Source organism: Solenopsis invicta, chromosome 10, assembly GCF_016802725.1.
Source record: "Solenopsis invicta isolate M01_SB chromosome 10, UNIL_Sinv_3.0, whole genome shotgun sequence".
Lineage (NCBI taxonomy): Eukaryota > Metazoa > Arthropoda > Insecta > Hymenoptera > Formicidae > Solenopsis > Solenopsis invicta.
Genome location: NC_052673.1, coordinates 2593257 through 2665345, shown reverse-complemented (window position 1 = coordinate 2665345; position 72089 = coordinate 2593257). Strand labels below are relative to the sequence as shown.

The window sequence follows — 72089 nt, the reverse complement described above, 5'->3', positions numbered from 1 at the left end:
ATCAAATGCGCGAAATTAGACGATACGATTGGGCGCCAGGTACGAGCGAGCGTGCTACTCTTAGATCAAAACGTTATCGATCTCCCAATTCATGCCGGAAAAAGGAACGCGAAAATACTCTACTTCGTCACGGGCAATAACGGGCTCTCTTAACCGGTAGCTCGGCCACGAAATTGGCAGAGGGGGTGGTTCACTGCGGGCGAGATGGTGGAGGAGAGCGAGGGAGCTTAAAGAGAACACATCAATTTAATACAGAAAGTAACAATTTGGCCGCGATCTAACACTACTCACAAGGCTCTGCGACGAGGTCTCGCGACCCGGGCGCGGTCGGAAAATACCACGCGGTCGTCGGTACGAGCTCACCGAACGGAGAGAGTCAAAATTCTATTCGTATTAGCGGCGGACAACACGCCGTGCACACACTCACTCTCAGTTTACGCAAAATTAGGTGGCGATTCGGTGCGAAATATGCGGTCGAAAATATTCGACCGCCAAGCACGAACACATACAAACGCTACTACAGACGACACACAAAAATATTACACAATTAGCGCGATTTAGCTGTGGTGTCGGCGACGCTCTCAATAAACGGAACCAAAGGAATCAAGACGCGACTTGGTCGGATGAGGCGTACGACGGCGGAGTACGCGGACAGCACGCAATCACAGGTGTGTTCTACTTCCGGCGAAAGATCTTACAGCGAACGTGAACTCTAATTGCAATGACCACGCGCGCGACTCATCCGATCGGCGAAATCGGCGGCTTTACAACAGTTTTGTTCGTCTGACCACGACGCTGGCTTGGCTCGAACGAGAGAGGCCGTCCTGGAATCGTAGCGGCTCCAGTCGTCCCAGCTCATGATGATCCGGCTGACGATCCACAGCGAAGTGATCGATAGCGCGAGGAAATTCGGCAGGCGGCACGCAGGTTCTCTCGTCCCACGCACGGGGGTTCGTCGCGCCGCGCGATTGGTTCCGCCTTATTACGCGGTCCTCGCGACCTTCTAATCAGGCTGTCGCGGCGCGGCGCGCAATTCGAGGTAGGTGTCTTCGGGCAGCTCGCCATTCTTCCCGTTGTTTTCCCGAGGCCGGACGGCCATCCCTACGGACTCTTCGGTCTCCAGTGCCTCTGCGCTCGGGACTAAGTCAGGAACATTCTCTCGCATCTCTTCGTTCGGGGTCTGTCCTACGCGATGATCTGTGTGAGTTGTCGACGTCCCCTACGTCGGACCTTCTCTTTTTGCGTCCTGCAATTTCAGCGGCCTTACTGTTGCGTACAGGCGCGACGGTAAGAAATAACGTAATTAAATGAAGAGAGATCACCTGTTGTTCGCGCTACTGCGATCCCGCGCACGGTCCGGGCGATTTCACATGGCGGTAAGTCCTCCTTCTTGCAGTCTTCTTGCCGGGTGAGACTCCGTCAATACAAAAAAATGAGTATCCGCTAGCCGCCGATCCGCAAAACGTCGCTAAAGTTAACGGACGAACACACGCACACAAAACAAAGATGCGAAATTATAAGCGCACGCGTTGACACGTCCGTCTCCGAGCCGAGAGGACGTAGCGTGCGCTCTTCGTTTGGATCTTACGATCCCTGTGACGGACAGCCAAACGGGATGTCACATCACAACTCCCCCTTCCCCGGGGAGGACCGCGGAGGTCTTGGCTATTGATGAACGTCGATAGCCACCAATTTCGCCAAATGGTGTTGAGATAGCTTCGAGGGAGATGGGCGGAGCGGGTTGCAGTCGTCGGGAATACAATAACTGCTTCAGCCGCGTCCGGCTGCTTACCCTAAGAATCGCCCAACGAAGTGGAGCCTCCGAGTTGTCCAGCTCGAGAGAGAGGTGTCCTCCTCTCCTGGTTCTCAACCCTTGCCGATCAACGATCAAGTTCGACGGTCTCCGGGCTCTCCAAACGCCAAAAAGGGTGGCCCTCCGCTGGGCTCGGTCGGGAGGAACATCTGGCGCCCTCACGGCGTGCCCACATCCCGGTCCGTGGCATCCAGTTTGGTAGCCCGAAACGCAGAAAACGCTTAACACTCTTCCAATGCCTACTCTAAAGTTTCGCCAAAAATTCCCGACGACTTCCAACTCCGCTCGCCCGCTCGACTCGCAGCCCAGCACTAAAACACAGAACTCATCATTAGCTCGCCGAGCTCTCAAACGCCTCGTTACAGGGCGGCAACAGATCCAAAAAAAAAGAGGCACGGAAACAAGACGCCGTACTCACCAGAAGAGGCTTTATTACCTTTTTCTGACCGACACTACTCCACAGCTCAGTGCGCCGTTCTTAGTGAGGGACGGTACCTTCCAGACGATCACACCCAGACGTTCACACTGGACATTCACAACGATGATCCCTAGTCCTAGCTTAACTTAATAGGGAGAAAAGAAAAACCAGGGTGGAGAGAAGGATAGTTACCCGAGCGAGACGTCTACCCGGTAATGTGAGAAAAAAAAAACGTTTTATTTGTAAGACATTACACAGGGGAAGGCCTCAAAAAAACATTGGAGCAGTGTGGTAGACACAAAACAAACAAACAAACAAATCGAACGGACTCGACGGGGAATCTCAAACACAAAAAAAAATAGACTTTTCTAAACCGGAGGCCACGATTCTTGTCCCTCCCCCCTCCTTTTACTCCGACGTCTGCCTCGTCTTCTCGGGATGCGGGGGGCTCCAGCGACTCGAGTCCTCTTCTCTCTTTCCCCCAGGTTGGCTCCTCCCCTCAGTGTCGCTGGCTCCTGCCCTGTTGAGCGGCGGCCCGGGCCCATTGGGGTCCGCATAGCGGGCATTCCGAGATTGAGACGCTTACCCACCCGCACCCATAGCAAAAGATGCGCTCTTTGGGCTTTGGTCAGCATGAGTAGCGGTGTACCAAGGACTCGCAGTTCCAACATTCCGGGGGTGCCGCGCGGATGACGTCGGGGTTGTCTCGGTTAACTCTCCGCTTTGACGCGGTGGGTTCTTCCAGTTTGGGGAGGGGCGGTCCTAGGTCGACTCCGTCTGGGTCGCTCGGTCCCGATGTCGGCACCCCTCCCCCCTGGGGGCATCTGGACTCCGATGTCGCATGTCACCGGTCGCTGGCTTTCCAACATCCCGCGCCCCGCGAAGCCATCGCGTGGGCGCAAGGCCTTGAGGTCTCGGAACTTGCGCCAAAAGTCCGGGTACTCCCAGTTTATGGTACTGTATAGTACCCGGTACTCTAAGTGATGCTCCCGGCGTCTTCGCAAATATCTCTCAATGGCGCACCCGTCAGACCCACGATACTTCCGCTATTTGGCCAAGGGGGGAGGATAGATACGAGAAAAGAGGGATGAAATATGTCTCACCCTAGATACCATTATACGCTTTTAGGTCCTTCACGTGGAGCTTTCCTACCGCGGTTCCGTCTAATTCGGTGAGCTCGTATACGACAGGTGAAAGGGCTTTTGAAACTCGGAATGGAATTTCGGTGACAATTTCGCCGCGATGTTTTGAGCCGCGGACGATAGGACGTGTTGTATCTTCAAAACGAGCTTTCCCACCCCAAAAACTTTATCACGCCGGTGCTGGTTGTAATACTTAGCTTGTTTTTGGTATGCTCGCTCAAGATTTTCCGATACCCATGCATGCAACGCTTGTAAGTCTTGCATACGCTGCGACCAGTCCCCCGCATCGCCCGACGCTACCTCGCTAGCGTTGCGGCAACGACGACGCAAAGAGTTAGTTGGCTCTAATTCACGACCGAGATTTAAAAATGCAGGCGAGGTTCCGATGGACGAGTGGTGGGCGGTGTTATACGCGAAACGGAAGTCGTGGATATGGAGATCCCAGTCGCGATGATCGCGATCGAGAAACGCAACAATCATCGTTTTCAATACTCGGTTTACCCTCTCCACGGGGTTGGCTTGTGGGTGGTATGGCGGGACGGTTGTGTGCGTTATCCCGAAATTTTGCGCAAAAGCTCTCAACGTCTGGTTCATGAACTCTGTGCCGTTGTCCGTCAATAGGAATTCTGGCGTACCCCACTACGACAAAACGAGGTCCTCGAGAGCCTCCCGTATCTTTTTACCGTTTGCGGTTCGCAGCGCTTGACATTCGACCCATTTAGTGAATAAGTCTTGTATCACGAGGAGGTACGAGTAGCCGTTTCTACTTCGTGGTAATGGACATATGATGTTCGCCGCAATGATCGTCTACGGTGCTTCTATAATGCGACGACCCATCAATCCCACGGAACTGGCTTGTTCGACCTTTGTCCGCTGGCAGATCTCGCACCTCTTCACGTATCCTGCCACATCGCGAAACGCATTCAGCCAATAGTACGCGATACTCAAGCGGTAGTGCGTTTTATCGACTTCCAGTGACCGAACTGCGGATCGTCGTGAGATTCGCGCAGAGCCTTTTCCTGCAATTTCCGTGGCAATACTAATTTTTATTGGTCTAGATCGGGGACGATCGCCGAAGTCGCCGGGCGCATTTCAGAAAATAGAGTTGCCCGGACACGATTTTCCAGTCAGTACAGTTTTCTTTGCCTTTCCCACCTCGGGCAATTTCCTAAGATACCATTGGTCCTGTGTATTCGGCATGTCGATTGCGTCGGCGACCGCGACTAAGGTGGGCTTGGTCCCCCCTCGAACATTCGCGATAAGGCGTCAGGAACATGGTATTGCGCATCCTTACGATGTACAACTTCATAGTCGTACTCAAGCAATTCCAGTACCCACCGCGCTAGTCGACCCGTCGGGTTCTTGAGATGGTGAAGCCAGCGCAAACTACTATGATCGATTACCACTGTAAATTTGTAACCTTCAAGGTATGGCCTAAATTTTTGTATGGACCACACGACTGCCAGACACTCTTGTTCTGTCACGGAATACTTTTTCTCCGGGTGTGACAAGACTTGACTCGCGAACGCGATAACGTGTTCAACTTCGTCTATTGTCTGTGTCAGAACAGCCACCAACCCGACGGAGCTCACGTCCGTTTGTAATACAAACGGAATCGAAAAATCAGGACATGCCAGCGTCGGAGCGGACGTTAAGCGCGCGCGAATTTGTTCAAAGGCCGCTTTCTGCTCGCCCCCCCACTTCCACCTCTGGTTTTTTCTAAGTAATAGGGTGAACGGTTCGCTGAGCGTCGCAAATTGGGATAAAGCGACGGTACCCGGACGACATCCCGAGAAAACGGCGTAATTGCTTTAGATTGCGCGGAGCCGGATACTCCAAGATCGGTTGCACTTTATCGGGGTCGATTGTTAGCCCCTCTCTCTGCACGATGAACCCGAGATAACGAACGTGTGAGCGACAAAATTCACATTTCTCCGGATTGATAGTGAGACCGGCTGCGGCGATTTTATCCAAGACACGTCAACCCGCGCAGCGTAAATATAGCGCGTGCGATCACGAGCTTACAGCGATTCACGAAGCTACTAAGTATTATCGACACTTCTTGGAACGCCGCGACTTTAAAATAATTACTGATCACAAACCGCTTATCCATGAATTTCTGCAACGTTCCGATAAAGCCTCACCGAAGCAACAAAGACAGCTTTCATTCATCTCGCAATTCACCACGTGCATCGAACATGTTTCTAGCAACGACAACGTTGTCGCGGATTTTCTCTCTCGCGTGGAAACCATACGTTTGCCCGCCAAAATCGAACTTAACAAACTCGCCGAGTAACAGGAACGCGACGAGAAACTGAAAAACATTTGTGAAACTCCCGATTTTCCGCTTTCCATGAAGCGAATTTAATGGGGTCCGACTTATACTACGTTGTACTGCGAGATGACCAGAGAGTCTATTTGTCTGTACATACCCGAATCCTTGCGCCAACGCGTATTTCACTTATTTCACAATGCGGCACATCCGGGTGCCAAGTTCACGGACCGCATGATTCGCCAACGCTATGTGTGGCCCAACATGCACCGCGACATCGCGAAATGATGCAAAAATTGCATAGACTGCCAATAGGCAAAAATTTTGCGATACGTCCAATCGATCCCCGAGAAATTCGTCGCGCCTGATGGCCGATTCGAACACGTACACATGGATATCATAAGCCCACTGTACGAATCAAACGGGTTCAAATACTGTTTAACGCTTATCGATCGATTCTCTTGTCGGCCCGTAGCAGTCTCTCTAAGGAATGTCGAGGCTATCACTGTCGCGCGAGCATTTTATGACAATTGGATTGCGAATTTTGGAGCACCTAAAACACTGACCACCGATCAGGACAGTCAATTCGAGTCACAATTGTTTACAGCGCTCTTACAATTGATCGACTGTCAGCGAATCCGTACGACCGCTTATCACCCAGCCTCGAATGGCTTGATAGAGCGATGGCACAGAAGTCTAAAAGTGGCAATCATGTGTGACGCAAATGAAAGCTGGACGCGAGCGCTTTCAACCGTCTTATTGGGCTTACGCAATCATGTCCGTCTCGACACCGGCGCATCGCCCGCCGAGTTCGTTTACGGCACTACTGTGCGCATTTTAGGCGAATTCGTACTGCCCAACGACTTTACGCCTAACCCGTATTCGTTCATTGAAGAATTTCGTGAACACATGCGTAATGAGAAACCAGTACCGGTAGATCACAAACACAAAAAGCGCACGTTCTATTTCAAGGATTTACAATCTTGCACTCACGTTTTTCTCCGTGTAGGAGGCACAAAAAAGGCTCTCGAGCGCCCATATACAGGGCCTCATCGCATTGTAAAGCGAGTCTCTGATCGCGTGTTCGATATTAATGTCAACGGCACCGAACGTAGTGTTTCCGTAGATAATCTAAAACCGAGTATTTCATACTTGATGATCCGACGATACCGAATAACCAAGCGCCCAACTCATCCAGTAGCGGACAGTCAGCATTAAAGACTTACGCACGTCCTAAAAAAGTAACCTTTGCATCACAAATAAGCACTTGTAAAGTATATTGTCCGCACGAAGCAATCTCAATGTTAACCTAACTTTAAGTAAGCGCAACATTTAGTATTATAAGTAAATTGTAAAAACTAGCATTTTATTCGTTGTGGGTGTTTACGATAACTAATCGGATCTCGGATTGGATTGAACAATGGTACTCAACGTAGGTATAGAAAATTTCCCTAGGCTAATCGGATTGACGATTGCTGTCTCAAATGTATTCCGATTGATGACGAAAGCGTGAAGACCGAGAAGCATGATTGAAAAGTAAGTCTCTTTATTTTTTTAAATAATAACACAAAAAATCAAAGATAAAGTTAAAAAGAATGATTTGAATTTAGATTTATTGTAATTTTTTTGTCTAAACACTAGATTTCGTTTAAATTTCTGTTTGTAAAAATTAATTAATCTATTCTAAAGTTTGTGGTTATATCGGAAACAAATCAAAGTTAATAAAACAATTATTAATTATTAGGTACATATTGAAGCATATAATATTTCAAACATATCATATAGAATTCCTGTTTATTATAAACTCAGTAAAAATAACTTTGAAATTATTCAACTACATTATACATTAATCAATATTAATTTATATGTTAAAAATCAATAATGTCGCTGAAAATGTTTTTTTTATTCTTTTCCAGATCGTAAATAAACTTCAACTCCAAGAATAAATAAAAATTACTGGAAAATGGATTGACATGAAAAGGGCATTATTAAACATTATCAATTTGTGCTAACTTAAAATTTGTAAAATCTGTTATTCTTTGTTAGTTGTTCATTAGAGAGTAATAATATAAGAACGGAATATACATAAATAAAATTAAAATAATTGTATGCATATATAATGCGTATATTACATTTTTATATTATTACTCTCTAATAAACAACTAATAAAGAAAAGTAGATTTTACAAATTTTAAGTTAGCACAAATTGATATTGTTCAATAATGCCCTCTTCATATAAATCCATTTTCCAGTAATTTTTATTTATTCATGGAATTGAAGTTTATTTACGATCTGGAAAAGAATAAAAAGAACATTTTTAGAAACATTATTGATTTTTAACATATAAATTAATATTGATTAATGTATAATGTAGTTGAATAATTTCAAAGTTATGTTTACTAAGTTTATAATAAACAGGAATTCTATATGATATGCTTGAAATATTATATGCTTTAATATGTACCTAATAATTAATAATTGTTTTATTAATTTTGATTTGTTTCCGATATAACCACAAACTTTAGAATAGATTAATTAATTTTTACAAACAGAAATTTAAACGAAATCCAGTGTTTAGACAAAACAAATTACAATAAATCTAAATTCAAATCATTCTTTTTAACTTAATCTTTGATTTTTTGTGTTATTATTTAAAAAAATAAAGAGACTTACTTTTCAAGCATGCTTCTCGGTCTCCACGCTTTCGTCATCAATCGGATTACATTTGAGACAGCAATCGTCAATTCGATTAGCCTAGGGAAATTTTCTATACTTACGTTGAGTACCATTGTTCAATCCAATCCGAGATCCGATTAGTTATCGTAAACACCCAGTAACTTAAAGTTACTTTTCAGTTACTTTTCTGTTTATTTTTGGTAATATTATAAAACATTAATAATTTAAATACGAGACTTTTACTGAAGAGCATCCACGTAAAGTCTTTTCTATCTTTAATTGTGTAAAGCGTTATCTACAATAGAGACTTAAGCCTTTAACCTTAAGAAATTAACCAATAATAATTGATTTATAGAAGAATAATCGATTGTGCTTGGCCAATTTCTTAAGGCTAAAGGCTTAAGTCTTTATTATAGTCTTTATTGACGACGCATAATTTGCATGTGACATGTTTACATATATTAAATATTAATTACCTATATGTACAGATGAAAACTATGTGAATTATGTTCTAAATTTTTTGAGGATAAAGGTTGGTTTATAATAGCCGTAATCGTAAGAAATTGGTCAATCATAGTTGATTTATAAAAGAATAATTGACTATGATTGATCAATTTCTTATGGTAACGGCTATTATAAACTAACTTTAAGACTAAGTATAGAATTTAGACTCAAAGGGATTCTTAGTAACCAATTCTCTGCTGGCTGATTATCACACGTATGTACACGATAGACCAGCCAGACGATCACACAACACGCAGTGATTCTTCGCGAGCATCCCGGAATTGTACTTGAATATCCGGGCCCTACAAGTACAGTCGTGAGCTAAAAGGTTGCAACACGTTTTCTTGGATGGTTTTTAGAATGTAGACTTGCTCCTCGATCGGCGAACATAATTGGTTGAATCCACAAGTAAGAACATGTAAATAACTTGTAACCTATGACTACTGGTACGGGGCTGCCAAATGTATAACATATAACCGTTCATTGTCACGTGTATCTTTCTGGACAGAACTTTTTCTCGGATCACATCATCTCTCATCATATCATCTCTCTCGGATCACATAAGAAGCATAGAACATAGAATTGTCACTGCATCGAGCAACAGTGGCTGCGTTTAGCAAACTCAGTGGTTGAGTGAGCGCTTACTGCTATTAGTGTAATCTTTTAGGTCTAACCAATCACCAATTACATTAAAGCTGCGTTTGAAAACATCAGTTGAGTACCCTCATATATATCATTTTATCCTTGTTGTTTACCGATTGTTAAATAAAGATAAAATGATACACGACGCCACTCGGGTGATGTTTGCAAATGCTATCTAAATTGGCAAATGAGTTTGAAATATATAAAGTAACTATAAAAATAACTATTAATTTAGTTACTAGTTACACAAATAATGTAACTAAGTTAAGTTTATAGTTACAGTTGAAAAAAAGTAACGAAGTTAAGTTACAGTTACCAAAAACAGGTAACTCTAACTATAACTTCGTTACAAGTAACGAGTTACTTCCCATCCATGTATATATATATATATATATAAAAGATATTGACCTAGTTTACACCGAACACTTGACACGCATACTAACAAGTAACTTTCTATTAAATTGTTTTAATTTCGGCAATACGTGTAAATGTATACGTAATATCTATATTTAATTAATTATCTTGATTTATATTGAACCAGCTTAATATACTATTCATTAAATTTAATACCAAAATTAAGATAATTGAATAGAAAGTTACTAAATATTACGCGTATCAAGTATTCGGTGTAAACAAAGTCATTATATCGTTGAATGTATTATAAACATTTACTAAAATTGGAACTGATTCCATTATTAATTTTGGATAAACCACGGCTAGTTGATTCAAGTGCTACAACTGCTACAAATTGGTCCACTTGTGTAGTGATTGTAATATTGGTAATTCTAGTGGACCGATCATAGTGTAGCGTTTAGAGCGTAGCATTCAGAGCGTTCAGAAGTACTAAATGGACCGCAACCTATGTCTTGTGTGTGGTTATGTCTTGTGACTTGTGTATTGTCTTGTGTGTGGTTAGGTTATAGGTTTTGGAGCTAAGACATTTTTTTTTGTAGTTATTGTATTTTTCCCAGTAGACCTTTAGGGGAGTAGAAAAGTCCTGTTGCTCTTTGTTAGCAAACGCTTAGTTTAAGCTGTGCAACTCAAAATATATATTTTTTTTTTTTGTTTTTTTTTTATTTTCATTATGTATTCTTATATAATTTGACGAGCCCTGCAAGAAAGGTCATATAATTTTTTGTCGTATCTTTTGCCGTTTGGCCGGTAGAATTTTTTTTTAGTTTTTTTATTTTTTTAAAGTTTTGTATTTTTTCCTTGTAGTACTCGACGAGATCTACAAAAAAGGTCTCTTGTGATTTTTCGATATCTCGCACCGTTTGGTCTGCCGTATTCAAAATATATTTTTGAATTCAAATTTTTTTTATCTGTTTTTGTTTTGATTGTGGATTCTTATATAATTTGATAAGCTCTGCAAAAAGAATCATATAACTTTTTGTCGTATCTCTCACCGTTTGGTAAAAATTATTTTTTTTTGTTTTTTATTTTCTCAATGTTTTGTATTTTTTTTTATAGTACTCGACAAGATGCGCAAAAAAATGTACTTTTTTGAAGGCGTCGAAAAAATGTGAACTATCTTAAAAGCACACTGACGTCCTGAGGACATCCTGAGGCTCTCGCAAAAGTACAATTGAGATAATCTCAGAACATTTTCAAACGTACTGCGATAGACGTAGTATGTTCTGCGAATGATCAAATGTCCGAGATGACTCGTCCCATAGACATTCGCCGCAAATGTCTATGGTTTCAGGACAGTCTCCGAAAAGGATAAAAACAAGATAACTACAGTCGAACCCATATACACGCACACATAGACAGCTAGATGCACGCGCGCGCGTGCTCGTGTAGGATGTACAATGTACAATAATACATATAGTATCAAGCAGTGTTTCCATTTTGAGGGAAAATTTCCCATTTCGGGAATTTTTGAACTTTTGTGGGAAGAAAAGGGAAAAATGAAGGAAAATTCAACAAATCGCGAAAATAAGACCATATAGTTATCCTCATTAATAAATCCCTTTTTATAACTAGTGCAGAAACTAGAAACGTTGTTAAAATACTTTTATGTTTTAAATTAAAATAAACATTAAGTTTTATCTTGTATTCGAACATTAAAAAATTAACAAAATTTATTTTTAAAAGATGTTTATTTTCCTCATTTATTCACCTTATTAAAAATACAGTTTTAATCAATTTGATTGAAAGTGAACATAACTTATTTTCTTTTTCTAGATTAAAAGCATTAACTTAAGTTTAACCTGAGGTCTGGTAACATTAAAAAATATAGAAATTTATAAATAATTATAAAGAAACAAAATAAATGATTTAAATGTAATTTCAAAAATATTTCATTAAAATAAAGAATTCAGAAGTAAGCTAGTCTTAAATAATAAAATCTGAGATAACTTTTTTTATATAAGGAAAAATACGGGGAAAATTCAAAGTAGAATGTAAGAGAAAAGGGTAATTTAAGAAGAGAAGAAGGGAAATTTCAGACCACTGTAGTGAAAACACTGGTATCAAGTAAATAGAATTTTATTTAAATGTACATAAACTTGGTATTTGTTGCATATGTACATCATTGCAAAATGCAATAGAGGTAACATACATATTAGAAATGCACATAAAGTCTTATAAATTTAATATTGTAACATTCAACATTTTTAAGAACAATATATATATATATATATATATATATATAACGCACGCACACACGCACGTATATATATATATAAAGAAAGTGTGTGTGTAGGTGTGTGTGTGTGTGTGTGTGTGAGAGAGAGAGAGAGTGTGAGTGTGTGTGTGTGTGTGTGTGCGTAATATTATGTAAATTATATAATATAATTATGATATAAGATTGCAATTTGATGGGTATTTTGCAAGAGAAAATACAGCGTGTACGTAGAAAAACTTTTTACTACGCGAGAGATCCTTTACACACGACTGCTTGAGACAAGCGTCCGAGACAGAGAGAGGTACAGAGAAGCGATTCTCACTCGCGACATCCGCCTACATGTGCGCCATCAGAACACCGATTTATAACTAGACGCGCTTGGCAGTTTAGCCAACATTATGGGTTGATCTCCCAACACATTTCTCAAAAAAAAATCCAAAACGTATAAATTAATGTTTTTCAATGTTCTTCATTGTTCATCAGGTTGTTCGCGTGCTCGTGTTCCTCGTTATTTCGATTCTTTTGATTTCGTCCGTTTCTCTCTCTCTCTCTCTCTCTTTCTCTCTGTAAACATACGCTCACTAACGTGAGCTAAGTTTTAATGGATGTTATTATCTCCTCACCTTTAACCATGCATTATGTGTGTTTCTTACAGTAGCTGAAACATATTTTAATATTACTTTATTATTTTAACATAAATAAATACATTTTATCACAAGTTTTAACATAAATTTTACATAAAAAATAAAAACATAATATAAATTTTTTCAGCAAATCTTTAAATTTTGGAATTACTTTCAGCATTTAGTATAATATAAAAAAATTGCATATATCTAGAGGCGCGGTCGCGACTCGCGCCTATGTAGGAAAAGCGAGTCGCAGACCGACCCTCTTTTACGCGAGTCAGCGAATTCCAAGCATGCGAGATTATCAGATCTCAGTAACGGCTGAACCGATCAAGTTCTGAGTAATCTCAAACGATAGCTTGGCCTCGACTTGTATAATAAAAGTGTTTTTATTTTTTCTCTCCATGCCCTACGAACGGAGATATCGCGACGCAAAGTCCAAATCTCAATTTTTACATTTAAGAAACGTCATCGTCGCTAAGATTTTCTTGTCCAGTACATATTTTCGTCACAGAAAGGCGTTTGCTATTATATTATATTAGCTATATTCAATCAATCATGTTATGCACCTTCATCTGACCTGAATAGTAGTTGTCACCTAACGCAACTGACCATTCCGTCACGGCGATTTCGGTGGAGCGAACAATCCTTTAATCCGTTTTCCGCCCGGTTAAGAATAATCAGTACAAAATTACCGTTCCAAAAAAAAGGTAAGAAAAGGCACCAAGTGTATGTGCGCGCACCTAAAAACTTTTATTTTTTTCTGCAAAACTCAAGTGGTACTATCTCTGTGTTAATTGAAAAACTTACTATGCCAGCCCATGTCGTAATATCTTGAACTTTAATATATCTTTGTGAATTACAATATTACATTTTATTCTATTTTTTTTCTTACAATTTTGCCAAGTTGAAATCATGTCTTTTATTACGAAAAAATACAAATTGCTTGACACTGCAAAACGCATGATATCAGTATAAAATTACCTTTTCAAAAAAAGGTAAAGAAAGGCACCAAGTATGCGTGTGCGTGCACTTTATCTTTATTTTTCTTCTAAACCCAAGTGATATTATTTTTGTATTTTACAGAAAAAATTTTTTATGCTAATTTAATTCTACAAAATCCAAGTAGTACTACTTTGTACTTTATATTTTCATTGAAAAATTTTCCTGTTCTAACCCAATTGGTATGTATTTGATTCCATAAAACCTAAGTAATAGTGTAAATCATGTCTTATTACAGAAAAAAAAATTACATAATGCTTAACACTACAAAACGCGTGATATCAGTACAAAATTACCTTTTCAAAAAAAAGGTAAAAAAAAGCGCCTATGTGTGTTGCGCGCAACTTATTTTGAAATTGTGTAATCTAATAAAAATGATATATGTTTATTAAAAAAAAAAATGTGTGAAATCTTTTAAAGTGCGCCTATTATAAAAAGAATATACTTTTTTTACAAAATTAAAGTAGTCGTATTTGTATTTTCTTTGAAAAACATTCCTATTCTAACCCAACTGGTAGTATCTTCAATTTTTATACAAAACCCACGTGGTACTATCTCTGTATTGAAAAATCTTCGTATTTTTAAAATTCAAGTGATAGCACACGCAGAAAATTTTTCTCGAAAATACAAGCATACACGAAGAAAGTAAATACCATACTAATCTTGCACGGCTAGGATATAGTCATAATATGCAAAAGATTTCAAGAAAGTATAGGAAATTTAGAGAGCAAAGAATAAAACTATACGCAGAAATATATATTTCTATCAAGTATGGGACTTTTTCGAGAGCGCGTTTTACCATACGTAGAATGCACGTAAAAGAAAAATTACCATACTAAATATGTCTTCTCTCCATACTATGTTGCAATATGTATAATTGCCTTAATGGCAATAAAAATACTGAGGATAATTAAATTATATATATATATATAAATACTTATATATATATATAAATATAAATACACACTTTTCAATGATAATTTCATTTATTTGGTATTTCTTTAAAACCATTTTTTAACCATATAAATTTCGCTTTCACTAAGCCTAACGCAATGTGTTACAACAGAATTAAATAAATTCTTCTTAGTTAAATAAACCCACTCAAAACAAGTATTATCATAAATTTTGTAGGATTGTACATGTTCATCTAGATAGCACTGTAACATTCTTTTAGTTAAAATAACAAAGTCATTTTGTTCTTTATTAATAATAATAGTGTGCACAAAATAAAAATCTACTCCTTCTTCGTTGAATGTAACGATAATGGCTCTTTTGTTAATAATATTATTGTTGTAACATATCCACTTAGCAATTAATATGTTAAATTCTACTTGAAAAGGTGTAATACAATTATTAACAAAAGGTATTTCGCGTACATTCTTTTGGGCAACTGGTCCAAGAGTTAACAAATGGCAGGATGAAATATTATATTGCAACCTGTAGTTTAAAAGCAGTTGGTGTTTTATAGCTATTGTTCTTGAAATATTTGCTCGACTATTTGTAGCTTGGGATGTTTTTTTTTCTTCTTTATGTTTACCTTCGTATCGCATACAATTAGTTTTCCATAATACACCGACAAGCTTCATTATTCGAGCATAATGAATTAAAAAGTGATGTTTCGGTTTTATCTTGCCTGGGAATTGGTTATTTAATAAAGTTAAATATTCATTAATAATAGTGTCTAATAAATGATACGTTTCACAATGAACTCTTGAACTAGTTGTAATGTCGATTATTTGCTTTAAAAGAATAACAAGCTGCCAACATTCGTCTTCCTGTGGAATAAAAGAGCCGATAATTAAACAAAAATGCCTTACTAATAACAACATTTCGGCAGAACTCATTATGATTGCTTTATTTTTTAAGTTTTGTTCTGTGATTTCCACAGGTTTATTAATATTATGTTTGTGACTGTATCGAAATGATCTTATTCTAGTATTAACATCTATTAAAGTTAAGTATTTCTTAGCAATAAAATAATTTAGAAATAACGCCAAATCGTATCTGCATACACCTTCTAAAATGTCATGCATAACATCTACACCTAAATTTTTTGTAACGTGAAAATAATCTAAATCATTGAACACACACTGACTAACTATACCAGATTTACTCACATCCTTTAATGCCAAAAGTGAAGTATAATTATCTACATTACGGAGAATGCACATACGTTCATCTAAGAAATCACAAATACATTTTCTATTAATTAGACAGAATCGACAAAAAAATGTAGCATTGAAACTTTCCACGAAACCAAAAATAGAATGAACACTCAAATTGTCTCCCACGACTAAAGACAAAACAAAATATACTTGCTTGTTTCCATCTTTATGTTTAATTGTTATACCTTCTGTTTGTAGGTAATGCAACTCGTCAATTGCTTTTTGAAAAACACTTCTATTGCCAAACATTTGTCGATCAAGTGAGTTAAATAAAAAGAACAGAAAGATATTCTCTAACTTTGATTGCATGTAAGGAGGTAAACATGGTATAGTTACATAAACTGCGCCACACTTAGATAAGCCTTTATGAGAGCCTAACACATTATTATTCTCATAATCATCAAAAAATTAAAAAATAGGATAAACAATCTTTCCTATGAAATGCGAACTTATCTCTTCCCAAAGAGATCCCTGAACAAAATTTTCTATAATATTGTTATTTGATCTCAGCGATTGGTAATATCTTAATGTTTCGTCAAAAAGATTTGGGATTTCAAATATTTTTTGAAAAACTTTGCGAAGAGGAATAAACTGTGCATACACTGAAATACTTTGAATAATATTTACGCCATTCTTTTCTCGGAATTCTTCTCTTTCTCCGATTAAATATTGTTCAGGAAGTATAAATGTATCATAGCATTTTAACAATTTAAAAAAACGCCATTCGCTTTTACAATCCGTGAAAGGATCACTAAAATCTGCGAATACTTCTTTAATAGCAGATATTGAATCTAAACTTAAATTAAAAGTTTCAAGTCGATTTAATAAATGTTTTTCTAGTAAAAGTAAATAATTGTCGATGAGATTTCCTGTACTTCTCACAATATCATTTACCCTAACACGAGGTACGTCTAAATAAGTGTATAATTTACTTGTGAAATTAATAATTTCTTTATGTTCCTCAAATTTTACGTTTGTCGCTTCACTAGTGTGGCCATCGTTTTGTGGAATGTCGAAAAATAAATCGTCTTCTAAATCAGTTTCAATATCAGAATCAGACTTAATTTGTATGGGATCTATTATATACTCCACATTTTCACATTTTTTATCTTCATAATGTTGTATACGTTGATTTGTTCCCACTGTTAAGACTTTATCTATTGCATCTATAAAATCCGCGTTTTGATCATATTGTTTTATAGTTTGGTTATTATATGTAATATTAGTCTCTGATAAATGTTTGTTATATCTATGTTTCTTAAAAGAATCAAATATAGCAAAAGATCTGCTGCAATTATTATCGTTACATCTATATATTTTTAATAAAGGATGGAATTCTTTGTAATGATTTAGAAGCGACTTATTATCGAAACATAAAAATGTACTACAAATATAGCACCGAAACATCTTATTAACGATTGCACATGAAATGATATTTATGTTCGGAAAAATTATGTCGCAACTAAACGCTCCATTTCTGCGTTAACGCGACCTAACAAAACGTTTAATGAGTTGTTACATTTCTCTTGTAAGTGAATATCGAAACCAGATTTTTGTAAGAATATCCAAAACGTTTCTGCATATGTTGGATACTTGCAATCAACAGCAAAGAATATCTTGAAAGTTAATTCAATAGCTTGCAAACATGAATCCACCTTAAACTTTTGGTCGTTTACAATCACGTATGATGATTCGATGTTTACTAAAGGTCCAACTATAAGAGGTGTCGGTTGAAAAGTATCTTTGTTTCTTTGCAGTCTTCTCTTCAAATCATATAAAGCACGATCCAAATCAGCAACAGTCTATATAAAGTAGTAATTCGAACTAAAATACTATTCATACTCATAAAAGATTTAATATTTATATATATTTTATTTTTTTATTTAAATACCTGCGCATGTAACATAAACGCATCTCTACATTCTTGTAACGTTAACTTTCTGATGCTGTTTTCACTATCCTGCTCACAGTTCGTATTTCTTTTCTTTTTATAACCTCCTGCTCTACGAGATTCGATAAGAATCGGAAGTAAATAAAAAATTACCGCATCTTGTTTATCTATTAAAAAAAGAAAAATTTATAACTAATCCACTAATTAAACACGAACATTTTAATAATACAATTTTAATGCAATGGTAAAATGTCTATACCAGAAGATATTGCTGGTAAAATAGATATAAGAGCTGTATCTGAAACACTGAGGCGTTTATTCAATTGCTGTAGTTGGTCAATAATAACTTTTTTAATAATATTCCACCTTTTAGGAAATATCGATTCTTTTTCGGGATACTGTCTGTTAAAGTCTTCTACGAGCTAGAAATTTTGTAATAAGGTTATTAGCGCGTATGTATGTGCGTGCGTGCGTGCGTGTGCGTGCGTGCGTGAGTGCAAATGTAACAGATAGAAAGAAAGAGAGTCAAGTAACAAATATACGTGTCTCAAAATGAAGTTAATTATAATAATATAATCGCAAAAAAATAATTATACAGAATTATATAACAAAAATAGTTTTATAGATAACGTTTTGCTCTATATCGATACTTTAACGTAGGCCTATAGCCGAGTTGCTCATTTTTGTCCATTTCAGCGACGACCATGAAGACAAGGAAACTTATTAAAATATTCAAGTACATTTAGTTTGTCTTGCATTAATAACTTGTTCCTAGCCCTATATGTATTATTCCAATATTCACACACTTGCTCCCACGGTTCTGTGTGGTGGAATAACCATTGCAGTTTGTCTTCTGTAGTATAAAAATTATATACAGTCACGTGTAAAATGGTCAATGTCATATTAATATTAGGATAGTACCATCTATTTCAGTCTGTGCATATGTCTCTTGTATGGATTTGGAAATTGATTGCTGAAGGAGTATTCCTTGTTTTCTTAAATCTCCTTTTATATAATTATAATGTTCCCAGAGCTTACCACTTGCCTGTATACGAACACCATTCTTACATGTAAACGGCGTATAATATGTGTAACAAGACTCTCCTTTAAATATTTTAACAATGTCTCCTGCTAATTTTTGAAACCGAGAAGTTGTTATACTGCAAGTAAAAAAATAATTGTGAAATAGCTCAGGGAAACTTTGTTTTGAAGAAACAAAATATATTTAACACATATATACATACATACATATATATATATATATATATATATATATATATATATATATATACACCAAGCAAATCAAAAACTGCTTACGTGAATATAATTAACCTCAACTCCCATCCACAAGAAATAATATGTTTCTTGTATAGATAAGATTATATATTATGCACTTTTTTCAGCCGAATTCGTTTGTCTCGTACAAAAACGTGTTGAATAAGTGTATTATTAATAAATATATGCAGTTAAAAATATATATTTTACATTAACTAGAGTCAATATTATATTATACTCCTACGAATGCTACGTATAAAATTTTTCAAGTGTCATAAGATATGATTGACAAAGTGCATGTGAATATGATAATGAAACATAGCTAATTAGATTGCATGAGCCTTATTAAATTTATTTTTATCTTTCTATCTTTCTCCAATGCATATTTTTTCCACCAAAAATGTGGTTTGCTTTTTCTCAGGTCTACCTCTAAGTCATACTTTTTTAACTCTAGCATAATGTAAATGTATATTTTGAATGAATTGATGTTTGAAACAAGTGTCAAATGATTGAATAAAGATATAAAAGTATGTGTAATTTTACAAGTTGAGTCTCAGAGGTCTCAACGCTGCGTATTCTCTCTGGTTTTAGAAATTTGTAACTAGATTAATTAATAAGTATGGTAAGTACATTTTGAATCCTGTTTATTAAAGTTAATAAAGTTAAGTGTAGCTCTTACAATATATATATTGAGTTCACTAAACTAGTTAAAATAATACATGATATTAAATATGCTCGCTGTGTTACAAAATAAATGTTAATTGTAAATAAATAATATGTGTTAATCTCGCTGTTACCTGATATTTAATAATATTTCTGAGCGTCTTATAAAAGATATTTTTTCTTATAAAAGATAATTCATTTTGTAACACAGCGAGCATATTTAATATCATGTATTATTTTAACTAGTTTTTAGTAAACTCTATATACATTGTAAAACTTACACTTACTTTATTAACTTTTTTAATAAACAGGATTCAAAATGTACTTACCTTACTTATTAATTAATCCAATTACAAATTTCTGAAACCAGAAAGTACACGCAGCGTTGAGGCCTCTAAGACTCAACTTGTAAAATTACACGTACACCAGGCATTGGAATCATTTTTATACCTTTATTCAATTATTTGATACTTGTTTCAAACGTCAATTCATTAAAAATATACATTTACATTAAGGCTAGAATTAAAAAAGCATGACTTAGAGGCAGACCCGAGAAAGCAAACTACATTTTTGCTGAGAAAGGTAAATATGCATTGGAGAAAGATAGCAAGATAAAAATAGATTTAATAAGGTGCATCCGATCTAATTAACCTCGTTTCATTACCATATTCATGTGCACTTTGTAAATCATATCTTCTTATGACACTCGAAAAATTTTATACGTAGCACTCGTAGGAGTATAATATATAATAATATTGACTCTAGTTAATGCAAAATATATTTTTAACTGCACATATTCATTAATAATAGGCTTATTCAACGCATTTTTGCACCACGCGAAAGAATTTGGCAGAAAAATGTGTCGTTTGCCCCGCAAACCGAGATATTATTGACGATTTTTTTTTTTTTTGGTTTGTGTCCTGTGACACGCGTGTTTAACCTAACCGAAACGGTTATTGTGGTTATGCAACGCAAAGGCGGTGATCTTGAGTGCCTCCAATCAAAGTATAACCTCGTACTCACGAGTCCCAAATCTATATGACTCTTTTTACTTTTTTGATGTAATCGAAAATGATTCTGAATTTCTTCCAATCTTCCCTTTTCAAAATATCGTATATACTCTCAACTCTCTCAAGCCGATTCCTCCATAATATCTCACCTAACCTTACTCTCTGCTCATCGAATCGATGGCAACGCCACACGATGTGATCGATATCCTCCGTTTCATACCCACACTCACATCTCTCACTTTCCACGTAGTTTTTTCTAGCCAGCGATACGTTAAGGTTGTAATGATTGGATCTCAGTCTGTTGATGAGTGTCACATAATATCTCTCCGTATTCCACTCTCTGAACCATGGGTGCTTATTGTTACCATTATAAAAGTTATCAAAATAAAAGGCTCCCTTGTACCTGGACTCATTCACTATTTTGCTTTGGGTTTTTCTCCATGCTTCCTCCTTGAACGTACTTGTAAGATCCTTAATAGGTACTTCAATATTTTCGTCTGCAGGTTCTTCGGCTCCCATTTTGGCGAATTGATCAGCTAACTCGTTTCCAGTAAAGCCGACGTGAGCCGGAATCCACACATATATAATTTTCTTACAATATTCGTTTTTAAATCGCGTGTGTTGTCTAATTATCTCTAAGATATATTTATTTCTATATACATTTATTTCGTTGTTATTAATCGCTTGTAATACTGATAAACTGTCTGAAAAGATTACTAAATTATCAAAAGTCTCAACTCTTGCAAATGCAATCTTTTGTGCATTCCATATTGCTGCAGCTTCTGCTGTAAATACAGAGCATTCTTTGGGTAAACTAAAGTAATAACCATATTCATTTTCTTCTATAATTACACTTGCTCCAGTTGAGACTGACCGTAGTGACTTAGAACCATCCGTATACATAATCAGTGTACTATCATTTAAGTCATGTTTTTTCTTGACTTCATTAATTAATGTTAAATCTTCCGGTAAATATCCCTGAGTATGATTAATGTTACATTTGTTATTCTTATGACTTGGTCCCCTGACTTTTCTGCCGGTATCACAGTCTATATTAATTAAATCAGTGATCGTATTATAATCTAAATTCCAAATTTCAAAATAGTTCTCACTTCTACCAAGTTTACCGCCATATCGTCGCACACATTCCCAGGCTTCACATAACACACTTTTGTTAAACGTCGGGTTTCTATAATTGGCCATCATCTCTTTAGTACTTAATTTATTTAAGCTATTTCTAATCGAATTATCACCATACTTATAAATTTTGCTACAAAAATTCTTTGCTAACACCAACGCTCTATCCCTTAGTAGTACAACTTTTGATTCTGCTATAATTACATTGTTAGGAGTACTATTCCTATAACCCAGGGCTGTGCGAATTCCCAGAAATTGAGCTCTCTCCAAATTAAGCTGTATCGATTTTATGTCAGGACTGTATATAAACAAGCCGTAGTCCAACACTGATCTTACCATATTTTTGTATAACATTAAGGCAGTGTTTGCTTCTACGCCTCTATTTATTCCACATAGATATTTCATAATGTTGTTGGCTTTATTTACTCTACCTCTAATGTCTGTACTATGTTTTTCAAATTTTAATTTGTTATCAAGCCAAATTCCTAAGAATCTCGCCCCTCGATCGTTGTACACTCTGCATTGCTTCACGTTAATAAATAAATTATTATCGCAGAAACCAGATTTAGAGTATTCTACCAATTTTGTTTTCTGAGGAGCTAAGTCTAAATCTAAAGTAGCTAGATTACTCGCAACTTTATGAACCGCCGCTTCAAGATTATTCCTATTTTCGATTCTGTCTCCATTTTGTACATAAATTGCAATATCGTCCGCAAATTGCACCACCCGAGCCGAGTTATCCATACCCTGAGTAATTTTGTTAGTATATAATGAATACAATATGGGGCTAAGGACAGCTCCCTGTGGTAATCCCTTGTACGAGGTGTGTTCAAAAAGTATCGCGAATTTTGAATTTTCGCGGGTTACGTATATTCGAATTTCGATCTTTTTGTGGCGTTATGTTGGTACTCATGTCTCTCACTTATGCCGACAAGCTCGGCCATTTTGAATGTTCACTTAATTGTTGACAGCTGCTTTGCTTGGACGTGTTTTGGATCGTCTTCGATTTTTACCTATTCAAAAAAATGGATCAAAGAACCTGTATCAAATTTTGTGTGAAAAACGAAATTAAGTGCGCGGATGCATTCCGAATGTTGACTGTGGCATACGGAGAAGCTACCTTGGACCGAAGCAACGTTTATCGGTGGTACAAAATGTTCTCAGAAAGCCGAGAAGATGTGAACGACGAAGAGCGTGCCGGACGCCCGAGCACTTCAACAACAGACGAAAAAATTAATGAAGTGGAGAAAATGGTATTGGCCAATCGTCGAATCACCGTTAGAGAAGTTGCTGAGGACCTAAACATATCGATTGGCTCGTGCCATTCGATTTTTATCAATGATTTGGGCATGAGACGGGTCGCCGCGAAATTCGTACCAAAATTGCTCAATTGCGACCAAAAACAGCATCGCATGAACATTGCTAATGAGATGTTGGACTCTGTCCGCGACGACCCAAATTTGCTCCAGAGGGTTATAACTGATGACGAATCGTGGGTTTATGGTTATGACGTGGAAACCAAAGCTCAATCATCTCAATGGAAGCTGCCGCACGAACCAAGACCGAAAAAAGCGCGCCAAGTTCGGTCGAATGTGAAAGTTTTGCTGACAGTTTTCTTCGATTGCAGGGGCGTGGTGCATCATGAGTTCTTGCCACAGGGTAGAACGGTCAATAAGGAATATTACCTGCAAGTTATGCGCAATTTGCGCGAAGCAATCCGCCAGAAACGCCCGGATTTGTGGAAGAACAAAAATTGGCTTTTGCACCACGATAACGCCCCTGCTCACACATCGTTGCTTGTGCGCGACTTTTTGGCCAAAAACAACACACTAATGATGCCGCAGCCACCGTATTCCCCAGATCTGGCCCCCTGTGACTTTTTCTTGTTTCCTAAACTGAAGAGGCCCATGAAAGGACGACGTTACGCTACGCTTGACGAGATAAAGACGGCATCGAAGGAGGAGCTGAACAAGATAAAAAAAAATGATTTTTTGAAGTGCTTCGAAGATTGGAAAAACCGTTGGCACAAGTGTATAATATCTCATGGGGATTACTTTGAAGGGGACAAAATAGATATTCATGAATAAATAAATAATTTTTGAAAAAACACAAAATTCGTGTCGATACTTTTTGAACACACCTCGTATACCTTCCTATTTTCTACAGTTCGATTATTAATAATAAAACAGATTTCTCTACGCTGCAACCAATTGTTGATAAAATTATATATACCTAAAGGACAGCCCTCTTCTCTGAGTTTTTGAGTCATGATATTAAAATTTACGTTATCGTAAGCGGAAGTTACGTCCAGAAATGCAACCAGAGTGTAATCACCATCCAGATTGGTACATTTGATATCCGCAACCATCTTGGTTAGGTTCTCCATACATGATTTTCCTCTTCTAAATCCATTTTGCATTGGGTCCAGTTTGTTGTTGCTTTCCAACCACCATATAAGTCTCTCATTGAAAAGTCTCTCCATTAACTTGCAAACGCATGAAGACAATGCAATAGGTCTTACTTTATCCTTGCCAATCTTATCTATGAAAATGACCTGGTATTTTCTCCAGTCTATTGGAATGTATTTCTCGGTCCATATTAAATTATATATATCCAACAATATTTGTTTTCCCTTGGGGGGTAGGTGTTTCAACATCATATAATCTACGTTGTCTATTCCAGGTGCTGAGTCCTTCCTGATCATCCTAATAGCTCGATAGAGTTCATCCATGGAAAATGTGACATTCATCTCATTCATAGTTTGATTATCTAATACGTTTTCTCTGGTTTTCATTACCTCCACCCAGGGAGGTGCCAATTCTGTTATGGTGTTTCTGATTTCTGATTCTCTGTCTTTGTGTTGCCATGTATTCCAATTGATTTTGTTTTGAACATTTTTTAAAGTTTTCATAGTGTTCCAAACATATGAGAGACTTGTAAATCTGTTGATGCTATTACAAAACGTATTAAAGCTTTCTTTTTTCTTTCTATTTATAACTTTCCTCGCAATGGCTCGACTTTTTTTATATGCAACGAAGTCCTCATTTCTTTCCGAGCGTCTCCATATTTTTAATTTCTTGATTCTATCATTTCTGACTTTGTCACACTCCTTGTCCCACCAACTGACCTCTTGTCTATTTTTTTTATTATTATTTCTAATTATAAGCTTGTTTTGTTTTTTCGGGATCTTTACCTGTGGCGATCAAAGCTGAATTTTTAATTAGAGTTACAAACCATGAGTATAATTCTTGTATATTGGTGTCTTCTTTTAACTTGTTAATATTTACTTGAGCTTTTTCAATTTCTTCCTTTATTCTATCTTGGTACAATATCCAGCTAGTGTTCTGATTAGTGATTCTGTTAGTTGGTTTCCTGTATGGTAAGAATTTCACTTCTACGTAGATGGCCACCGGATAATGGTCAGACCCCCAAGCGTCAGGCAATTGTTGGTAACTTAATTTATCTGCCAGATTTTGGTTCGTAAAAATCAGGTCTATGTTCGATGCAGCTTGTCCGTGATAACCCATCCTTGTTTTGGTATCGTCATTAATGTTAACGTAATCCCTTCGAAACATAGCAGAATATAACCTTTCTCCATTTCTGTCTGTGTTAACGCAGTTCCATGTATTATTGTGAGCGTTAAAGTCTCCTACAATGATGGAATCTTCATCCGCGCCTTTGAAATTGAGCAAGTCGTACCAAACTGTTATTGGTTCACATCCATATGGTTTTCTGTAAACTGCTATAAGATTGTAGCTCCTAGAAATTCCTTGCACTTTAATTCCAATTGCGTCAATATTATACGAATTAATAGCCCAATCTTTAATAGTCTTGAACTCAATGTTGTTTTTGATTAACATTGCAACCCCTCCATTATTATTTAAATTATTACTTTTGTATGTTTTGAAACCTGAAACATATAATGATTTATTACAGCTAAGTTTTGTTTCTGTCATAACAACAATGTCATATTTTAATATGTTTTTAGATAACTCTGTTTTTTTACTGGTTATACCTCCTGCGTTCCACATAAGTATATTCGCCATTGTTATATGATATCATTATTCTCTCTCTCTCTCTCCCGTATCCGATAATCTCTTCTGACTTCTATACTAGCACGCTTTGCTCTTTCTATTTCTTCTTGGTAATTTTCTAAGTCCTGTTTCCTTTTATTTAGGTTATGAATCATACTCTCCATTTAAATGTATTCTTCATTTTGATCTCCCTCGATAGAGATATTAGTACTATGCTTCCTTAGAAGCTCTATAAATTCTTTTTGAAATTCTCGGGATGCAATACATTTGTCCCTTGCGATTTGCAGCGACCAGTCAAAACTAGCAGACCAATCATTCATTATTTCATCTTCGACGTTGCCGGTTTTGTTTATTTTATTTATTCCAGTGTCATTTTCATTTGATTGGCGGAGAGCTATCCCTCTTTTTTCCTTAGTTATATCTGTAGTATTTTGGTTAAATTGTTTGTAGTAGCTCACATATTCCTGTCTACGTCTTTCCCCTGCTTCTTTTTCTCTATCTCTTCTGGTGTTCCTGAGTGTTTCCTGGGAGTTTGAAATTGTTCCGTTCTCGTTACCTCTCATATTGTTGTAATCCTTTCGTGTATGGCCAGTCTTCTTTATTTCAGTCTCCGCCTCCTTAGTTTTATTGTTTTGTGCTATACTGGACCATGTGATCGGATAGGCTTGTTCAATTGTTGGTTCATCATTTATCCTTAACTCCGTCTCTTTGTTATTATTTTTCCACGCAATGCTGGGCCATTTATTAGGATTGATGTATCTATCGTATATCATCGTTTTTTGTCTTGTGCAGCTGTCCCTAACCATTCTTTCTGCTTCCTGAAATGAAATATTATTATAAGCCATAATGGTTTTTATATCTCTATTTTTTAAAGCAATGGGACAGTTTTTCTTCGTGGGTCGATGTTCTCCTCCACAGTTACTGCACGTCACTGGTTTTATACATTCTCCATGCATATTTTCACCACATATTATGCATTTGGCCCTATTTCTGCATTGAGCTTTGAAATGACCAAATTTGAAACAGTTAAAGCATTGTACAATCGGTGCCACATACGGTCTTACTCTTAGACCTATTCGTAATCTATCACACATTATAATCTTGTCTTTTCTTGTTTTACCTTTCATTGTTATAAGTAGGTTGTTAGTATACTGCCACAGAAATTTCTTGTCAACTTGGTCCCATGTCCTCCTCCTCATTTTTTCTATTTTAATTATATCCTGTTTATCAATTATATTTTCCCACAGTTCAGGAATGTCGTACGGCCAATCAGTGATTACACCCCTGTTGAAGGTAGCTGAAAAATCAATAAAACCTTGAAGCCATTTGTTTGCTATTTTATCAAGTTTATCCAAACAAGCGTTAGCCTCGATTGCATTTCTAAAAGTTAAAATTGCCATGTTAAATTTTATCATGTCTATGTTTATCGGGCTAACTCGGTTTTGGTTGCACCATAGTGAAATCTTTATACTATTTTTACCCTTGCTAGTACTACAGTGATCTTGTGAAATCCTACATTTTATATTACATTCATTCTTTACATTTTCGTCTATTCTGCTATTGAGTTTTTTAATTAAGTTATCATATACAGACTTATCTACATCATTCATTAGTTTTAGTTCGCCATCTATTATAACATATTTGTATTGATTTAAATTGCTAATATTTGTACTATCTTTTTCTATAAAATCTATATTCGTAGCCTGACTGTTCGATTTAGTATTTTCTTTACTGTTTGACCTATCCTTTGTCTGTTCGCGATCGACATCTTCACATTCCATTCGCTTGTTTACTTCGCCGTGTCCTTCTCCCCCCTTAATTCCCTGGTCTTCAAACGCAGCGGAACTTTCCGTTGCTTCCCTAGGAATGCCCACTATCTCATTTATATCTAGTTCTAACGGATTATCTAATTCTATATCTAACTCTAACCCCTGAATGTTTTTTGTAGTCTCCATTTCAGCGTTTTTACCCTCTTCGATTTCCGATGAGAAACGTTCCTCGTCCGTATAGCACTCTGTACCGCTTTTACCAGGATCCTTGGACGTTGATCGTGTTCTCTTGCTCTCTCTTCTTCCAACTTCCCTGATTACATCTTTTGCGTATGGCTTATATCTGCTCCCCCGTCCGGCCGGGGGAACGCTTTCCATGGTCTATTCTTGCTTTTTATACGATATTTTTCTTGTTAGGCCACTCAGTTCTAACACTCCCTCACCGCCTTTGCTCTATCACTTTTCACCGCAACACTTAAGTTTCGGAATGAGTTCCAGTAACACGTCCGATCAGTACGACGGCTCAGACCGGACTCCATATTATTGACGATTCAGGTTACAGGTTAGGAAACCTGTCATACGTGTAATCATGATGCGGTCACGTGATGCACATCACATGATGCATCACGTGACCGCATAGATGCTGATAGTGTAATAGCGAGCGCCACACTGTGTCGAAAATGTGAAAGGGAGAATTCCTGAAGGCGACGACCAAGGAGACGTATCTTACAGAAAAATGTAGAGATTAGAATTTGCATCGCGATATCTCCGCTTGTACGGCACGGAGAGAAAAAAAAAACACTTTTATATATGCAATTTTTCCCAAGCTATCGAATGAGACGATTTTGAACTTGATCGGTTCAGCCGTTGCTGAGATCTAATAATCTCGTTATGCTTGAACTCGCTGACTCGCGTAAAAGAGGCTTCGGTCTTTCTCGCTTTTTTTTTTTAATTGGCACGAGACGCGGCCGCGCCTCTTGATTTTGCTTTATATTTTTCATGTTTTTGAGCAGATTGGCGTAGAACCTTTCGCCAATCTGCCACTCCGCCGATGTGACCTCCACCTTGACGCAGTGGCGGGGCTCGAGCGCGTTCGTATCGGAGGAGACGCGCTCGCCAAGAGAGGTCACGCGTAACTTACTATTTTAACTTTATCAAGTATAGAGGGATGACACCCGTTTGGACACGTAACAATTGGACACAGCATGATTGGACACGTAGTTTTGGACACGTAACGATTGGACACAGCACTTTTGGACACCGCACGATTAGACACAGCACGATTGGACACCGCACGATGGGAAACGCACAGTGCACGATTGGACACTGCTTTATTGGACACCGCATGATTGGTCACCGCATGATTAGAATGTTCACGACTGGCAACGCTTACTACACAATTGGACACCGCAAGTTTTAGAACCGCGCGATTGGAAATCGTACAACTGGACACCGCACGATTGGACACCGCACGATTGGACACCGCACAATTGGGCACCGCACGATTGGGCACCGCACAATTGGACACCGCCCGATTGGACACCGCACTATTGGAAACCGCACTATTGGAAACCGCACGATTGGAAACCGCACGATCGGAAACCGCACGATCGGACACCGCACGGTTGGACACGGCTCGATTGTACACCACACGATTGGATACCGTACGATTGGACACCGCACGATTACTTGTGGCTAATAATAAAGGCCATTATACAAAAAAAATTTGTTGTTTTTGTAAGTCTGTAGAAAAATTAGCTAATCAAAATTAAAAATTTTATTGTATACGTTAGATTACATTAACACTTTGACGTATATATTACACTTATTTTTGGATAAAATGCTATTTATGTACACAAGCGGTCATTAATGCCTTCCTTAAAGAGGTTAGGCGCGTTCCAGACACACGCATCGCATCTAGGTGTTCATCACACATGATTGTTAAATCTGACTTGCCAGAGTGGTTAGATTTAACAATCATGCGTGATAAACACCTAGATGCGATGCATGTGTCTGGAAGGCGCCTACCCAGATAGACAAATTTCGGCATATTGTCTGCATATTGCCGAAATTTGCCGATTGAAAATGCTTGCATAAAGACGTCAAGATGCGTCGCCAAATGAGATAAATGTTATCAGCATATAAAAGATGGCTTTTCATGCTGCAAAAATTGCGACAATATGCTGTTTATTTAATTAGAAATGGAGTGTGCTTAATCTTATATGTGTTTGCAGCATATGGAAGAGTGCATCTGATGTTGCAAAAATTGCAGCAATATGCTGTTTATTTAATTAAAAATGGAGTGTGCTTAATCTTATATGTGTTTGCAGCATATGGAAGAGTGCATCTGATGTTACAAAAATTGCGGTAATATGCTGCTTATTTATTCAGAAATAGTGTGATTATAAATAGTGACAATAAAATTTATACACATTTTTTTATTAAGATAATTTATTGAATTTTACAATAAGGTTTAATATTTCCTTGCATGAAAATCTAACAAGCATTCTATAAAATATATAATAGACAAATTTGTAATATACTTAGTATATAATAAAAAATTAATAGGCGAGGCAAGAAAAAATGTTTCCATTATAAATGCTATGTAAAAAATCTTTTGATATTGTTAAAATTATTGAAATTATTATTGAAACACACTTAAGTTACACTTAAATTTAAAAGAAATAAAATTTTTAAGATATAAACATTAATATAAATATAAAAATTACATAAGAAACAAATAAAATAAATCTTTAAAATAATACTTTGTGTAACAAAATTTAAACTTTCTTCGATAATTTAATTCTTTTTCTCTTTTTTCTATATCATTTCTCTTGACTTTTCTATATTATTACTCTTTTCGCAAATGCTTTTGTTGACGCTGCATAAAAATTCTTTGCATTTCTTCTTCTCTGATATAACGTTTCCCTCTATTTTCCTTTTTATTGATTGTATTTCTTTTACGTTGTTTAGCGTTACGAATGGCTTCAATCATATCGTGACGGAACTCCGTACCACTTTGTATCTGAAAATGTTTATTCTCGGAGAGTGCTTCTGAAAAATTAAAAAATTATTTATCACATGACATTTTAAATACATTTGTCATTTATAAGTAGTAGAAATAAAATTAACCTTGAATGGCTGAGCAAAGTTTTGTTTTAAAAAATGAATAAATTCCTTCTTCTTTATTGCCATAGAAAGTAAAAGAAGACATAACTTCGTCTTCGACCGTTTCTTTTAAGCATAAATTTAATGCTTCTTTTAATGAAAATCCTCCAATATATTGTAAATAACAAACCTAATACGTATAAAAAATAAAATTTGAAATTAACAATTTAGAATGTTTTTCTCTCTTTTCATTTAATACTTACAACTTCGTTATAAATTGACTCTTTTACATTATCAAATTGCAAAACTTCTTCTTCACTTGTAAAGGGAAGAAATGAAGGTTTGGACCAACATTTTTTCTTCTTTTGTGATTTTAAAGAATTTTGTATAATTTCTTCGATATTTGCAAATCTTGTATCCATCCATTTATATAACCGACTATAAAAAAAATGCATGCTTTGTAATAATCTACCGAATAAAATTTTAATAAAGAAACATTCGAATTTTTACCGAAAATCTTCAGCTATATGTGAGGTAAATTCAATATCTTTTTTTTCTGCTGGAGTATATACTGGAGAATGAACCTTAACTTCTGTTTTTGTTCTAAAAAAAATATGTACATGTAATGACTTATATGTTCAAAAATTCTACTCGTCGGATAGATTAACTTTGAGTGACCAATCAGGATGAAGAAATGTTAAGAAATCTCAAGATTTCTTCATTCTGATTGGTCACTCAAAGTTACTCTAACTTACGATTAGAAATTTCGAACGCAACCTATATATAATGGCAAATTTTTGAATTTTAAAATATATTTACCGTTTGTCCACAAGTTTTTTGGCATCCAAATTGTAATATATTTTTTCAGGTACATTTTCATTGTCTGTTTGTAATTTATTGTACAAATGTAACTTTGATGTATTATTTCGTTCATAAATTTTTAATGTGGTTTCTGGCCTGAATAAAAATAAATCATTACATTAAATTAAATACAATATATAAATAAATTATATTAAATACAATTCATAAATAAAAAATATTTACCGTTTATTGCTCAAGTAATCATAGTGTTGGTTATCAATATTTTTCACACCTTTTTTAGTACAAAGTTCATCTTCTTTGTATGTTTCTGATTGATAAGATACCAAGCTTGAGTTTGTTGGTTCATATTGAGCATTAGAAATTACCGTTGAAGACGTTGAGGCCACAGAATCATTGTACAATACATTGAAATGAGACATATCATGTTGCTTTGAGATTGTTGGTTCATTGTGATAACTAGATGATGAAGCTTTTAAATTTTCGAGTGGAAAATCTAATATCACGTGAGATCGAATAGATGATTTATTGTTTGGTAATTGATTACGATTTAAAAGAAGTGAGTTATTTTCATCATCTTTTTTATTCAGTACATGCTGTGTCTCAACGAAAACTTGACTTAGTGCTAGTACATCACTTTCCACCTCATTGTGAACTTCGTCTTTGGTTAAATCGTATTTCTCTATAGTTACATTTTCACTATCATCTGAGGATTCTGTAGTTTGATATCTCGCAGGTTTTGTTATTCCTCTTTTTGGTGGTTTCATTGCTAATGTAATGCTATTCCTAATTAGATTTAGAGTAATAAAAGGCCAATAGATCAGAATTAAAAATATTACAAATAAATTGAAAATAAACATACAAATTAATCAAAATACAGACATGGGCGCAAGTCAGTTGCTCAAAAATTGTGAGAAAAGTGAGTTTTATGGTTCAAAAATAAATGAGAATAGTAAGTTTATCTAAAAAAAAAATGAGTAAAAAAGTAAGTTTTCTTGGAAAATTGTATGTTAAAAATGAAATAACCTCTTATGTACTAATTATATTATGTACTGTCTTATAATAAATTTATGAGATTGAAAATATTAATCACAAAGTAAAAGTCAATAAAAAATTTCGGAAAACAAGTAAGAAACATAATATATGGAACCTTTTTTTTCTAAAGTGAGACAAAGTTACTTGTTTTTAAAAAAATAAGAAAACTGAGTCGCGACCATGTCTGACAATATAAAGACAAAATATATTTAAAAATTTTGAATTTAATAAATTTTATCCATCAAAAAAAATGTTGCATTGTACATACAACATATTGCTTTGATTGAAGGAGAATGTCATCGTTATGATTTATATTATTAGGAAAAATGGCAATATTACTGTTTGTTTCAGTATTTACTAGTTGCAAAGGCATTCGAAAACACTTAGATTTAATCTCTTGGAGTGACACAAAAAATATTTCATCAGTTAAATTACTACATTGAAAAAAACCAATTTCTGATGAAGGTATTCCAATATTAAAAAAACTAGTTGCATTTTTAAATTTTTTTATTGCAAACATTATGGTATCGTTTTTTTTTTAAATATTAATAATTATACATATTGACAAATCGTGTAACATGCAACAATTATTTCTCAATGAAGTACTAAAAACTGTATTTTTTACTTCAATAGTTTTATATTGCTCAAATTCGGATGAATATGTCGGACCGTTGAAATGTTTTTTACGTGCAATTAGAATTTCAGGGTCATTTAAATGATGATTCGCATCGTTTTTCTTTTGTTCATCCATTCGATTTGAAATTTGTTCCAAAAGTAAATCAGGTTTTCTGCATAATTTTCTGTACTTCGACATTTCATTTTCATATGCAAAAGCAGAAAAACTATCTAATGGTCCATAACGTCGTACATCTTCAGTTATGTGTAATAAGCCATGAACATTGTATGACATAAATTTTACTCCATAAATGTAAGGACATCTTTCTACGAATTTTTTTAATGCAATGTCGGCAAATGTTAATAACTGTTCACTAAGTATGGGTAAATTCAGAATTCGAATAGCAGTAGTTAACATCAGAAAATGTAAGTAGATTAATTTATCTAATAAGTTATAAAAGATAACTGGGCCGGTATATAACAAAAATTGTCTATATTCAGTAGCTTTATAGCGAACATATTCGGTAAGATTTCTTTGTCGACGTGAAAATTCAGTAGGACAATATTTTTGTATTAATTCTAAATGACTGGATAATAACTTTGTTTCTGATGACTTTAGTTTAATTTTCTTATTGTATTCACCTGTAATAAGTGCCACTAATATTTTTTTTGCAACTCCAAGATATACTAAGTGCATACTTTCAAATGGTACCTGATTTATTAAATCATTTAGAAGTTGCGATAACGGAGTTTCGCCTAAATTGTGCTTTTTATAAGCAAGCATACGATATTTGTCATCTGATCTAAAAGTACATTTACTAATAAGGAAAACCATGCGATGTCCGATATTTTGTCCTTGTACAGTACATTTTGAACAAGGTGAAAATGCATTATGGCCAACATGATTTAAAATAAATGCTCGAGCAGGTGCATCTGCTACGAAACACCGCAATTGAATGGATATAACCATTTCATTAAATTTCAATCTATGTCTTAATAATTTTTTAATGTCAGAAATAAATGGTAGAAAAAAGCTGTAGCATTATTAGGCTTCTTGTAACCTTTGTAAAGACCAACAAGTGCAGGTTTACTAAAAGGGATGTTAATAATTCGAATATGTATTGGCCAAAGTACCACATTTGATGCTTTGTATAAACTTACTCCATCTGTACTAAAATCTAATAATAAAATATTAGGAATTTTACTAAGTGGTATGTGAGAAATAATTTCTAAAATAACTTTTTTGATATTAAAATGAACATATTGTCCTGGTTCTAAAGTCTTTATATCAACAGGACTACGAGGTGTGTGAATAAGAGTTTTGCAACTTCGTGGTAGATTTGTTAAACATTCATGCGTTCTTAAAACTTTAAGTATTTCATCACCCTGTTTAAGAGAAATATTATTTGTAACAAAACATTGCGCTAATTTTTTCTTAAATATTTCTCTATTATTATAATGATCATGTACATCCAAATTATTATCATAGTTATCACAATTTTGATCTATTGATGTATCTTTTTCATTATTTTCGTCTATCGAAATATCTTTGTCACTATTTTCATCTATTGAAATATTTTCAAATAATATGTCATTATTAAAAGAATTATTTATTAGTTCATCAGATACGTCTTGGTTATAAAAGTTTTCATTAACTGCAGAAGTTTTCTCACTTGATATATTATTAATCTCTATTCTAGAAATTATTCTTTGTTTTTGTCTTGTAGACAATTTTTGATAAGGTTTTCGACCGTAACAACGACCCAATTGTATTTTACACTTCAATGTATCCATACTTACGATACCTACAAAGTCTAGCTACGTTTTGTTAATACAAAATTTCAAATGGGAAAAGTCCAATCAACAATTAATGTTAAAACTGAAAAAAAATGTTGGCGTAAAGTGCTGAGAGAAGTCGGACATCAAAATACATCGAACGCACACCTTTCTGAAATAATGGTTAGGTTTGGTTCTTTTGTGAACTTCTTGCTCCGTGCATCTTCCCTTTTTTTCTTTACTTGTTGGATTAAAAGAGAGGAAAGCTAAATGGTGCAAGAAGCTCAGCTGAAAAGAACAGACCTAATGCTTTTTCGCAGGAATAAAATACCAATTCGACGTGATATTAGAGTCCTTTTGCGATGAAAGCAGGAATTGCCAAATTTAAGGCAATCAATAATGAATAAAACAATTTAGTAATTCAAATCTTTATAACAATTATTAGTTTCTAACCGCTTAAATTTAGCGAGGATTTATTACATATACAGAGTGTCCAAAAAGTTCGGCAACGGTCAACTATCTCGAAAAGTAAGCATTTTAGGAAAAAATATTTCAGACAAAAGTTATAGGGTTTCAAAAGACCTATTTACTGATCTAATCAGTTTGACCTTGGATGGCGTCGCCAAGGTCATAACGAAATCACATTAACTTTTTTAAATGGAACACCCTATTTTTGATTCTAGAATCTAATAGCTGGTGTCAAGACCTTTCCAAAACCCTACAAGAAAGTTTATTTTCGTTGAGTATTTTTCGAGTTACAAGACTTGAAAGTTACAGTACCGCTGGCATTGGCATTACCCAAGATGTACCACGTGGAGGTTGCCCAGTCGGATTTACACCTCTTTTTTTTGTGTGTGTGTGTGTGTGTGTGTGCGTGTGTGTGTGCGTCTTCCTGCTCGAGGCCGGTCTTTAACTGAACCTGTTTGTTCAAATCGAGCTACAGTTCGCTGAACAGTAGACTTTGTAATTGGCAAACGATTAGGAAATGTATTGTTAAATAAAGCAGCCACTGCTTCATAAGATCTAACATTGTCTCCGTATCCTCGCATTGTGAGTAATGTTATTCTTTCTCTCTCAGATAAATGCATTTTTAATTTTATGTTATGTTATGTTTAATGTTCTGCTCAATGTATTGCAGTGCTTGCAATGATCTTCACATTCGGGTCGATTCCTGAGGCGACACCCACTGCTTCCCCCACTACCGCTCGAAGGTCGAGCTTGCGAATACGCGGCGCGCGCTCTACCGAGCGGTATTCGCAAGCTCGACCTTCGAGCGGTAGTGGGGGAAGCAGTGGGTGTCGCCTCAGGAATCGACCCGAATGTGAAGATCATTGCAAGCACTGCAATACATTGAGCAGAACATTAAACATAACATAACATAAAATTAAAAATGCATTTATCTGAGAGAGAAAGAATAACATTACTCACAATGCGAGGATACGGAGACAATGTTAGATCTTATGAAGCAGTGGCTGCTTTATTTAACAATACATTTCCTAATCGTTTGCCAATTACAAAGTCTACTGTTCAGCGAACTGTAGCTCGATTTGAACAAACAGGTTCAGTTAAAGACCGGCCTCGAGCAGGAAGACGCACACACACACGCACACACACACACACACACACACACACAAAAAAGAGGTGTAAATCCGACTGGGCAACCTCCACGTGGTACATCTTGGGTAATGCCAATGCCAGCGGTACTGTAACTTTCAAGTCTTGTAACTCGAAAAATACTCAACGAAAATAAACTTTCTTGTAGGGTTTTGGAAAGGTCTTGACACCAGCTATTAGATTCTAGAATCAAAAATAGGGTGTTCCATTTAAAAAAGTTAATGTGATTTCGTTATGACCTTGGCGACGCCATCCAAGGTCAAACTGATTAGATCAGTAAATAGGTCTTTTGAAACCCTATAACTTTTGTCTGAAATATTTTTTCCTAAAATGCTTACTTTTCGAGATAGTTGACCGTTGCCGAACTTTTTGGACACTCTGTATATGTAATAAATCCTCGCTAAATTTAAGCGGTTAGAAACTAATAATTGTTATAAAGATTTGAATTACTAAATTGTTTTATTCATTATTGATTGCCTTAAATTTGGCAATTCCTGCTTTCATCGCAAAAGGACTCTAATATCACGTCGAATTGGTATTTTATTCCTGCGAAAAAGCATTAGGTCTGTTCTTTTCAGCTGAGCTTCTTGCACCATTTAGCTTTCCTCTCTTTTAATCCAACAAGTAAAGAAAAAAAGGGAAGATGCACGGAGCAAGAAGTTCACAAAAGAACCAAACCTAACCATTATTTCAGAAAGGTGTGCGTTCGATGTATTTTGATGTCCGACTTCTCTCAGCACTTTACGCCAACATTTTTTTTCAGTTTTAACATTAATTGTTGATTGGACTTTTCCCATTTGAAATTTTGTATTAACAAAACGTAGCTAGACTTTGTAGGTATCGTAAGTATGGATACATTGAAGTGTAAAATACAATTGGGTCGTTGTTACGGTCGAAAACCTTATCAAAAATTGTCTACAAGACAAAAACAAAGAATAATTTCTAGAATAGAGATTAATAATATATCAAGTGAGAAAACTTCTGCAGTTAATGAAAACTTTTATAACCAAGACGTATCTGATGAACTAATAAATAATTCTTTTAATAATGACATATTATTTGAAAATATTTCAATAGATGAAAATAGTGACAAAGATATTTCGATAGACGAAAATAATGAAAAAGATACATCAATAGATCAAAATTGTGATAACTATGATAATAATTTGGATGTACATGATCATTATAATAATAGAGAAATATTTAAGAAAAAATTAGCGCAATGTTTTGTTACAAATAATATTTCTCTTAAACAGGGTGATGAAATACTTAAAGTTTTAAGAACGCATGAATGTTTAACAAATCTACCACGAAGTTGCAAAACTCTTATTCACACACCTCGTAGTCCTGTTGATATAAAGACTTTAGAACCAGGACAATATGTTCATTTTAATATCAAAAAAGTTATTTTAGAAATTATTTCTCACATACCACTTAGTAAAATTCCTAATATTTTATTATTAGATTTTAGTACAGATGGAGTAAGTTTATACAAAGCATCAAATGTGGTACTTTGGCCAATACATATTCGAATTATTAACATCCCTTTTAGTAAACCTGCACTTGTTGGTCTTTACAAAGGTTACAAGAAGCCTAATAATGCTACAGCTTTTTTCTACCATTTATTTCTGACATTAAAAAATTATTAAGACATAGATTGAAATTTAATGAAATGGTTATATCCATTCAATTGCGGTGTTTCGTAGCAGATGCACCTGCTCGAGCATTTATTTTAAATCATGTTGGCCATAATGCATTTTCACCTTGTTCAAAATGTACTGTACAAGGACAAAATATCGGACATCGCATGGTTTTCCTTATTAGTAAATGTACTTTTAGATCAGATGACAAATATCGTATGCTTGCTTATAAAAAGCACAATTTAGGCGAAACTCCGTTATCGCAACTTCTAAATGATTTAATAAATCAGGTACCATTTGAAAGTATGCACTTAGTATATCTTGGAGTTGCAAAAAAAATATTAGTGGCACTTATTACAGGTGAATACAATAAGAAAATTAAACTAAAGTCATCAGAAACAAAGTTATTATCCAGTCATTTAGAATTAATACAAAAATATTGTCCTACTGAATTTTCACGTCGACAAAGAAATCTTACCGAATATGTTCGCTATAAAGCTACTGAATATAGACAATTTTTGTTATATACCGGCCCAGTTATCTTTTATAACTTATTAGATAAATTAATCTACTTACATTTTCTGATGTTAACTACTGCTATTCGAATTCTGAATTTACCCATACTTAGTGAACAGTTATTAACATTTGCCGACATTGCATTAAAAAAATTCGTAGAAAGATGTCCTTACATTTATGGAGTAAAATTTATGTCATACAATGTTCATGGCTTATTACACATAACTGAAGATGTACGACGTTATGGACCATTAGATAGTTTTTCTGCTTTTGCATATGAAAATGAAATGTCGAAGTACAGAAAATTATGCAGAAAACCTGATTTACTTTTGGAACAAATTTCAAATCGAATGGATGAACAAAAGAAAAACGATGCGAATCATCATTTAAATGACCCTGAAATTCTAATTGCACGTAAAAAACATTTCAACGGTCCGACATATTCATCCGAATTTGAGCAATATAAAACTATTGAAGTAAAAAATACAGTTTTTAGTACTTCATTGAGAAATAATTGTTGCATGTTACACGATTTGTCAATATGTATAATTATTAATATTTAAAAAAAAAACGATACCATAATGTTTGCAATAAAAAAATTTAAAAATGCAACTAGTTTTTTTAATATTGGAATACCTTCATCAGAAATTGGTTTTTTTCAATGTAGTAATTTAACTGATGAAATATTTTTTGTGTCACTCCAAGAGATTAAATCTAAGTGTTTTCGAATGCCTTTGCAACTAGTAAATACTGAAACAAACAGTAATATTGCCATTTTTCCTAATAATATAAATCATAACGATGACATTCTCCTTCAATCAAAGCAATATGTTGTATGTACAATGCAACATTTTTTTTGATGGATAAAATTTATTAAATTCAAAATTTTTTAATATATTTTGTCTTTATATTGTCAGACATGGTCGCGACTCAGTTTTCTTATTTTTTTAAAAACAAGTAACTTTGTCTCACTTTAGAAAAAAAAGGTTCCATATATTATGTTTCTTACTTGTTTTCCGAAATTTTTTATTGACTTTTACTTTGTGATTAATATTTTCAAGCTCATAAATTTATTATAAGACAGTACATAATATAATTAGTACATAAGAGGTTATTTCATTTTTAACATACAATTTTCCAAGAAAACTTACTTTTTTACTCATTTTTTTTTTTAGATAAACTTACTATTCTCATTTATTTTTGAACCATAAAACTCACTTTTCTCACAATTTTTGAGCAACTGACTTGCGCCCATGTCTGTATTTTGATTAATTTGTATGTTTATTTTCAATTTATTTGTAATATTTTTAATTCTGATCTATTGGCCTTTTATTACTCTAAATCTAATTAGGAATAGCATTACATTAGCAATGAAACCACCAAAAAGAGGAATAACAAAACCTGCGAGATATCAAACTACAGAATCCTCAGATGATAGTGAAAATGTAACTATAGAGAAATACGATTTAACCAAAGACGAAGTTCACAATGAGGTGGAAAGTGATGTACTAGCACTAAGTCAAGTTTTCGTTGAGACACAGCATGTACTGAATAAAAAAAGATGATGAAAATAACTCACTTCTTTTAAATCGTAATCAATTACCAAACAATAAATCATCTATTCGATCTCACGTGATATTAGATTTTCCACTCGAAAATTTAAAAGCTTCATCATCTAGTTATCACAATGAACCAACAATCTCAAAGCAACATGATATGTCTCATTTCAATGTATTGTACAATGATTCTGTGGCCTCAACGTCTTCAACGGTAATTTCTAATGCTCAATATGAACCAACAAACTCAAGCTTGGTATCTTATCAATCAGAAACATACAAAGAAGATGAACTTTGTACTAAAAAAGGTGTGAAAAATATTGATAACCAACACTATGATTACTTGAGCAATAAACGGTAAATATTTTTTATTTATGAATTGTATTTAATATAATTTATTTATATATTGTATTTAATTTAATGTAATGATTTATTTTTATTCAGGCCAGAAACCACATTAAAAATTTATGAACGAAATAATACATCAAAGTTACATTTGTACAATAAATTACAAACAGACAATGAAAATGTACCTGAAAAAATATATTACAATTTGGATGCCAAAAAACTTGTGGACAAACGGTAAATATATTTTAAAATTCAAAAATTTGCCATTATATATAGGTTGCGTTCGAAATTTCTAATCGTAAGTTAGAGTAACTTTGAGTGACCAATCAGAATGAAGAAATCTTGAGATTTCTTAACATTTCTTCATCCTGATTGGTCACTCAAAGTTAATCTATCCGACGAGTAGAATTTTTGAACATATAAGTCATTACATGTACATATTTTTTTTAGAACAAAAACAGAAGTTAAGGTTCATTCTCCAGTATATACTCCAGCAGAAAAAAAAGATATTGAATTTACCTCACATATAGCTGAAGATTTTCGGTAAAAATTCGAATGTTTCTTTATTAAAATTTTATTCGGTAGATTATTACAAAGCATGCATTTTTTTTATAGTCGGTTATATAAATGGATGGATACAAGATTTGCAAATATCGAAGAAATTATACAAAATTCTTTAAAATCACAAAAGAAGAAAAAATGTTGGTCCAAACCTTCATTTCTTCCCTTTACAAGTGAAGAAGAAGTTTTGCAATTTGATAATGTAAAAGAGTCAATTTATAACGAAGTTGTAAGTATTAAATGAAAAGAGAGAAAAACATTCTAAATTGTTAATTTCAAATTTTATTTTTTATACGTATTAGGTTTGTTATTTACAATATATTGGAGGATTTTCATTAAAAGAAGCATTAAATTTATGCTTAAAAGAAACGGTCGAAGACGAAGTTATGTCTTCTTTTACTTTCTATGGCAATAAAGAAGAAGGAATTTATTCATTTTTTAAAACAAAACTTTGCTCAGCCATTCAAGGTTAATTTTATTTCTACTACTTATAAATGACAAATGTATTTAAAATGTCATGTGATAAATAATTTTTTAATTTTTCAGAAGCACTCTCCGAGAATAAACATTTTCAGATACAAAGTGGTACGGAGTTCCGTCACGATATGATTGAAGCCATTCGTAACGCTAAACAACGTAAAAGAAATACAATCAATAAAAAGGAAAATAGAGGGAAACGTTATATCAGAGAAGAAGAAATGCAAAGAATTTTTATGCAGCGTCAACAAAAGCATTTGCGAAAAGAGTAATAATATAGAAAAGTCAAGAGAAATGATATAGAAAAAAGAGAAAAAGAATTAAATTATCGAAGAAAGTTTAAATTTTGTTACACAAAGTATTATTTTAAAGATTTATTTTATTTGTTTCTTATGTAATTTTTATATTTATATTAATGTTTATATCTTAAAAATTTTATTTCTTTTAAATTTAAGTGTAACTTAAGTGTGTTTCAATAATAATTTCAATAATTTTAACAATATCAAAAGATTTTTTACATAGCATTTATAATGGAAACATTTTTTCTTGCCTCGCCTATTAATTTTTTATTATATACTAAGTATATTACAAATTTGTCTATTATATATTTTATAGAATGCTTGTTAGATTTTCATGCAAGGAAATATTAAACCTTATTGTAAAATTCAATAAATTATCTTAATAAAAAAATGTGTATAAATTTTATTGTCACTATTTATAATCACACTATTTCTGAATAAATAAGCAGCATATTACCGCAATTTTTGTAACATCAGATGCACTCTTCCATATGCTGCAAACACATATAAGATTAAGCACACTCCATTTTTAATTAAATAAACAGCATATTGCTGCAATTTTTGCAACATCAGATGCACTCTTCCATATGCTGCAAACACATATAAGATTAAGCACACTCCATTTCTAATTAAATAAACAGCATATTGTCGCAATTTTTGCAGCATGAAAAGCCATCTTTTATATGCTGATAACATTTATCTCATTTGGCGACGCATCTTGACGTCTTTATGCAAGCATTTTCAATCGGCAAATTTCGGCAATATGCAGACAATATGCCGAAATTTGTCTATCTGGGTAGGCGCCTTCCAGACACATGCATCGCATCTAGGTGTTTATCACGCATGATTGTTAAATCTAACCACTCTGGCAAGTCAGATTTAACAATCATGTGTGATGAACACCTAGATGCGATGCGTGTGTCTGGAACGCGCCTAACCTCTTTAAGGAAGGCATTAATGACCGCTTGTGTACATAAATAGCATTTTATCCAAAAATAAGTGTAATATATACGTCAAAGTGTTAATGTAATCTAACGTATACAATAAAATTTTTAATTTTGATTAGCTAATTTTTCTACAGACTTACAAAAACAACAAATTTTTTTTGTATAATGGCCTTTATTATTAGCCACAAGTAATCGTGCGGTGTCCAATCGTACGGTATCCAATCGTGTGGTGTACAATCGAGCCGTGTCCAACCGTGCGGTGTCCGATCGTGCGGTTTCCGATCGTGCGGTTTCCAATCGTGCGGTTTCCAATAGTGCGGTTTCCAATAGTGCGGTGTCCAATCGGGCGGTGTCCAATTGTGCGGTGCCCAATCGTGCGGTGCCCAATTGTGCGGTGTCCAATCGTGCGGTGTCCAATCGTGCGGTGTCCAGTTGTACGATTTCCAATCGCGCGGTTCTAAAACTTGCGGTGTCCAATTGTGTAGTAAGCGTTGCCAGTCGTGAACATTCTAATCATGCGGTGACCAATCATGCGGTGTCCAATAAAGCAGTGTCCAATCGTGCACTGTGCGTTTCCCATCGTGCGGTGTCCAATCGTGCTGTGTCTAATCGTGCGGTGTCCAAAAGTGCTGTGTCCAATCGTTACGTGTCCAAAACTACGTGTCCAATCATGCTGTGTCCAATTGTTACGTGTCCAAACGGGTGTCATCCCTCTATACTTGATAAAGTTAAAATAGTAAGTTACGCGTGACCTCTCTTGGCGAGCGCGTCTCCTCCGATACGAACGCGCTCGAGCCCCGCCACTGCGTCAAGGTGGAGGTCACATCGGCGGAGTGGCAGATTGGCGAAAGGTTCTACGCCAATCTGCTCAAAAACATGAAAAATATAAAGCAAAATCAAGAGGCGCGGCCGCGTCTCGTGCCAATTAAAAAAAAAAGCGAGAAAGACCGAAGCCTCTTTTACGCGAGTCAGCGAGTTCAAGCATAACGAGATTATTAGATCTCAGCAACGGCTGAACCGATCAAGTTCAAAATCGTCTCATTCGATAGCTTGGGAAAAATTGCATATATAAAAGTGTTTTTTTTTCTCTCCGTGCCGTACAAGCGGAGATATCGCGATGCAAATTCTAATCTCTACATTTTTCTGTAAGATACGTCTCCTTGGTCGTCGCCTTCAGGAATTCTCCCTTTCACATTTTCGACACAGTGTGGCGCTCGCTATTACACTATCAGCATCTATGCGGTCACGTGATGCATCATGTGATGTGCATCACGTGACCGCATCATGATTACACGTATGACAGGTTTCCTAACCTGTAACCTGAATCGTCAATAATATGGAGTCCGGTCTGAGCCGTCGTACTGATCGGACGTGTTACTGGAACTCATTCCGAAACTTAAGTGTTGCGGTGAAAAGTGATAGAGCAAAGGCGGTGAGGGAGTGTTAGAACTGAGTGGCCTAACAAGAAAAATATCGTATAAAAAGCAAGAATAGACCATGGAAAGCGTTCCCCCGGCCGGACGGGGGAGCAGATATAAGCCATACGCAAAAGATGTAATCAGGGAAGTTGGAAGAAGAGAGAGCAAGAGAACACGATCAACGTCCAAGGATCCTGGTAAAAGCGGTACAGAGTGCTATACGGACGAGGAACGTTTCTCATCGGAAATCGAAGAGGGTAAAAACGCTGAAATGGAGACTACAAAAAACATTCAGGGGTTAGAGTTAGATATAGAATTAGATAATCCGTTAGAACTAGATATAAATGAGATAGTGGGCATTCCTAGGGAAGCAACGGAAAGTTCCGCTGCGTTTGAAGACCAGGGAATTAAGGGGGGAGAAGGACACGGCGAAGTAAACAAGCGAATGGAATGTGAAGATGTCGATCGCGAACAGACAAAGGATAGGTCAAACAATAAAGAAAATACTAAATCGAACAGTCAGGCTACGAATATAGATTTTATAGAAAAAGATAGTACAAATATTAGCAATTTAAATCAATACAAATATGTTATAATAGATGGCGAACTAAAACTAATGAATGATGTAGATAAGTCTGTATATGATAACTTAATTAAAAAACTCAATAGCAGAATAGACGAAAATGTAAAGAATGAATGTAATATAAAATGTAGGATTTCACAAGATCACTGTAGTACTAGCAAGGGTAAAAATAGTATAAAGATTTCACTATGGTGCAACCAAAACCGAGTTAGCCCGATAAACATAGACATGATAAAATTTAACATGGCAATTTTAACTTTTAGAAATGCAATCGAGGCTAACGCTTGTTTGGATAAACTTGATAAAATAGCAAACAAATGGCTTCAAGGTTTTATTGATTTTTCAGCTACCTTCAACAGGGGTGTAATCACTGATTGGCCGTACGACATTCCTGAACTGTGGGAAAATATAATTGATAAACAGGATATAATTAAAATAGAAAAAATGAGGAGGAGGACATGGGACCAAGTTGACAAGAAATTTCTGTGGCAGTATACTAACAACCTACTTATAACAATGAAAGGTAAAACAAGAAAAGACAAGATTATAATGTGTGATAGATTACGAATAGGTCTAAGAGTAAGACCGTATGTGGCACCGATTGTACAATGCTTTAACTGTTTCAAATTTGGTCATTTCAAAGCTCAATGCAGAAATAGGGCCAAATGCATAATATGTGGTGAAAATATGCATGGAGAATGTATAAAACCAGTGACGTGCAGTAACTGTGGAGGAGAACATCGACCCACGAAGAAAAACTGTCCCATTGCTTTAAAAAATAGAGATATAAAAACCATTATGGCTTATAATAATATTTCATTTCAGGAAGCAGAAAGAATGGTTAGGGACAGCTGCACAAGACAAAAAACGATGATATACGATAGATACATCAATCCTAATAAATGGCCCAGCATTGCGTGGAAAAATAATAACAAAGAGACGGAGTTAAGGATAAATGATGAACCAACAATTGAACAAGCCTATCCGATCACATGGTCCAGTATAGCACAAAACAATAAAACTAAGGAGGCGGAGACTGAAATAAAGAAGACTGGCCATACACGAAAGGATTACAACAATATGAGAGGTAACGAGAACGGAACAATTTCAAACTCCCAGGAAACACTCAGGAACACCAGAAGAGATAGAGAAAAAGAAGCAGGGGAAAGACGTAGACAGGAATATGTGAGCTACTACAAACAATTTAACCAAAATACTACAGATATAACTAAGGAAAAAAGAGGGATAGCTCTCCGCCAATCAAATGAAAATGACACTGGAATAAATAAAATAAACAAAACCGGCAACGTCGAAGATGAAATAATGAATGATTGGTCTGCTAGTTTTGACTGGTCGCTGCAAATCGCAAGGGACAAATGTATTGCATCCCGAGAATTTCAAAAAGAATTTATAGAGCTTCTAAGGAAGCATAGTACTAATATCTCTATCGAGGGAGATCAAAATGAAGAATACATTTAAATGGAGAGTATGATTCATAACCTAAATAAAAGGAAACAGGACTTAGAAAATTACCAAGAAGAAATAGAAAGAGCAAAGCGTGCTAGTATAGAAGTCAGAAGAGATTATCGGATACGGGAGAGAGAGAGAGAGAATAATGATATCATATAACAATGGCGAATATACTTATGTGGAACGCAGGAGGTATAACCAGTAAAAAAACAGAGTTATCTAAAAACATATTAAAATATGACATTGTTGTTATGACAGAAACAAAACTTAGCTGTAATAAATCATTATATGTTTCAGGTTTCAAAACATACAAAAGTAATAATTTAAATAATAATGGAGGGGTTGCAATGTTAATCAAAAACAACATTGAGTTCAAGACTATTAAAGATTGGGCTATTAATTCGTATAATATTGACGCAATTGGAATTAAAGTGCAAGGAATTTCTAGGAGCTACAATCTTATAGCAGTTTACAGAAAACCATATGGATGTGAACCAATAACAGTTTGGTACGACTTGCTCAATTTCAAAGGCGCGGATGAAGATTCCATCATTGTAGGAGACTTTAACGCTCACAATAATACATGGAACTGCGTTAACACAGACAGAAATGGAGAAAGGTTATATTCTGCTATGTTTCGAAGGGATTACGTTAACATTAATGACGATACCAAAACAAGGATGGGTTATCACGGACAAGCTGCATCGAACATAGACCTGATTTTTACGAACCAAAATCTGGCAGATAAATTAAGTTACCAACAATTGCCTGACGCTTGGGGGTCTGACCATTATCCGGTGGCCATCTACGTAGAAGTGAAATTCTTACCATACAGGAAACCAACTAACAGAATCACTAATCAGAACACTAGCTGGATATTGTACCAAGATAGAATAAAGGAAGAAATTGAAAAAGCTCAAGTAAATATTAACAAGTTAAAAGAAGACACCAATATACAAGAATTATACTCATGGTTTGTAACTCTAATTAAAAATTCAGCTTTGATCGCCACAGGTAAAGATCCCGAAAAAACAAAACAAGCTTATAATTAGAAATAATAATAAAAAAAATAGACAAGAGGTCAGTTGGTGGGACAAGGAGTGTGACAAAGTCAGAAATGATAGAATCAAGAAATTAAAAATATGGAGACGCTCGGAAAGAAATGAGGACTTCGTTGCATATAAAAAAAGTCGAGCCATTGCGAGGAAAGTTATAAATAGAAAGAAAAAAGAAAGCTTTAATACGTTTTGTAATAGCATCAACAGATTTACAAGTCTCTCATATGTTTGGAACACTATGAAAACTTTAAAAAATGTTCAAAACAAAATCAATTGGAATACATGGCAACACAAAGACAGAGAATCAGAAATCAGAAACACCATAACAGAATTGGCACCTCCCTGGGTGGAGGTAATGAAAACCAGAGAAAACGTATTAGATAATCAAACTATGAATGAGATGAATGTCACATTTTCCATGGATGAACTCTATCGAGCTATTAGGATGATCAGGAAGGACTCAGCACCTGGAATAGACAACGTAGATTATATGATGTTGAAACACCTACCCCCCAAGGGAAAACAAATATTGTTGGATATATATAATTTAATATGGACCGAGAAATACATTCCAATAGACTGGAGAAAATACCAGGTCATTTTCATAGATAAGATTGGCAAGGATAAAGTAAGACCTATTGCATTGTCTTCATGCGTTTGCAAGTTAATGGAGAGACTTTTCAATGAGAGACTTATATGGTGGTTGGAAAGCAACAACAAACTGGACCCAATGCAAAATGGATTTAGAAGAGGAAAATCATGTATGGAGAACCTAACCAAGATGGTTGCGGATATCAAATGTACCAATCTGGATGGTGATTACACTCTGGTTGCATTTCTGGACGTAACTTCCGCTTACGATAACGTAAATTTTAATATCATGACTCAAAAACTCAGAGAAGAGGGCTGTCCTTTAGGTATATATAATTTTATCAACAATTGGTTGCAGCGTAGAGAAATCTGTTTTATTATTAATAATCGAACTGTAGAAAATAGGAAGGTATACGAGGTGTGTTCAAAAAGTATCGACACGAATTTTGTGTTTTTTCAAAAATTATTTATTTATTCATGAATATCTATTTTGTCCCCTTCAAAGTAATCCCCATGAGATATTATACACTTGTGCCAACGGTTTTTCCAATCTTCGAAGCACTTCAAAAAATCATTTTTTTTTATCTTGTTCAGCTCCTCCTTCGATGCCGTCTTTATCTCGTCAAGCGTAGCGTAACGTCGTCCTTTCATGGGCCTCTTCAGTTTAGGAAACAAGAAAAAGTCACAGGGGGCCAGATCTGGGGAATACGGTGGCTGCGGCATCATTAGTGTGTTGTTTTTGGCCAAAAAGTCGCGCACAAGCAACGATGTGTGAGCAGGGGCGTTATCGTGGTGCAAAAGCCAATTTTTGTTCTTCCACAAATCCGGGCGTTTCTGGCGGATTGCTTCGCGCAAATTGCGCATAACTTGCAGGTAATATTCCTTATTGACCGTTCTACCCTGTGGCAAGAACTCATGATGCACCACGCCCCTGCAATCGAAGAAAACTGTCAGCAAAACTTTCACATTCGACCGAACTTGGCGCGCTTTTTTCGGTCTTGGTTCGTGCGGCAGCTTCCATTGAGATGATTGAGCTTTGGTTTCCACGTCATAACCATAAACCCACGATTCGTCATCAGTTATAACCCTCTGGAGCAAATTTGGGTCGTCGCGGACAGAGTCCAACATCTCATTAGCAATGTTCATGCGATGCTGTTTTTGGTCGCAATTGAGCAATTTTGGTACGAATTTCGCGGCGACCCGTCTCATGCCCAAATCATTGATAAAAATCGAATGGCACGAGCCAATCGATATGTTTAGGTCCTCAGCAACTTCTCTAACGGTGATTCGACGATTGGCCAATACCATTTTCTCCACTTCATTAATTTTTTCGTCTGTTGTTGAAGTGCTCGGGCGTCCGGCACGCTCTTCGTCGTTCACATCTTCTCGGCTTTCTGAGAACATTTTGTACCACCGATAAACGTTGCTTCGGTCCAAGGTAGCTTCTCCGTATGCCACAGTCAACATTCGGAATGCATCCGCGCACTTAATTTCGTTTTTCACACAAAATTTGATACAGGTTCTTTGATCCATTTTTTTGAATAGGTAAAAATCGAAGACGATCCAAAACACGTCCAAGCAAAGCAGCTGTCAACAATTAAGTGAACATTCAAAATGGCCGAGCTTGTCGGCATAAGTGAGAGACATGAGTACCAACATAACGCCACAAAAAGATCGAAATTCGAATATACGTAACCCGCGAAAATTCAAAATTCGCGATACTTTTTGAACACACCTCGTACAAGGGATTACCACAGGGAGCTGTCCTTAGCCCCATATTGTATTCATTATATACTAACAAAATTACTCAGGGTATGGATAACTCGGCTCGGGTGGTGCAATTTGCGGACGATATTGCAATTTATGTACAAAATGGAGACAGAATCGAAAATAGGAATAATCTTGAAGCGGCGGTTCATAAAGTTGCGAGTAATCTAGCTACTTTAGATTTAGACTTAGCTCCTCAGAAAACAAAATTGGTAGAATACTCTAAATCTGGTTTCTGCGATAATAATTTATTTATTAACGTGAAGCAATGCAGAGTGTACAACGATCGAGGGGCGAGATTCTTAGGAATTTGGCTTGATAACAAATTAAAATTTGAAAAACATAGTACAGACATTAGAGGTAGAGTAAATAAAGCCAACAACATTATGAAATATCTATGTGGAATAAATAGAGGCGTAGAAGCAAACACTGCCTTAATGTTATACAAAAATATGGTAAGATCAGTGTTGGACTACGGCTTGTTTATATACAGTCCTGACATAAAATCGATACAGCTTAATTTGGAGAGAGCTCAATTTCTGGGAATTCGCACAGCCCTGGGTTATAGGAATAGTACTCCTAACAATGTAATTATAGCAGAATCAAAAGTTGTACTACTAAGGGATAGAGCGTTGGTGTTAGCAAAGAATTTTTGTAGCAAAATTTATAAGTATGGTGATAATTCGATTAGAAATAGCTTAAATAAATTAAGTACTAAAGAGATGATGGCCAATTATAGAAACCCGACGTTTAACAAAAGTGTGTTATGTGAAGCCTGGGAATGTGTGCGACGATATGGCGGTAAACTTGGTAGAAGTGAGAACTATTTTGAAATTTGGAATTTAGATTATAATACGATCACTGATTTAATTAATATAGACTGTGATACCGGCAGAAAAGTCAGGGGACCAAGTCATAAGAATAACAAATGTAACATTAATCATACTCAGGGATATTTACCGGAAGATTTAACATTAATTAATGAAGTCAAGAAAAAACATGACTTAAATGATAGTACACTGATTATGTATACGGATGGTTCTAAGTCACTACGGTCAGTCTCAACTGGAGCAAGTGTAATTATAGAAGAAAATGAATATGGTTATTACTTTAGTTTACCCAAAGAATGCTCTGTATTTACAGCAGAAGCTGCAGCAATATGGAATGCACAAAAGATTGCATTTGCAAGAGTTGAGACTTTTGATAATTTAGTAATCTTTTCAGACAGTTTATCAGTATTACAAGCGATTAATAACAACGAAATAAATGTATATAGAAATAAATATATCTTAGAGATAATTAGACAACACACGCGATTTAAAAACGAATATTGTAAGAAAATTATATATGTGTGGATTCCGGCTCACGTCGGCTTTACTGGAAACGAGTTAGCTGATCAATTCGCCAAAATGGGAGCCGAAGAACCTGCAGACGAAAATATTGAAGTACCTATTAAGGATCTTACAAGTACGTTCAAGGAGGAAGCATGGAGAAAAACCCAAAGCAAAATAGTGAATGAGTCCAGGTACAAGGGAGCCTTTTATTTTGATAACTTTTATAATGGTAACAATAAGCACCCATGGTTCAGAGAGTGGAATACGGAGAGATATTATGTGACACTCATCAACAGACTGAGATCCAATCATTACAACCTTAACGTATCGCTGGCTAGAAAAAACTACGTGGAAAGTGAGAGATGTGAGTGTGGGTATGAAACGGAGGATATCGATCACATCGTGTGGCGTTGCCATCGATTCGATGAGCAGAGAGTAAGGTTAGGTGAGATATTATGGAGGAATCGGCTTGAGAGAGTTGAGAGTATATACGATATTTTGAAAAGGGAAGATTGGAAGAAATTCAGAATCATTTTCGATTACATCAAAAAAGTAAAAAGAGTCATATAGATTTGGGACTCGTGAGTACGAGGTTATACTTTGATTGGAGGCACTCAAGATCACCGCCTTTGCGTTGCATAACCACAATAACCGTTTCGGTTAGGTTAAACACGCGTGTCACAGGACACAAACCAAAAAAAAAAAAAATCGTCAATAATATCTCGGTTTGCGGGGCAAACGACACATTTTTCTGCCAAATTCTTTCGCGTGGTGCAAAAATGCGTTGAATAAGCCTATTATTAATGAATATGTGCAGTTAAAAATATATTTTGCATTAACTAGAGTCAATATTATTATATATTATACTCCTACGAGTGCTACGTATAAAATTTTTCGAGTGTCATAAGAAGATATGATTTACAAAGTGCACATGAATATGGTAATGAAACGAGGTTAATTAGATCGGATGCACCTTATTAAATCTATTTTTATCTTGCTATCTTTCTCCAATGCATATTTACCTTTCTCAGCAAAAATGTAGTTTGCTTTCTCGGGTCTGCCTCTAAGTCATGCTTTTTTAATTCTAGCCTTAATGTAAATGTATATTTTTAATGAATTGACGTTTGAAACAAGTATCAAATAATTGAATAAAGGTATAAAAATGATTCCAATGCCTGGTGTACGTGTAATTTTACAAGTTGAGTCTTAGAGGCCTCAACGCTGCGTGTACTTTCTGGTTTCAGAAATTTGTAATTGGATTAATTAATAAGTAAGGTAAGTACATTTTGAATCCTGTTTATTAAAAAAGTTAATAAAGTAAGTGTAAGTTTTACAATGTATATAGAGTTTACTAAAAACTAGTTAAAATAATACATGATATTAAATATGCTCGCTGTGTTACAAAATGAATTATCTTTTATAAGAAAAAATATCTTTTATAAGACGCTCAGAAATATTATTAAATATCAGGTAACAGCGAGATTAACACATATTATTTATTTACAATTAACATTTATTTTGTAACACAGCGAGCATATTTAATATCATGTATTATTTTAACTAGTTTAGTGAACTCAATATATATATTGTAAGAGCTACACTTAACTTTATTAACTTTAATAAACAGGATTCAAAATGTACTTACCATACTTATTAATTAATCTAGTTACAAATTTCTAAAACCAGAGAGAATACGCAGCGTTGAGACCTCTGAGACTCAACTTGTAAAATTACACATACTTTTATATCTTTATTCAATCATTTGACACTTGTTTCAAACATCAATTCATTCAAAATATACATTTACATTATGCTAGAGTTAAAAAAGTATGACTTAGAGGTAGACCTGAGAAAAAGCAAACCACATTTTTGGTGGAAAAAATATGCATTGGAGAAAGATAGAAAGATAAAAATAAATTTAATAAGGCTCATGCAATCTAATTAGCTATGTTTCATTATCATATTCACATGCACTTTGTCAATCATATCTTATGACACTTGAAAAATTTTATACGTAGCATTCGTAGGAGTATAATATAATATTGACTCTAGTTAATGTAAAATATATATTTTTAACTGCATATATTTATTAATAATACACTTATTCAACACGTTTTTGTACGAGACAAACGAATTCGGCTGAAAAAAGTGCATAATATATAATCTTATCTATACAAGAAACATATTATTTCTTGTGGATGGGAGTTGAGGTTAATTATATTCACGTAAGCAGTTTTTGATTTGCTTGGTGTATATATATATATATATATATATATATATATATATATATATATGTATGTATGTATATATGTGTTAAATATATTTTGTTTCTTCAAAACAAAGTTTCCCTGAGCTATTTCACAATTATTTTTTTACTTGCAGTATAACAACTTCTCGGTTTCAAAAATTAGCAGGAGACATTGTTAAAATATTTAAAGGAGAGTCTTGTTACACATATTATACGCCGTTTACATGTAAGAATGGTGTTCGTATACAGGCAAGTGGTAAGCTCTGGGAACATTATAATTATATAAAAGGAGATTTAAGAAAACAAGGAATACTCCTTCAGCAATCAATTTCCAAATCCATACAAGAGACATATGCACAGACTGAAATAGATGGTACTATCCTAATATTAATATGACATTGACCATTTTACACGTGACTGTATATAATTTTTATACTACAGAAGACAAACTGCAATGGTTATTCCACCACACAGAACCGTGGGAGCAAGTGTGTGAATATTGGAATAATACATATAGGGCTAGGAACAAGTTATTAATGCAAGACAAACTAAATGTACTTGAATATTTTAATAAGTTTCCTTGTCTTCATGGTCGTCGCTGAAATGGACAAAAATGAGCAACTCGGCTATAGGCCTACGTTAAAGTATCGATATAGAGCAAAACGTTATCTATAAAACTATTTTTGTTATATAATTCTGTATAATTATTTTTTTGCGATTATATTATTATAATTAACTTCATTTTGAGACACGTATATTTGTTACTTGACTCTCTTTCTTTCTATCTGTTACATTTGCACTCACGCACGCACGCACACGCACGCACGCACGCACATACATACGCGCTAATAACCTTATTACAAAATTTCTAGCTCGTAGAAGACTTTAACAGACAGTATCCCGAAAAAGAATCGATATTTCCTAAAAGGTGGAATATTATTAAAAAAGTTATTATTGACCAACTACAGCAATTGAATAAACGCCTCAGTGTTTCAGATACAGCTCTTATATCTATTTTACCAGCAATATCTTCTGGTATAGACATTTTACCATTGCATTAAAATTGTATTATTAAAATGTTCGTGTTTAATTAGTGGATTAGTTATAAATTTTTCTTTTTTTAATAGATAAACAAGATGCGGTAATTTTTTATTTACTTCCGATTCTTATCGAATCTCGTAGAGCAGGAGGTTATAAAAAGAAAAGAAATACGAACTGTGAGCAGGATAGTGAAAACAGCATCAGAAAGTTAACGTTACAAGAATGTAGAGATGCGTTTATGTTACATGCGCAGGTATTTAAATAAAAAAATAAAATATATATAAATATTAAATCTTTTATGAGTATGAATAGTATTTTAGTTCGAATTACTACTTTATATAGACTGTTGCTGATTTGGATCGTGCTTTATATGATTTGAAGAGAAGACTGCAAAGAAACAAAGATACTTTTCAACCGACACCTCTTATAGTTGGACCTTTAGTAAACATCGAATCATCATACGTGATTGTAAACGACCAAAAGTTTAAGGTGGATTCATGTTTGCAAGCTATTGAATTAACTTTCAAGATATTCTTTGCTGTTGATTGCAAGTATCCAACATATGCAGAAACGTTTTGGATATTCTTACAAAAATCTGGTTTCGATATTCACTTACAAGAGAAATGTAACAACTCATTAAACGTTTTGTTAGGTCGCGTTAACGCAGAAATGGAGCGTTTAGTTGCGACATAATTTTTCCGAACATAAATATCATTTCATGTGCAATCGTTAATAAGATGTTTCGGTGCTATATTTGTAGTACATTTTTATGTTTCGATAATAAGTCGCTTCTAAATCATTACAAAGAATTCCATCCTTTATTAAAAATATATAGATGTAACGATAATAATTGCAGCAGATCTTTTGCTATATTTGATTCTTTTAAGAAACATAGATATAACAAACATTTATCAGAGACTAATATTACATATAATAACCAAACTATAAAACAATATGATCAAAACGCGGATTTTATAGATGCAATAGATAAAGTCTTAACAGTGGGAACAAATCAACGTATACAACATTATGAAGATAAAAAATGTGAAAATGTGGAGTATATAATAGATCCCATACAAATTAAGTCTGATTCTGATATTGAAACTGATTTAGAAGACGATTTATTTTTCGACATTCCACAAAACGATGGCCACACTAGTGAAGCGACAAACGTAAAATTTGAGGAACATAAAGAAATTATTAATTTCACAAGTAAATTATACACTTATTTAGACGTACCTCGTGTTAGGGTAAATGATATTGTGAGAAGTACAGGAAATCTCATCGACAATTATTTACTTTTACTAGAAAAACATTTATTAAATCGACTTGAAACTTTTAATTTAAGTTTAGATTCAATATCTGCTATTAAAGAAGTATTCGCAGATTTTAGTGATCCTTTCACGGATTGTAAAAGCGAATGGCGTTTTTTTAAATTGTTAAAATGCTATGATACATTTATACTTCCTGAACAATATTTAATCGGAGAAAGAGAAGAATTCCGAGAAAAGAATGGCGTAAATATTATTCAAAGTATTTCAGTGTATGCACAGTTTATTCCTCTTCGCAAAGTTTTTCAAAAAATATTTGAAATCCCAAATCTTTTTGACGAAACATTAAGATATTACCAATCGCTGAGATCAAATAACAATATTATAGAAAATTTTGTTCAGGGATCTCTTTGGGAAGAGATAAGTTCGCATTTCATAGGAAAGATTGTTTATCCTATTTTTTAATTTTTTGATGATTATGAGAATAATAATGTGTTAGGCTCTCATAAAGGCTTATCTAAGTGTGGCGCAGTTTATGTAACTATACCATGTTTACCTCCTTACATGCAATCAAAGTTAGAGAATATCTTTCTGTTCTTTTTATTTAACTCACTTGATCGACAAATGTTTGGCAATAGAAGTGTTTTTCAAAAAGCAATTGACGAGTTGCATTACCTACAAACAGAAGGTATAACAATTAAACATAAAGATGGAAACAAGCAAGTATATTTTGTTTTGTCTTTAGTCGTGGGAGACAATTTGAGTGTTCATTCTATTTTTGGTTTCGTGGAAAGTTTCAATGCTACATTTTTTTGTCGATTCTGTCTAATTAATAGAAAATGTATTTGTGATTTCTTAGATGAACGTATGTGCATTCTCCGTAATGTAGATAATTATACTTCACTTTTGGCATTAAAGGATGTGAGTAAATCTGGTATAGTTAGTCAGTGTGTGTTCAATGATTTAGATTATTTTCACGTTACAAAAAATTTAGGTGTAGATGTTATGCATGACATTTTAGAAGGTGTATGCAGATACGATTTGGCGTTATTTCTAAATTATTTTATTGCTAAGAAATACTTAACTTTAATAGATGTTAATACTAGAATAAGATCATTTCGATACAGTCACAAACATAATATTAATAAACCTGTGGAAATCACAGAACAAAACTTAAAAAATAAAGCAATCATAATGAGTTCTGCCGAAATGTTGTTATTAGTAAGGCATTTTTGTTTAATTATCGGCTCTTTTATTCCACAGGAAGACGAATGTTGGCAGCTTGTTATTCTTTTAAAGCAAATAATCGACATTACAACTAGTTCAAGAGTTCATTGTGAAACGTATCATTTATTAGACACTATTATTAATGAATATTTAACTTTATTAAATAACCAATTCCCAGGCAAGATAAAACCGAAACATCACTTTTTAATTCATTATGCTCGAATAATGAAGCTTGTCGGTGTATTATGGAAAACTAATTGTATGCGATACGAAGGTAAACATAAAGAAGGAAAAAAAACATCCCAAGCTACAAATAGTCGAGCAAATATTTCAAGAACAATAGCTATAAAACACCAACTGCTTTTAAACTACAGGTTGCAATATAATATTTCATCCTGCCATTTGTTAACTCTTGGACCAGTTGCCCAAAAGAATGTACGCGAAATACCTTTTGTTAATAATTGTATTACACCTTTTCAAGTAGAATTTAACATATTAATTGCTAAGTGGATATGTTACAACAATAATATTATTAACAAAAGAGCCATTATCGTTACATTCAACGAAGAAGGAGTAGATTTTTATTTTGTGCACACTATTATTATTAATAAAGAACAAAATGACTTTGTTATTTTAACTAAAAGAATGTTACAGTGCTATCTAGATGAACATGTACAATCCTACAAAATTTATGATAATACTTGTTTTGAGTGGGTTTATTTAACTAAGAAGAATTTATTTAATTCTGTTGTAACACATTGCGTTAGGCTTAGTGAAAGCGAAATTTATATGGTTAAAAAATGGTTTTAAAGAAATACCAAATAAATGAAATTATCATTGAAAAGTGTGTATTTATATTTATATATATATATAAGTATTTATATATATATATATAATTTAATTATCCTCAGTATTTTTATTGCCATTAAGGCAATTATACATATTGCAACATAGTATGGAGAGAAGACATATTTAGTATGGTAATTTTTCTTTTACGTGCATTCTACGTATGGTAAAACGCGCTCTCGAAAAAGTCCCATACTTGATAGAAATATATATTTCTGCGTATAGTTTTATTCTTTGCTCTCTAAATTTCCTATACTTTCTTGAAATCTTTTGCATATTATGACTATATCCTAGCCGTGCAAGATTAGTATGGTATTTACTTTCTTCGTGTATGCTTGTATTTTCGAGAAAAATTTTCTGCGTGTGCTATCACTTGAATTTTAAAAATACGAAGATTTTTCAATACAGAGATAGTACCACGTGGGTTTTGTATAAAAATTGAAGATACTACCAGTTGGGTTAGAATAGGAATGTTTTTCAAAGAAAATACAAATACGACTACTTTAATTTTGTAAAAAAAGTATATTCTTTTTATAATAGGCGCACTTTAAAAGATTTCACACATTTTTTTTTTTAATAAACATATATCATTTTTATTAGATTACACAATTTCAAAATAAGTTGCGCGCAACACACATAGGCGCTTTTTTTTACCTTTTTTTTGAAAAGGTAATTTTGTACTGATATCACGCGTTTTGTAGTGTTAAGCATTATGTAATTTTTTTTTCTGTAATAAGACATGATTTACACTATTACTTAGGTTTTATGGAATCAAATACATACCAATTGGGTTAGAACAGGAAAATTTTTCAATGAAAATATAAAGTACAAAGTAGTACTACTTGGATTTTGTAGAATTAAATTAGCATAAAAAATTTTTTCTGTAAAATACAAAAATAATATCACTTGGGTTTAGAAGAAAAATAAAGATAAAGTGCACGCACACGCATACTTGGTGCCTTTCTTTACCTTTTTTTGAAAAGGTAATTTTATACTGATATCATGCGTTTTGCAGTGTCAAGCAATTTGTATTTTTTCGTAATAAAAGACATGATTTCAACTTGGCAAAATTGTAAGAAAAAAAATAGAATAAAATGTAATATTGTAATTCACAAAGATATATTAAAGTTCAAGATATTACGACATGGGCTGGCATAGTAAGTTTTTCAATTAACACAGAGATAGTACCACTTGAGTTTTGCAGAAAAAAATAAAAGTTTTTAGGTGCGCGCACATACACTTGGTGCCTTTTCTTACCTTTTTTTTGGAACGGTAATTTTGTACTGATTATTCTTAACCGGGCGGAAAACGGATTAAAGGATTGTTCGCTCCACCGAAATCGCCGTGACGGAATGGTCAGTTGCGTTAGGTGACAACTACTATTCAGGTCAGATGAAGGTGCATAACATGATTGATTGAATATAGCTAATATAATATAATAGCAAACGCCTCTCTGTGACGAAAATATGTACTGGACAAGAAAATCTTAGCGACGATGACGTTTCTTAAATGTAAAAATTGAGATTTGGACTTTGCGTCGCGATATCTCCGTTCGTAGGGCATGGAGAGAAAAAATAAAAACACTTTTATTATACAAGTCGAGGCCAAGCTATCGTTTGAGATTACTCAGAACTTGATCGGTTCAGCCGTTACTGAGATCTGATAATCTCGCATGCTTGGAATTCGCTGACTCGCGTAAAAGAGGGTCGGTCTGCGACTCGCTTTTCCTACATAGGCGCGAGTCGCGACCGCGCCTCTAGATATATGCAATTTTTTTATATTATACTAAATGCTGAAAGTAATTCCAAAATTTAAAGATTTGCTGAAAAAATTTATATTATGTTTTTATTTTTTATGTAAAATTTATGTTAAAACTTGTGATAAAATGTATTTATTTATGTTAAAATAATAAAGTAATATTAAAATATGTTTCAGCTACTGTAAGAAACACACATAATGCATGGTTAAAGGTGAGGAGATAATAACATCCATTAAAACTTAGCTCACGTTAGTGAGCGTATGTTTACAGAGAGAAAGAGAGAGAGAGAGAGAGAGAAACGGACGAAATCAAAAGAATCGAAATAACGAGGAACACGAGCGCGCGAACAACCTGATGAACAATGAAGAACATTGAAAAACATTAATTTATACGTTTTGGATTTTTTTTTGAGAAATGTGTTGGGAGATCAACCCATAATGTTGGCTAAACTGCCAAGCGCGTCTAGTTATAAATCGGTGTTCTGATGGCGCACATGTAGGCGGATGTCGCGAGTGAGATTCGCTTCTCTGTACCTCTCTCTGTCTCGGACGCTTGTCTCAAGCAGTCGTGTGTAAAGGATCTCTCGCGTAGTAAAAAGTTTTTCTACGTACACGCTGTATTTTCTCTTGCAAAATACCCATCAAATTGCAATCTTATATTATAATTATATTATATAATTTACATAATATTACGCACACACACACACACACACACTCACACTCTCTCTCTCTCTCACACACACACACACACACACACCTACACACACACTTTCTTTATATATATATATACGTGCGTGTGTGCGTGCGTTATATATATATATATATATATATATATTGTTCTTAAAAATGTTGAATGTTACAATATTAAATTTATAAGACTTTATGTGCATTTCTAATATGTATGTTACCTCTATTGCATTTTGCAATGATGTACATATGCAACAAATACCAAGTTTATGTACATTTAAATAAAATTCTATTTACTTGATACCAGTGTTTTCACTACAGTGGTCTGAAATTTCCCTTCTTCTCTTCTTAAATTACCCTTTTCTCTTACATTCTACTTTGAATTTTCCCCGTATTTTTCCTTATATAAAAAAAGTTATCTCAGATTTTATTATTTAAGAGTAGCTTACTTCTGAATTCTTTATTTTAATGAAATATTTTTGAAATTACATTTAAATCATTTATTTTGTTTCTTTATAATTATTTATAAATTTCTATATTTTTTAATGTTACCAGACCTCAGGTTAAACTTAAGTTAATGCTTTTAATCTAGAAAAAGAAAATAAGTTATGTTCACTTTCAATCAAATTGATTAAAACTGTATTTTTAATAAGGTGAATAAATGAGGAAAATAAACATCTTTTAAAAATAAATTTTGTTAATTTTTTAATGTTCGAATACAAGATAAAACTTAATGTTTATTTTAATTTAAAACATAAAAGTATTTTAACAACGTTTCTAGTTTCTGCACTAGTTATAAAAAGGGATTTATTAATGAGGATAACTATATGGTCTTATTTTCGCGATTTGTTGAATTTTCCTTCATTTTTCCCTTTTCTTCCCACAAAAGTTCAAAAATTCCCGAAATGGGAAATTTTCCCTCAAAATGGAAACACTGCTTGATACTATATGTATTATTGTACATTGTACATCCTACACGAGCACGCGCGCGCGTGCATCTAGCTGTCTATGTGTGCGTGTATATGGGTTCGACTGTAGTTATCTTGTTTTTATCCTTTTCGGAGACTGTCCTGAAACCATAGACATTTGCGGCGAATGTCTATGGGACGAGTCATCTCGGACATTTGATCATTCGCAGAACATACTACGTCTATCGCAGTACGTTTGAAAATGTTCTGAGATTATCTCAATTGTACTTTTGCGAGAGCCTCAGGATGTCCTCAGGACGTCAGTGTGCTTTTAAGATAGTTCACATTTTTTCGACGCCTTCAAAAAAGTACATTTTTTTGCGCATCTTGTCGAGTACTATAAAAAAAAATACAAAACATTGAGAAAATAAAAAACAAAAAAAAATAATTTTTACCAAACGGTGAGAGATACGACAAAAAGTTATATGATTCTTTTTGCAGAGCTTATCAAATTATATAAGAATCCACAATCAAAACAAAAACAGATAAAAAAAATTTGAATTCAAAAATATATTTTGAATACGGCAGACCAAACGGTGCGAGATATCGAAAAATCACAAGAGACCTTTTTTGTAGATCTCGTCGAGTACTACAAGGAAAAAATACAAAACTTTAAAAAAATAAAAAAACTAAAAAAAAATTCTACCGGCCAAACGGCAAAAGATACGACAAAAAATTATATGACCTTTCTTGCAGGGCTCGTCAAATTATATAAGAATACATAATGAAAATAAAAAAAAAACAAAAAAAAAATATATATATTTTGAGTTGCACAGCTTAAACTAAGCGTTTGCTAACAAAGAGCAACAGGACTTTTCTACTCCCCTAAAGGTCTACTGGGAAAAATACAATAACTACAAAAAAAAATGTCTTAGCTCCAAAACCTATAACCTAACCACACACAAGACAATACACAAGTCACAAGACATAACCACACACAAGACATAGGTTGCGGTCCATTTAGTACTTCTGAACGCTCTGAATGCTACGCTCTAAACGCTACACTATGATCGGTCCACTAGAATTACCAATATTACAATCACTACACAAGTGGACCAATTTGTAGCAGTTGTAGCACTTGAATCAACTAGCCGTGGTTTATCCAAAATTAATAATGGAATCAGTTCCAATTTTAGTAAATGTTTATAATACATTCAACGATATAATGACTTTGTTTACACCGAATACTTGATACGCGTAATATTTAGTAACTTTCTATTCAATTATCTTAATTTTGGTATTAAATTTAATGAATAGTATATTAAGCTGGTTCAATATAAATCAAGATAATTAATTAAATATAGATATTACGTATACATTTACACGTATTGCCGAAATTAAAACAATTTAATAGAAAGTTACTTGTTAGTATGCGTGTCAAGTGTTCGGTGTAAACTAGGTCAATATCTTTTATATATATATATATATATATATTATATATATATATATATATATATACATGGATGGGAAGTAACTCGTTACTTGTAACGAAGTTATAGTTAGAGTTACCTGTTTTTGGTAACTGTAACTTAACTTCGTTACTTTTTTTCAACTGTAACTATAAACTTAACTTAGTTACATTATTTGTGTAACTAGTAACTAAATTAATAGTTATTTTTATAGTTACTTTATATATTTCAAACTCATTTGCCAATTTAGATAGCATTTGCAAACATCACCCGAGTGGCGTCGTGTATCATTTTATCTTTATTTAACAATCGGTAAACAACAAGGATAAAATGATATATATGAGGGTACTCAACTGATGTTTTCAAACGCAGCTTTAATGTAATTGGTGATTGGTTAGACCTAAAAGATTACACTAATAGCAGTAAGCGCTCACTCAACCACTGAGTTTGCTAAACGCAGCCACTGTTGCTCGATGCAGTGACAATTCTATGTTCTATGCTTCTTATGTGATCCGAGAGAGATGATATGATGAGAGATGATGTGATCCGAGAAAAAGTTCTGTCCAGAAAGATACACGTGACAATGAACGGTTATATGTTATACATTTGGCAGCCCCGTACCAGTAGTCATAGGTTACAAGTTATTTACATGTTCTTACTTGTGGATTCAACCAATTATGTTCGCCGATCGAGGAGCAAGTCTACATTCTAAAAACCATCCAAGAAAACGTGTTGCAACCTTTTAGCTCACGACTGTACTTGTAGGGCCCGGATATTCAAGTACAATTCCGGGATGCTCGCGAAGAATCACTGCGTGTTGTGTGATCGTCTGGCTGGTCTATCGTGTACATACGTGTGATAATCAGCCAGCAGAGAATTGGTTACTAAGAATCCCTTTGAGTCTAAATTCTATACTTAGTCTTAAAGTTAGTTTATAATAGCCGTTACCATAAGAAATTGATCAATCATAGTCAATTATTCTTTTATAAATCAACTATGATTGACCAATTTCTTACGATTACGGCTATTATAAACCAACCTTTATCCTCAAAAAATTTAGAACATAATTCACATAGTTTTCATCTGTACATATAGGTAATTAATATTTAATATATGTAAACATGTCACATGCAAATTATGCGTCGTCAATAAAGACTATAATAAAGACTTAAGCCTTTAGCCTTAAGAAATTGGCCAAGCACAATCGATTATTCTTCTATAAATCAATTATTATTGGTTAATTTCTTAAGGTTAAAGGCTTAAGTCTCTATTGTAGATAACGCTTTACACAATTAAAGATAGAAAAGACTTTACGTGGATGCTCTTCAGTAAAAGTCTCGTATTTAAATTATTAATGTTTTATAATATTACCAAAAATAAACAGAAAAGTAACTGAAAAGTAACTTTAAGTTACTGGGTGTTTACGATAACTAATCGGATCTCGGATTGGATTGAACAATGGTACTCAACGTAAGTATAGAAAATTTCCCTAGGCTAATCGAATTGACGATTGCTGTCTCAAATGTAATCCGATTGATGACGAAAGCGTGGAGACCGAGAAGCATGCTTGAAAAGTAAGTCTCTTTATTTTTTAAATAATAACACAAAAAATCAAAGATTAAGTTAAAAAGAATGATTTGAATTTAGATTTATTGTAATTTGTTTTGTCTAAACACTGGATTTCGTTTAAATTTCTGTTTGTAAAAATTAATTAATCTATTCTAAAGTTTGTGGTTATATCGGAAACAAATCAAAATTAATAAAACAATTATTAATTATTAGGTACATATTAAAGCATATAATATTTCAAGCATATCATATAGAATTCCTGTTTATTATAAACTTAGTAAACATAACTTTGAAATTATTCAACTACATTATACATTAATCAATATTAATTTATATGTTAAAAATCAATAATGTTTCTAAAAATGTTCTTTTTATTCTTTTCCAGATCGTAAATAAACTTCAATTCCATGAATAAATAAAAATTACTGGAAAATGGATTTATATGAAGAGGGCATTATTGAACAATATCAATTTGTGCTAACTTAAAATTTGTAAAATCTACTTTTCTTTATTAGTTGTTTATTAGAGAGTAATAATATAAAAATGTAATATACGCATTATATATGCATACAATTATTTTAATTTTATTTATGTATATTCCGTTCTTATATTATTACTCTCTAATGAACAACTAGCAAAGAATAACAGATTTTACAAATTTTAAGTTAGCACAAATTGATAATGTTTAATAATGCCCTTTTCATGTCAATCCATTTTCCAGTAATTTTTATTTATTCTTGGAGTTGAAGTTTATTTACGATCTGGAAAAGAATAAAAAAAACATTTTCAGCGACATTATTGATTTTTAACATATAAATTAATATTGATTAATGTATAATGTAGTTGAATAATTTCAAAGTTATTTTTACTGAGTTTATAATAAACAGGAATTCTATATGATATGTTTGAAATATTATATGCTTCAATATGTACCTAATAATTAATAATTGTTTTATTAACTTTGATTTGTTTCCGATATAACCACAAACTTTAGAATAGATTAATTAATTTTTACAAACAGAAATTTAAACGAAATCTAGTGTTTAGACAAAAAAATTACAATAAATCTAAATTCAAATCATTCTTTTTAACTTTATCTTTGATTTCTTGTGTTATTATTTAAAAAAATAAAGAGACTTTTCAAGCATGCTTCTCGGTCTCCACGCTTTCGTCATCAATCGGATTACATTTGAGACAGCAATCGTCAATCCGGGGTGTATTCCGAAAGTTCTATTGAAAATAGTCTTTTTAATCATAAGGTTGGCAGCACTGTAACTAACTACGTTGTTTTCCGTAATATAAGTTGATTATCGTTTGCTCACGTTGGTTTGCAAAGATCAACAAAGAGGTTAGTTTAATTTCTTATACTTTAATTATTTATAAAATAATTATAATCATGTATTATTGATTAAAATATTATTTACTAAAAATAATTTTGATTTTAAAATAGGAATTCAAAAACACAAGACTTTCCAAAAACTGCATGAAAACTAACTGCAAAGTTTTCTATCTATTTATAATATTTATAAACAATTATTGGAGACATTGCACTGTAGTGGTGCTCATTGAACAGAGGATATCAGCATCGGTGAAATATTTCTCAAGTTTGAACCAGATTTTGTTAAAGCATATTCTCCATATGCCAACTTCTTCGAAAATATAAAACAAATGTTAGAGGAATGTAATCCAAATAAACAACGGTTTTACGTCTATTTAAAAAATTGCCACACAAAACCAAGGATGTAGACAAGATCAATGCCATATTATCGGTTTTCTTTAGCTTTCACTTATATTTTTCTAAAAAATGGATTTACTTATATTTGATGAATTATTTTCAAGTTCAAGTGAAAGTTCTGACAGTGAAGAAGAAATATTAGATATTATTTTTGAGAACAACGAAAATCATCCTAGAAGAAGAAAAGCAAGAGTTCAAAATTTTATTGAAAATGTAATTTATGAATACGATAATAAAAGTTTTCAAGAAAACTTTCGGTATGTATATAAAATTAATTTATTAATCTTATATGTATGTACAAAAATAAAAGACAAAAATATTTATTTTAGAATGCAAAAAACAACCTTTAATTATCTTTTATTTTTATTACGAAATGATTTAGAAGAAGAAAATTATTCTGGAAGAATACCCATGTCTGCAGAGAAACTGTTGTACATAACTTTATATGTGTTAGCAACACCAGATTCATACAGGTTAACTAGTTAAATTAAAATAATTTTTTGTAAAGGCATGATTAATAATTATTTAATAACCATATAATTTAATTAAAGGTCGGTGGTACAAAATTTAATGTTGGCAATGCAACAGCTTGGCGAGCGGTACGAAAAGTTGTCAAAATTCTTTGTACATTTAGGAATTATTTTATTCGATGGCCAAACAGAAGAGAAATAAATGATTATAGTCGAAGATTACAAATTGAATACGGTTTTCCTGGAGTTATTGGAGCTTTGGACGGGACGCACATTTGTATATTAGCTCCATTGGAAGACAGTTAATCTTATATCAACAGGAAAGGAAGACACTCTAATCAGTTGCAGGTACATATATTTATTATGATTACTTGATTAACAACATGTGTTTTAAAATATTTAAAATAATCTTCTATACAGGTAGTATGTAATGATAAATTGCAATTTTTACATTGTTATGCTGGTCTTCCTGGATCTGTGCATGATATGAGAGTATTTAAGTATTCAGGATTACAACAAAAATGTAACGACCAGTTTTTTCCTGATAACACCCATATTATTGCAGACTTAGCTTATGTATTGCAAAAGCATATCACGGTGCCATATAAAGATAATGGTCACCTAACTGAGCAAGAAATGAATTACAATAGTGTTCTTTCTAGAACTAGAATGATAGTAGAAAGATCAATCGGCTTATTAAAAGGACGATGGAGATTTCTGTTGGATAAAGTACCAATGAGAAGAACGGATTTAATACCATACTATATAATAAGTTGCTGTGTTTTACATAACATTCGTCTACTGCAAGGTGATAATTTTGATTATTCAGTTATTTTCAATGAAAACTTAGCTGCGGGACCAGAGCCAATGGCAGTAAATCAATTTCTACAAAATGAAGGACTAGTAAAAAGAGAAGAAATAAAAAATATGTTGAATACTTAATTTGTACGCACAATACTATGTAAAAGTTTAAAAAAAATAAATTACTGATATATTGAAAATATTTGATTTTTTATTCAATTGCAATATATTATTACATTATTATTACATATTATTACAGTTTTTATAACTAAACTTTTTATGCACAGTAACAACTTAGCAACAACGCTTTTCCATGCTTTTCAATAAGGCTTTTATACTACAATTATAAATAAAAAAAAAACTTTTGTAACATTATTTTATAGAAGTTATAGATTATTTGCAGTCTTTTTCAAAATATATTCTATATTATTTATATGGTAATACAGAAAAACTAATACAGAAAGAATTATTCTTGAATAGATATTAATACAAACATTTAACAGATTGAGAAGATTTCTACTGTTAAAATATTTTACATTCTTTGTTAAGAGATATATAAAAATTTGATTTTATACCTTTAATCGCACGTTCATGTATTTGATTTGAAACATATAATGTATAATTGGATACTCCATCAAATAATATTAATTGTTTGATTGTATTTACATTAACATTTTGTGATTGAAGCTGTTCTGTAAACAATTAAATCGAATAAATTATCTCTCCGTTCTTATCTAAAAACATGAAATATTAAAACAAGCATGCAAGCTAAGCTACTACAACTTCTCCAACTACTTAAACAGAATAAACTTTATTATGCATTATTAGTGCACAAAAACGGACATAATTTAATTTACTTACAATTAATAAATTAATATTAATCAAAACTTAGGATTTTTATCTCCGGAATTCTTGGAAATCCATTTTTTGCTTTTTGATTCCTATTTTAAAATCAAAATTATTGTCAGTAAATAATATTTCAATCAATAATACATGATTACAATTATTTTATAAATAATTAAAATATAAGAAATTAAACTAACCTCTTTGTTGATCTCTGCAAACCACCGTGAGCCAACAATAATCATAAACTTAACTTACATTACGGAACACAACATAGTTAGTTACAGCGCTACCAACCTTATAACTAAAAGGGATATTTTCAATAGAACTTTCGGAATACACCCCCGATTAGCCTAGGGAAATTTTCTATACCTACGTTGAGTACCATTATTCAATCCAATCCGAGATCCGATTAGTTATCGTAAACACCCACTTTTTCAATAACTGTAACTGTAACGAGTTATTTTTTAAAGTCAGTAACTTGTAACGGTAACTAGTTATTTTTTGGAAGACAGAAACTGTAACTGTAACTAGTTATTTTTACAAAGTAACTTTCCCAAGCCTGTATATATATATATATATATATATATATATATATATATATATATATGATGATGATAAGGAAGAAGAAATAGAATTTTGCTTAATGAGTTATGAATCGAAGAAAACAAAAAACGCCTAAAATTGAAGGTTATGTAGATCGTATTATCCCATCTCTCACTGCTATGGAATTTAAGAGTCATTTCAGGTAAAGTCATAATTTTAATTAATTTTTTCTCGCGTAGCAGAAACAAAGAAAGTTAATGATAATAATTCCTTTTTATTGTCAATTGATATATCATGTTTAAACACGTATGAACACAAATACGGCCCCAAACAAACTATTGATGAAGCCAACAGCGGTTTGAGCGTGAATCGAAATGCGGCTCAAGTCGTAATTTCCCGCCAAATATTGAAACGCTCCAGCTAACTCATCTCCCGAGGTGAGGCAGTTATGGGGTTCACACAGCACGCGGTATCAGTCCTAGTGTGTTCTAATGCGCATGTGTAAATTGTGTCGGGTACTCGGGGGACCTTTGTAATCTCATGGAATATTGGACGCAGCTGGACGCAGCTACTAAACGAAGCCGCTCAGCTTATTGTAACCCTGTAGCATCTTTGGTTAAGATATAAGGTGAGCCTATCCGAAAGTTTTATTCAATTTTATTTAACTTATTCTGAATGTCGAGTAAGAAATAAATAAAGGCTATAAGAGTAAAATATTGTTGCGTACAGTTTAAAACTTAATTTATTTACTTCTCACAGAGAAGTCTTACAAGAACGTTTCGACTCTAATTTGCTCATCTTCAGCTATCGCGAGGAACAATGTTACATATTTATGTATGTGGACTTCTTCCTGGTTGAGCAATCTACCGGTTCCAAAACCAAGGGCAAGATTTCACTGGTTGCCTTTCCAGTGACCATTCCCTTTTCATGGAGGATTACTTTGCGTTCATTAAAGAAGCCTTGCACGATGTCACATTAATTAATAGGACTATACAAAATTAATCTTGTGTCACACTTGTATGATCACGTTCTCATTATGACCTGTCGTTCTGAATTGACAATTTAGAAAGTATCACTTCGGTGTTATTTTGGTTATTTTGAATAATTTTATCTATCTTTTTTCTTCCCTATTTTTGTTTAATTTACTCATTTTTTATTTATCTTTTTATTTAATTTACGTTTATTTGTTTAGAAAATGGATACAGCTGTATATAGGACAAGACGTCGAGTGTTGTTGCTGGCTCTATTATATATAAGAAGAAAGAAAAAAAGAAATAAGAATGTATCAAATAGAAGATTTTGGATACATCCAATACTACGATTAAAACAACAGCAAGGAGATTGGAATAATTTGATTCATGAAATGCGTTTACAAAATGACAACATGTACTTCAATTACATGAGGATGCCACCCACAATGTTTGATTATATATTATCAAGAGTTGGGCCTCTTATAACAAAACAAGAAACAAATTGGAGAGTACCGATTCCAGCATGTGCAAGATTGTCTATGACTTTACGGTAAATTACAAAACACACATATATAATATATAAACCTGTTCATTTAAATTTAAATTTCTATAATAATATAAAATTGTATTTTATGAAATATTAGATTAAATAAGTAAAGTAACGTGAAACATTTTTAGGTATTTAGCAAGTGGAGATTCACTTCAATCTAATGCATGGAACTATCGAATCGGACGAAGCACAGCATCAAGAATAATAAAAGAAACGTGTGAAGCAATATGGGAATGTTTTCATAAAGACCAATTATTTACTCCAACACAAGATGGATGGCGCGAAATAGCTCATGAATTTCAAGAACACTGGAACTTTCCTAATTGTATTGGTGCTTTGGAAAGCACGTTGAAATAATCGTAAGTTTTCACTTTCTCCATTAACAATGCTACAGATGTTTCTGTCTTAAAAAAAATGTATGATCAGTATTCAGCTTTAATTTAAAATTGAATCAAAACAATATTACATAACTAAATGAAAATTGTTCTTTTTACAGTGTCTTGAACATTCTGGAAGTGCATACTTTAACTATAAATCATTTTACAGTATAATTTTATTAGCACTTGTTTCTGCTACTTATAAATTCTTAATTGTGGATATTGGTGCGCAAGGTAGGCACAGTGATGGGGGAATTTTTAAAAATTCTATAATGGGACAAAGATTCTATAACAATACAATGAATTTGCCTGAACCCTCTCCTATTAGCAACAGACATACTGTACCATATGTTATAGTAGCTGATGAAGCTTTTCAACTACAAACGTTTACTATGAGACCATATCCTTCGAAAAATTTAAACAAAGAGCAACGAATATTTAACTATAGACTAAGTAGAGCTCGACGAGTTGTGGAAAATGCATTCGGCATATTGACAAGTCGATGGCGTATTTATCAGAAGCCAATAAATACTAGCCTTGAAACAGTTGATGCCATAATCAAAGCGACAATTTGTTTGCATAATCTTTTAATGAATGAATCATTTTATTGTGTAGCTAGTTATGCCGATAGAACATCTATAAATGGAGAAATACTCGAAGGAGATTGGAGAAGAACAAATTTTAATTGTTTTAATGATGCAAATAATACAAGTTTTGCCAGTAATAATTACACAAGACGTGCTAATGAAATTAGAAATATCTTCACTGATTATTTTATGAATGAGGGTCAGGTTCCTTGGCAAGATGAAGTAATATTCAAAAATTAATGTACACAAATTTTTTTGAAGTTCTAAAAGTTGTCACCAGCTTCGTTAAAAGGATGTAGGATTCGCTATTGAAGTTCTCAAAATTATGCAAGGTATTTATAAATACTTTTTAATTATAAAATGAAATGAGGATACTATTAATCTTTATTAGTATTTTTCAATTGTTGTTTACAGGCCCTACATTCAGAGTGAACGCAATAATTTTCGATAAATAATGCAGCAGTATGGTATCATGCGCAGACGATAAAGTATTAAATATAATTAAAGTTCGAATAAGTATGATATGTTTACGTCTTACAAATTTTTGGTACATTATGTTTTCTTAAAAACAATTATTTTTATTATTCTAGTAACATGTTTACATATCACAAATCTTTAGTACATTATGTACTCTTAAAAATAATCTTCATTATTCCACGTTTACATATCACAAATCTTTAGTACATTATGTACTCTTAAAAATAATCTTCATTATTCCACGTTTACATATCATATATCTTTAGTACATTATGATGTACTCTTAAAAATAACTATCATTATTGTTTCACTAAATTTATAAACTAAATATATCTGTATGTATATTAAAATGACAAGTTATATTCTAAACTTCTTAAAAACAATTATACTTTAAAATTAAAATAACTTTATAATAGCTTTATAATACTGTATTCCAAAATGTTAAAGAAAAACATTTTATAAGTCTTCTTCCATAAGTATTTGTGAGATTCTGTTAATTATGCGTTTG

General features: G+C 33.8%; 8 protein-coding genes and 2 long non-coding RNA genes across 18 annotated transcripts in view; 5 read left to right on the top strand and 5 right to left on the bottom strand.

Moving 5' to 3' along the window:
* Positions 1-14691: 14691 nt before the first annotated feature.
* On the bottom strand, positions 14692-19158 carry LOC105203215. Of its 4 annotated transcripts, none has more exons than XM_039454333.1 (7): positions 19098-19158; positions 18702-18940; positions 18431-18633; positions 18040-18202; positions 17781-17947; positions 17545-17691; positions 14692-15499 (listed from the first exon to the last, which is right to left on the bottom strand). In XM_039454333.1, the coding sequence occupies exons 5-7, from the start codon at positions 17793-17795 to the stop codon at positions 14726-14728; spliced, it is 936 nt and encodes a 311-aa protein (XP_039310267.1). In that variant the 5' UTR covers positions 17796-17947; positions 18040-18202; positions 18431-18633; positions 18702-18940; positions 19098-19158; the 3' UTR covers positions 14692-14725. The 4 variants fall into 3 exon arrangements, with proteins under 4 accessions (XP_039310267.1, XP_039310265.1, XP_039310264.1 ...); XM_039454331.1 differs by having other exon boundaries at positions 14692-17691; positions 18040-18078; positions 18147-18202; XM_039454330.1 differs by having other exon boundaries at positions 14692-17691.
* Positions 19159-20630: 1472 nt separating this feature from the next.
* Positions 20631-21559, bottom strand: LOC120358893. The gene is made up of 2 exons (XM_039454628.1): positions 20742-21559; positions 20631-20658 (listed from the first exon to the last, which is right to left on the bottom strand). Exon 1 carries the CDS (start codon positions 21245-21247, stop codon positions 20753-20755), a length of 495 nt encoding a protein of 164 aa, XP_039310562.1. The 5' UTR covers positions 21248-21559; the 3' UTR covers positions 20631-20658; positions 20742-20752.
* An 8922-nt stretch (positions 21560-30481) lies between these two features.
* LOC105204743 lies at positions 30482-32563 on the bottom strand. Its single transcript, XM_039454324.1, has 6 exons — positions 31821-32563; positions 31596-31733; positions 31287-31379; positions 31040-31214; positions 30801-30966; positions 30482-30722 (listed from the first exon to the last, which is right to left on the bottom strand). Exons 1-6 carry the CDS (start codon positions 32453-32455, stop codon positions 30520-30522), a joined length of 1410 nt encoding a protein of 469 aa, XP_039310258.1. The 5' UTR covers positions 32456-32563; the 3' UTR covers positions 30482-30519.
* A 7386-nt stretch (positions 32564-39949) lies between these two features.
* Positions 39950-42043, top strand: LOC113004152. The gene is made up of 6 exons (XM_039454326.1): positions 39950-40704; positions 40792-40929; positions 41146-41238; positions 41311-41485; positions 41559-41724; positions 41803-42043. Exons 1-6 carry the CDS (start codon positions 40508-40510, stop codon positions 42003-42005), a joined length of 972 nt encoding a protein of 323 aa, XP_039310260.1. The 5' UTR covers positions 39950-40507; the 3' UTR covers positions 42006-42043.
* Positions 42044-50963: 8920 nt separating this feature from the next.
* On the top strand, positions 50964-51892 carry LOC120358892. The gene is made up of 2 exons (XM_039454624.1): positions 50964-51781; positions 51865-51892. Exon 1 carries the CDS (start codon positions 51276-51278, stop codon positions 51768-51770), a length of 495 nt encoding a protein of 164 aa, XP_039310558.1. The 5' UTR covers positions 50964-51275; the 3' UTR covers positions 51771-51781; positions 51865-51892.
* Positions 51893-54569: 2677 nt separating this feature from the next.
* Positions 54570-57831, top strand: LOC120358819. Its single transcript, XM_039454329.1, has 3 exons — positions 54570-54742; positions 54832-54978; positions 57024-57831. The coding sequence occupies exons 1-3, from the start codon at positions 54728-54730 to the stop codon at positions 57795-57797; spliced, it is 936 nt and encodes a 311-aa protein (XP_039310263.1). The 5' UTR covers positions 54570-54727; the 3' UTR covers positions 57798-57831.
* Positions 57832-65475: 7644 nt separating this feature from the next.
* Positions 65476-67400, top strand: LOC120358817. Of its 4 annotated transcripts, none has more exons than XM_039454320.1 (5): positions 65476-65572; positions 65675-66216; positions 66289-66432; positions 66511-66777; positions 66850-67400. In XM_039454320.1, the coding sequence occupies exons 2-4, from the start codon at positions 66029-66031 to the stop codon at positions 66629-66631; spliced, it is 453 nt and encodes a 150-aa protein (XP_039310254.1). In that variant the 5' UTR covers positions 65476-65572; positions 65675-66028; the 3' UTR covers positions 66632-66777; positions 66850-67400. The 4 variants fall into 4 exon arrangements, with proteins under 4 accessions (XP_039310254.1, XP_039310255.1, XP_039310252.1 ...); XM_039454321.1 differs by having other exon boundaries at positions 66995-67339; XM_039454318.1 differs by having other exon boundaries at positions 65478-65572; positions 66342-66432; positions 66995-67339.
* Positions 67401-67802: 402 nt separating this feature from the next.
* LOC120358818 lies at positions 67803-68364 on the bottom strand. The gene is made up of 3 exons (XR_005575695.1): positions 68274-68364; positions 68092-68171; positions 67803-67922 (listed from the first exon to the last, which is right to left on the bottom strand). It is a non-coding gene; the product is annotated as an uncharacterized LOC120358818 (long non-coding RNA).
* Positions 68365-69123: 759 nt separating this feature from the next.
* Positions 69124-72089, top strand: part of LOC120358835 — a 3261-nt gene continuing 295 nt past the window's right edge. The window contains exons 1-6 of one of the 2 annotated variants that reach the window (XR_005575712.1): positions 69133-69247; positions 69379-69636; positions 69812-70140; positions 70269-70499; positions 70637-71436; positions 71519-72089. The exon at positions 71519-72089 is cut by the window's right edge and continues 295 nt beyond it. This is a non-coding gene — a long non-coding RNA (uncharacterized LOC120358835). Of the gene's footprint in view, positions 69248-69378; positions 70141-70268; positions 70500-70636; positions 71437-71518 lie in introns of both variants that reach the window. The other variant, XR_005575711.1, reaches the window with a different exon arrangement.
* The window catches only part of LOC120356763, a 3535-nt gene continuing 2919 nt past the window's right edge, over positions 71474-72089 (bottom strand). For both annotated transcript variants that reach the window (XM_039454389.1, XM_039454388.1), the window contains one exon: positions 71474-72089. This exon is cut by the window's right edge and continues 166 nt beyond it. The gene's annotated coding sequence lies outside the window, so the exon portion shown is untranslated.

Excerpts from the sequence above, each read along its gene's own strand:
- LOC105203215 (XM_039454330.1), bottom strand. The coding sequence starts at position 16,198 with ATGCAATCAAAGTTAGAGAATATCTTTCTGTTCTTTTTATTTAACTCA.
- LOC120358893 (XM_039454628.1), bottom strand. The coding sequence starts at position 21,247 with ATGGGAGCCGAAGAACCTGCAGACGAAAATATTGAAGTACCTATTAAG.
- LOC105204743 (XM_039454324.1), bottom strand. The coding sequence starts at position 32,455 with ATGTTTATTTTCAATTTATTTGTAATATTTTTAATTCTGATCTATTGG. Across the intron at positions 31,215-31,286 it reads CATATAGCTGAAGATTTTCG|TCGGTTATATAAATGGATGG; the intron begins GTAAAAATTCGA and ends TTTTTTTTATAG. Across the intron at positions 30,967-31,039 it reads AGTCAATTTATAACGAAGTT|GTTTGTTATTTACAATATAT; the intron begins GTAAGTATTAAA and ends TATACGTATTAG.
- LOC113004152 (XM_039454326.1), top strand. The coding sequence starts at position 40,508 with ATGTCTCATTTCAATGTATTGTACAATGATTCTGTGGCCTCAACGTCT. Across the intron at positions 40,930-41,145 it reads AAAAAACTTGTGGACAAACG|AACAAAAACAGAAGTTAAGG; the intron begins GTAAATATATTT and ends TATTTTTTTTAG. Across the intron at positions 41,239-41,310 it reads CATATAGCTGAAGATTTTCG|TCGGTTATATAAATGGATGG; the intron begins GTAAAAATTCGA and ends TTTTTTTTATAG.
- LOC120358892 (XM_039454624.1), top strand. The coding sequence starts at position 51,276 with ATGGGAGCCGAAGAACCTGCAGACGAAAATATTGAAGTACCTATTAAG.
- LOC120358819 (XM_039454329.1), top strand. Across the intron at positions 54,979-57,023 it reads TAAACGACCAAAAGTTTAAG|GAAGACGAATGTTGGCAGCT; the intron begins GTGGATTCATGT and ends TTTATTCCACAG.
- LOC120358817 (XM_039454318.1), top strand. The coding sequence starts at position 66,029 with ATGGATTTACTTATATTTGATGAATTATTTTCAAGTTCAAGTGAAAGT. Across the intron at positions 66,217-66,341 it reads AGTTTTCAAGAAAACTTTCG|AAGAAGAAAATTATTCTGGA; the intron begins GTATGTATATAA and ends GAAATGATTTAG. Across the intron at positions 66,433-66,510 it reads GCAACACCAGATTCATACAG|GTCGGTGGTACAAAATTTAA; the intron begins GTTAACTAGTTA and ends ATTTAATTAAAG.